Raw genomic sequence first — 72,089 nt, forward strand, 5'->3', positions numbered from 1 at the left:
TCTCACTGCACCATCAGGATTCAAGCAAGCCGGGCCGACGACGGCTGAAATGCCAGAAACCGGTCCCCGGTAGCTTGTCTCCTTTCTGGTGAAGAATTGGCTTGGTAGTTTAGTCTGCCCCGTTCCCATGATGCACTGGGCCAGGGACAGACTGATTTGCATATAGCCAGGTTCTGAACTGGGATGGTGCAGTGAGATAAATAACGGTGATGGATCAAGCCCTGATCTTTGGACTGGGTAAGAGTGGTCTGCTTAATTCAGACACTCTGTTCATCACCACCCCCTTTTCTGAATCGTTTTTGGCCACTATAGGTGTGGCAGGGTATACTCAGACATGAGTCCCTTTCTCACTGCACCATCAGGATTCAAGTAAGCCGGGCCGACGACGGCTGAAATGCCAGAAACCGGTCCCCGGTAGCTTGTCTCCTTTCTGGTGAAGAATTGGCTTGGTAGTTTAGTCTGCCCTGTTCCCATGATGCACTGGGCCAGGGACAGACTGATTTGCATATAGCCAGGTTCTGAACTGGGATGGTACAGTGATATAAATAACGGTGATGGATCAAGCCCTGATCTTTGGACTGGGTAAGAGTGGTCTGCTTAATTCAGACACTCTTTTCATCACCACCCCCTTTTCTGAATCGTTTTTGGCCACTATAGGTGTGGCAGGGTATACTCAGACATGAGTCCCTTTCTCACTGCACCATCAGGATTCAAGCAAGCCGGGCTGACGATGGCTGAAATGCCAGAAACCGGTCCCCGGTAGCTTGTCTCCTTTCTGGTGAAGAATTGGCTTGGTAGTTTAGTCTGCCCTGTTCCCATGATGCACTGGGCCAGGGACAGACTGATTTGCATATAGCCAGGTTCTGAACTGGGATGGTGCAGTGAGATAAATAACGGTGATGGATCAAGCCCTGATCTTTGGACTGGGTAAGAGGGGTCTGCTTAATTCAGACACTCTGTTCATCACCACCCCCTTTTCTGAATCCTTCATTAAACGTATGCCATCCAGGACTCCTCTACTCCTCCTTTCTTCTGGCAGCATTAGCGGGCCATGGAAGAAACAATGTGACTCTAGGCTATGATTCTCCTGAAGAAGTCAGTTCCTTCTCTAGAGACCTTCATCTAAGTGGAACACATAGTACTGGCCCTCAACAATTGGAACACCAGTGGTGTCAACACCTTGGTGCCACCTACGCTCCAAAACCACACTCATGACTCCATATTCAACTCTCCCAAACCAGTTCTTATGAAGATGATCTCTTGCCCTCAATCCTTCGTCTACGTTTTCTCTGGGGACACTCTCTTACCGTACTCATTATTGTTAATGCCCCCTTCCTCAAGTGGAAAAAAAAAAGAAGGAATAAGGAAAGAGACCAAGGATGTAGAACAACATCCCCATATCCACCAGGACAGTCCCAACTCTGCTTCAATTTCATAAAGAGATGAAGAGACCTTTTTAATGAACACTACATCACAATGCATTAACTGTCCACAACCCAGCTATGTGTTATATCTCTTGTTTACTTTTACTTGTCTTTGACCCTGTACCGCGCTCTCCTACTTTTTGGCTAGGCTCATGTCATAGAAATACAACATGAATGCACACATATGCTGCAAAGGACACTCTGAGGCAGTTGCTGAAATCAGGATCCCGGATGGCCCCTGTCCTCCATGTGTGTTTAATCACCTGGCCTCTGACATTGAGCAGCCTTAGTATCACCTCTTTAATTCACCCTTAGAGAAAGGCGTTGTTTGCCAGTTCTTGAAACAGGCAATATTAGTTCAATTGCTAAAAAAATCTGGGCTTGACTTGACTGTAGTAAAGACTACTGCCCAATAAATAACCTTACTATTGTTCAGTTCAAAAGTAGTGTAAAGGCTTGTAGCCCATGTAATTAGTATGTTGTAAGAGACTCAGAGGTACTGGGTGGGATGCAGGCATGCTTTCGCCCATGTCATAGTATAGAATCTGTTATGGTCTCTGTTCTTGATAACTCGGGGTTGGAACTGGACCTAGGACACATTCCTGCCTTAATAATGTTCAACTTGTCTGCCGCCTTCAATACAGTGGATTATACCATCTTATCTGACCATTTTACGGCAACTGAAATTTTGTGGGGGTTGTCCTGTAGTGGTTTAGCTCATTTTAACAGGTCATTCTCAAGTGATCCATCTTGATGCGGTCATCTCTTGCATAAGTACTAGTCCCTGCAGGGGTCCGCAGGCATCCTCAATTTCTCGCCATCTCTTTAACATCTATGTGAAACCCCTTGCTGATCAGTCAGCGAATCATGGAGTACAAGTACACCAACATCACACAGTCAATGCTGAAACTTGAGACCCAGGAAGAGTCCAACCTATTTCTTCAACAAAATCTACTAGTTATCCTATCGTCGATGAGGAACAACATGCTCCAGTTGAACGCAGGTAAGACGGAAGTACTGGTGGTGAACAACAACTGTGATTTGTGGACAGATAATTACTGGCCTGTCGAACTAAGATAACCTCCCACTCTACTTTGGAGGTAAATATCCAGGGCTCAAAATTGATGCTGGACTCACTATTGCTGAGTAGGTGCTGACCGCAGGCGATTAGTCTCTCAAGCCTTGATAGGGTCCAGACTAGGCAATGCCAAATCAGTCTGCTTAGCTTCGCATTTCTTTTGAATTCAAATACTACAGAATATTCTAAATTCAACAGCTTGTTTTGTGACTGGTGCCCCCAGACATAGTCACCTTCATCCCATTTTGGAACAACAGCATTGGTTGCTGATCAATCAGACAATACAGTTTCAGGTTCTTTGTATTATTCATATATCTTGGTATGGCATGGCTACTGTTTCTTAAATCTTGACTGACAGTACATTTCTTCAAGAAGGCTGAGATCAATGGATGATCACCTACTTCATGACCTCAAGGATCACAAAGCCTGCATCGGCGGGCGCACATTCTCAGTTGTTTTTACTAAATTGTGGAATTCAATTGTATTCTGTATGTGAGCCGAAACAAATCTTCTCCAATTCAGATGTGACATAAAAACTTAGGGCCTGATTACATGCTTTGTGGAAGGGATACGCCATCACAAACGTGACGGATATCCTGTCCACCAAATTCCAACATCCATGGGATATAATAGAATTGTAATTTGACGGGTGCGATATTTATCACGTTTGTGACGGAGTCTCCCTTTCCGCCAAACTGGTAATCATGTCTTTAGTTCTTTATGAAGGCCTATGGTAGTAAACTTGTACATGACTATCCTTTTATGCTTAGAAAGCACCTAGAGACTGTTGGTATATGTGAGCTATATCAATAGAAATAGAAAAAGACATTAAAATAAGCATAAACGAAAGAACATATGGTATCCCGCTAACAAGCAACTATGCATAGCAGATGTTATGGGAATCTTGACCTAGAATACAAAGAATAGGTACTCAGCCACCTTCCTTACTAATGCCGGTTGTCCAACTACATAATCTGGAATCAAACGCTACTTAATGAAACCCCTCACAATTTTTCTGCAATTCTTTGGCAGACAACTTTGTGAATACAATTCTGTAGCTTGAGTCTCGCATTATTGAACAAGTGATGGGTCTGGACAAGAGCTGTTGACCTCCTTGTCGCTTCTATCGCTGAATCCCTTTGCAATGATCCACCCTTATTTTCAGTTGTCTGGTTGTATTTTTTCTAGGCTGGATTCAATTGTCAGAAATTGGAATCTGTTGATGATCATTGAACTTCAGTGAATTTAAAGGAGCTCCTCACCTTCTCTTCAACATCACTAGCAACAGGCATCATCCTTACTGCTAACATTCAAGATGGAATCTATCTAAAGAACCTCCAATCATATACATCAAGGCAACTCTCTGTTGATGCCAAAAGCTCAGACAACTTCATTCCAGATGTGAACAGGCCCTTACTAGGTAAGCTATCTATGCAGCTCATTAAATACATTCAACTGCCAGAACTCAAGGCTGCATTCCACACCTGCCATTGGGTAGAGTCTTCTTTTATCGCTGCATGAGATAATCTCCAGAACCAAGTGGATGGGAGTGGATCATTTGTCTACATTTCATTTTATGTTGTAAAATACTTCATATAGCTAACACAAGGATGGTCCCTTGGCACCATAGCTGATGCAGCGAAGAGAAGTGGTGGAACATTATACCGATGACTTTGAGAACAGTCACATTCAAGAGCTCTCCTAAACTAAAGGAGACAGTGGTCCAATTACAGTTTGGCAGATAACATTCCCCATAGAGGAGTGCCAGTGAATCCTGCAAAAAGTGCATTCACCCAAGTGACATCTACAAAATCTTAAAACTGTTGAAGTTTGGAGTTTGGCTGACTGGAAGGGCCTAGCTGGATAGTAGTAACAAGATGGTTTTGACAGAACCTGAGGGAGTTTATTGTAAATAGATCTGTGTAAAAGGTGCATCACCTTAAATTAAACACAGGTTTGAATAGAGAGTCACCGTAGCGATTTAAGAATGTGGGACCTAGGATCTAAGTCTGGGTTGGTTTTTCATAGATTGCAAATGGCCAAACATGGTCTTTTGGTACCCAGATAAAGACTGTGGTAGTATCCCAAACAGTAAGGTCATCCACAGCCAGCTGTCTTTTTTCCAGAGAATGGAAAGGAAGTGTGGCCAACCGAAACAACTCCATGTGCTGCGTGCTATGTATGTTTACTTCAAGGCTCTCAAGTGTCTTAACTGGAGTAGAATAAGAGCCTAAATCGGCTGGCCATGAGCTAGATTTGAAGAGGAGATGGAGACAGCCAGCAATCTAGGCCTCTGTCTTTCCAATGTTAAGGTTGAGTCTAGGCAAACCAACACATGTACCCACTGCTGGTAAACACTTCCAAGCCAAGGCGTCCTTCGGGTCCTCCGTCAGTCTAAAGCTGAATCGTGTCATCAAATCTTGACAAGATGAGTTCTGTGCTGCTTTACTATCACAGCTCTTTTGACTTGGCTCATCTTCAGTATATGACCTTGAAATATATGTTTTCTTTCTAACATAGACCATGTTGATACACCCCCCCCACCCCCCCATTACGCATCTCACTGGAGGGTTTTGCCATTGCTCCAAATCTATTTACCTTCTACCTCTAAACCCAGCTCTGTCTCATTGAATCCTTCTGTCTCTCTACTACAGCTACCCGACAGCATGCAGATTATCCTCAAACTGGAACTGAATTTGGACTTTGACTGCTCTGCTATTGTACCCGTCTCCTTGCTAAGTGGACATGGCCTCAGTGCAGAGCCCTTCCAAATGGGACATGGCGCCCACATCAGTTTCAGGGGTGGAGCGACAAGGCTGTCCACCAGAAAATCGAGTTTGAAATGTCATGCGACCAAAATATCGAGCACCAGAAAATCATGAAGATAAGTATGTACACGTAAATAATGTTTACCATACATAAATCCATGTATGTACCGTAACAATATTTATATCTGTAGGGTTAAGAATAGTGAACCTAAACTTAGCTGTATCTTCGTACCTTCTCATTATTCCAGGCCTTGATATTTTTGCCCCACAATATTTTTGCCCTCGATTTTCTGATTTACAACGAGGGCAACAGGAATTATGCGACTATGCAGCCGTGGTGTTTATCACATATTTAAATATTGGCTACATTTGTCACATAATTCATCATCTGCTGCCTTATCTGCAGATTTTAGGAAAAGAATGTTTCTAGCTCAGACGGTTTAACAGTTGCTAAAAATGCAGCGACATGTGTTGCCGCACATTGGAAAGCTCTTTGCAAAGGTTGACTGGTCTCATTTCTTTTTCTTGTTGCTATATTTTTTGGTGTTAAACTGGTACTAATGAGATGCAACCAATCCCCAGACATTGTGAACAAGCATAAAAATGACAAAAGAATGTAATAATACTATCAGAAAATGTGCTGCATTGTGCTGCATAATTTACATTTTCTTGCCACATAATTTACTCAGCCTTGCCGAATAATGTGGTTCTTCCCTGCCACATAATTCCAGTGGGCCTGCTTACAATGAAACAACACGGTTGACAAGACATCATTTGAACTCCTAGTATTGTTCTGAAAAATCTTTCCTTTCTAGTTTTTTTCTCTTGAGCCACTGTTGCAGTATTGCCAGGAGTGTGCCAGCATTATCTACATCAGTGAAATAATTCTGTCATATAAATAAATAATTTGTTCCTCGCATATTGGTTTTCTATTTTCAGACAATGCATTGATTTGTACTAGCTCAAAAGTTTCCCATTTAAAAATCAAATTGAAAGGATGTTGAGATGTTGGCAAGCTTTTTATTAAGAGAATATGCAATGCAAGGAGGAGGAAAAAGCAAAGTGCGCTGACAGGTGTGATCTTTGCCTCCAACTGAGGAGCGCTTTCTTAAGTGTGTGGTAAATCTAGAATTTAAGATTGCCTCTTGAGTGCAATTAGTGCTCAGACCTCCACGCATGAGATGGAGACATCTGCGTGGGGAAATCAAAACTGAAAGTGGGATAACACATTGTTTTACAGATTAGTAAAACCAAAATTGCCTGTTATTCCCCATTTGGACTGGAAACGTTCAGAATTGTATTAGAAAGTACCACTGGAAGTGGCGCGACTGTGCAGTATCTGTATTTCTTCTGGGAGTTTTTACTGGCCCTGTGGTGGGAGTGCATTCAGGAAAGTGGTTGATAGTTGCAGCATCAGCGTGAGGGCTTTCAGCGTCCACGGAGCGGGTGATTAGCAGAGCAGCTTCTCTTCCCCTCTGGCCTGCTCCTGTTTTGATAGGTGGTACTCGCACATGAAGGCAAGACTCGAAGCACAACTCAGGTCGTTCCACGTGCCGGTTGCTGGAAGAGAAAGCCATAGTGTCATGTGAGGGAGGGAAGAGGGATTTAAGGCTGGAGAAGGTAGTAATGGATGGAGAAAAGAACAGAACTCTGGAATTTGCTATGGTAAGGACTAAATGGAACAGCTTCACTGAAGACAAAGTGATGGATGCACAAAGAGTCAGTGAAGCCGGCCCATCTGTGGCTACCTGCCATCCTTGTTGCAAAGACCCCCGCCATCCGTATTAAGAAATTAAGCCATATTAAGATGTGGATGGGAAAATTCTTTTCCGTGGCGAAAAGGCATGCGGGAATCTCTTGCGGGGGACCGTTGCGGGCCCCCAGGGACTCTGGGGGGTTGGGAGGTGCACATGGGGGGGGGGTACCTATGGTACCCACCTGCATTTCAATCTACAACGTGGCAGGCACCATGCGGTGCCTGTTACTTGTTGAAAAGCACATCATGCATTTTTGGCATTGCGGCGGGCGGTGCTTTCAGCACCGCCCACTGCAATGCCAGAAATACAGGATGCACCCGCCAGTGTGGCGGGCACATCCTAATGGGATGTGCGGTACCGCTGCACCCTTAGCGGGCGGTCCCATTTCCCACTGGTATGGCAGGCACACCATACTACTTAGCCCCTAAAACACTCAACAAAAAATAGAAACTAATAACAAAAACAAAATAAAAATTAAAAAAAGAAATCATATAACTAAACAAGCATTTACAATGCAACGGTTTCGCCTTTGCAAAAGTTAGAGCTATTGGCATTGTAAATGACAAACGTTTTATTTGTGTGTTGTTTTTGAAAATCGATAAATAAATGGCATTGTCATTTACAATGCCAATAGCTTAATCTCTCGCAAATGCGTGACCTATTGCATTTGCACCCACACACACACAGAACCACACAGAGCCACACACACCCACACACACAGAGTGAAAGCACATTGAAGCCCGCGTGCCTATTAAGAGATGGGGTTCTCTCTGTAAGCCGGTAATAGTTAAATGGATTCTGAGGCACTAAAGGTGTTTCTCACATCAATGCTGCTATACCATGGTAAAAAAACCAAAAACTGAACATTATCCTTTTAACTTTAGTAATACATTTATGAGGTGTTTATTATAACAACTGTGCGCGCACACAAAAGTCTCCGCTCCTCCCCACCCCTCCCCCGTGCTTCATTAAGATTCCTCACCCGGAGCGCTCCTTCTCTAATTAACAGAAATTGTAGTGCAAGGATTAGGTGTAGGCGTGGGTGTCCACTGAACAGCCCTCTTTATTGTGGAAACGGACACTCAGGGGGCGCGAGGAAAGCGGGACCCCAAACTGTGCTTTCACTTTCGGTTTAACCGCCTTTCCAGTTACACGCCCCGATGCGAGGGGGCTGCCCACGCCACTTTTAGCTCAAATTAACGGTTCAGGTCTGGGTCTTAACGTCCGCTCTACCGCCTTATAATTTATTGTTCTTTCATCTCACCTTAAAGATAATTACTATTTATATATCACGCATAACGAGCCAAGACGTGGACCCGATGCACGAGCATATTTTTTAAAACTAATTCTTTAATGTCATCGCTACAACATTTTATTTGGTTAATTAAATAATCCTACATGTATGTCGGTATACTCGCAGCACCATTTATGATAAAGGGAGTTATGTTATGTCGGTGGCTTTTCACCACGCTGATGTTTACTGCACGTGGAGGGTTCGCATTCTGCACGATCGTGCATAAAACCCCGGCGTCTGCCTCAGCGAAGTGCTGGGGGCAGGCTCGGGGCGCACAGCACTCTCCGGGGCTCTTGCACGTTTCACGAATCACGGCTCCGACCGGAATCAAGCCTTCTACATCCTTGTGCCACTCGTGTCCCGATAATACACACACGTTTAAAGGGTAATATAGGAACATGTACTGGAACAAACATTCAGCGGTAAAATTAGCTGGATGGGAGGGTTAATTCATGGCCAACATGTAATTGTGGAGAGCGTGCACGTGTGATTAATTCACGGGCTTCCCTGTTAACACACGCACGCATCCTGGAGATGGCCTCCTCCATGGCAGCCTGCAGCCGGGCGGCGGTCTCTGGGCTCAGCCGGGCGCTCTCCGCCGGGACGTACCAGGAGCGGATGTGTATAGGAAGCAGTGAGTCCGGGCTGCTTGCCCGCCGTCCCCTGGGCGGGGGCAGCAAGGGAGGGGGTTCAAGGGTTGGGGCTCGGAGCACGGGGACTGCAGACTGAACGTCGTCAAGTATGCAGCGAGCCCTACAGGGATGCCCAGCGAGAACAAAATATCCTGCTCACGTGCCAGTGCTAAATGGAGACTGACCCATGCTGAACTTTTGTTTCAAATTAGCGCAGAAAATTACCGAAACCCATTTTACAAGGAATCCACCTTGCCAACCATGTTCCCTTCATCTTTACAGACAGGGAAACCTCCAGTAAGGCGCTGTAACAATCTTCGTGAATGCAGTGGTTAAGCAAGTGAACGCACTGTGGAGACTTCAAACTGTATATAAATGCCGTTTATACCGGAAGGCTAGAGGCTCATATTGCTTTCACTTGCTATAAGTTCATTGAAGCAGTGTCAATACACATCTGCGTTGGTGTAGAATCGCATCCCAAAGTGTGCTTGAAAGCAACGTGTGGCCCAGAATGAAAGTTATTATGTATACACGAGTACGCTCTACGGAAATACCACCTGCTATTTACAAAGTGCAGAGGAGTTAAATGGGTAAAATATGGCTGTGAAACAAACCCCACCTTTCAAATAAATGTAGCGCACATTAGACAGTAACCAGAGGCAACGGGGTATGAGAAAACATGTTTTTCAAAAGAGTTTCACCCGATGGCGCCCATGTGATCACACGGAATCCACAACAAACTACCTCTGAAGTTACAGAGCAGAATAACAGCGAAAATATGATAGCAAGCGCTTCATTGAAAAGACCTCATTCTTCAAACTTCTGCCATTCTGGGTGAATCCTTACCCCAAGTATAGTAATGCCTACACCCCAGTGAGAATTAGGAGAAACATGATTTTATGTCCCTAGTCTTAGGTGAAGAGGCACCCCGCAAAAACATTTACCGCCCCTCCCACCAGCCAGGGCTCGGCTCCTCATTTTTGCAGCAACCTCAGATGAGCGAGGTGCCTCCCCCTCATGTGGCAGCTGGAGGCCTCACACCGCGAGCGGCATCTCTCCTGTAACGGCACAGCCCCCACTCCGGTGCGGCCCCTTAAACCACCGCGCGCTTTGAGACACGTTTAGATGGAATATTTTAAAGGCATTCTGTACATAATAGTTCGCTATGCGCCACATTCAGACGGAATATTTTAAAGTGTTCTGCACATATGAACCAGCTTTAGCCATAAAGATAACAGTTAGCAATGCAGTGCTCATCAACTTTGTTTAATGCCTCGCACCGCTGTGGGAAAGAGGCGCGTCCCCCACCTATGGTAGCTGGATGCCTCGCCCACCCGCCACATTTCTTCCAGAAAGGCGTGGCCCCTTAAACTTAAAAAGACATGATTCATATATATGTAAACCGACACGCACTCCATGGGGGAGCGTGCTCTGTGAACTATGCGTGGCCTCCACTCCGGCGCGTAAACCTTCATCCTACCAAGACATTATTTAATCATCTATGTCGACCAGAACTCCATAATTGAGCGCCGTGAGAATGAGGCGCGGCCCCCGCCTATGGCAGCTGGATGACTCGCCTGCCGCACTGCAACTCTTCCAGCACGGCGCAGCCTCTTAAACTTCCAAAGTCATTTTTCATTTACATCTACCGACACGAACTCCACAGGAGAGCGCCGCTCTGTGAACCAGGCGTGTCCCCCGCATATGACTGCGAGACGCCTCGCACTGCGAGGTGCTCAATACAATTATTGTAAAGTAACCTAATACTAAACGCCCTTATGAGGCGACACACTACGCCTAGGCCCCCTCAAACCTCCGATCTGAAAGAACGACTCGCACACAAACTCGGTCTAAAAAAAAAACAAGGTCATTTTGGGATTTGGGGGCGTGTTTGCATGTTTTTCGTGCTCTCCCCTTCCCATTGGCTGGAAGGTAAAATTCCAGCCAATGGGAAGAGGAGATGGCGGGAATTAAAAAAAGACACGGAAACGCCCCCGAATCGCGTTTTCACGGGGAAAGAGTGATTGACAGCCAATCTCTTCCAATGGCTAGCCTCCATTTATGGAGCTAGCCAATGGAAGACAGAGGCGGGACGAAGCCCCATACTGTAGGATCATAAGATTTCGCCCTGTGCGGAGCACCTGCTTTGCAGGTGCTACGGCCAGGGCGAAACCTAAAAATGAATATGTGCCTACATTAGTATCCTCAACATATCCGACAAAAGGGAGACAATGTTTACATTGCGGGTTTTGCGCCGCATGCAAATACAACGCAGCCGTTACAACGCAGTGCCATTCCTAAGCAAGTCGTTACAACAACTTGCGCTAGATGGCGCTCTAGGATAAGGAATAGTATGATTTACTATCCCAACACTTTCCCTAGTGTTGCACACACTGGAGTTGGAATAGTAAATCATATTAATCTTACTAGTATTCCTACTATTCCTAACAAATTGCTTTGTTATGGCAATGCGTTGTGACAATGCAGTCGCTGTAACGACTGCGTTGTGAATGCATCACGGAGTAAAATCCGCGATGTAAAGAGCCATATTCTTCTACTTACAGTTCAACAGCTGCATACTTTGTGGGGGCCAGATATAGTATTCCAACTCTAGTTTAACAAACACTGTGGAAAGTGCCTAAATGAAGTGGAGCCCGTCCAACAAATATTAAGGAAAGTGCACACATTGGGGGGGAGGGGGTTTTGCTATTCTAACACAAGTCTAAGAAAGATTATGGAAAATGCATAATGCGGGTAGATTTACTATTCTAACTCTGGATCACCAATTGTTGATGACAGTGCATACATTGCATGGGCTCAACTTTACTGTTCTTACTCCATTATAACAAACATTGGGGAAAGTGCATGCATTGGTGTTGGGCAGACTTTAAAGTATTCTAACCCCAATCCAAAACATCTTCACGACAGCTGACCCTGTGTGGAGCAATGTCATTAGGCTTTTCAATACTTAGGGTGTCCATGACAGTGCGTTCACAATCCGCACACCCAGATATACAAAATCCTTGACTTGCTCCAAATCAGTGGTTCACTACTTTACCTTCCCTCTTAAAGATTTATGCGGAATAAAAGCCATACATTTGGTTTTAGTGGCATTATTTCCAAGCCAAACAGTTCAAATGTGATAGAGAACCTATCTATTAAATTCTGTAATCCCATTGGAGTTTTTGAGATTAATAACATATTTTATGCAAACCGCAGAGCAGGAATTCGCTGGCTGTGGGGGGGTGCTGGCAGTGCAGTTATGTAGTATATCAATTGACTGTTAATATATAGTGTAAAAGAAGACAGGGGCTAGTACACACGCCTGACGGATTCCCCTTCTTGATACTAATGCAGTCCATCAATTGCCCCTTCCTGCCCCACAGCACTTGAGCATAATTGTTGCCGTAAAATAAAAACATAATAAAATACAATTAAACAACATATTAAAAAATATGAAAGTAAACCATTTTAAACTTCAATATAATCATAAAACAGTAAAAAACACACAAAAACTGTCTTTGATATTTTAATCCATGCAGTTTTTGTAGTCACAGTATTTTGACCAAAATATTATTGTCAAATGGTATTTTCGAGCTGATCTCAAGGTGGAATGCCGTCTGATACTTAGGTGTGCTGATGGATTTCCTCCTAGTGGATAGAGTCTTTAAATTCTCTCACTCATTCACTCATATGATATTATAAAACATGTTAAATGATGGGTAATGGCGGTGTGTATTTTTTCTTACCATGCATTTGAACACAATGTTCATATTTGCCGTAGAAATCTGGCTGTCCTGAAGCCCAGTTCTGGTAGTTGAATTCAGTCCCATCTGACCAAATAAAAATTTTGTCCTGGAGAGAGAGAAATGTAGTTCAAAGCAGAGTTAGAGAGAGATCAGGTGAGGGGGAAAGATGTAAAGAAAGAGAACATAACTCAAGTTCAAGTTTATTTATTTATGTTTTGGAACTAATAACAGAGGCCCACATAAAATCACCAAACAATGAAATTTATACCATTTTCAGCAAATATGGCAAACAGAAGAAGTGATTCAGAAAAGGAAACTAATATATATTTAAAAAACTTTTTAAAAAGTTACAAATTATACAACAAAACCTCTCATTTGGCGGATTACAAATAGCATCAAGGAAAGCAGGGGCAGACAAGATACTTAGTCTTAAACAAGTAGGTCTCAACCATTTAAGACGGTGTTGTTTTAAGGCCGGACATACAAATAATACATGTTTAACATCCTGTTTTGAGTTATTACAAAAATTGCACATTACTGATGAGCCATACCATCTTGACAATAAATTATTTAAAGGAAGTAGATCCTGCCTCAGAAGGAACAAAAAACGACGTACCCCATGGGGAAGATACCAGGAAACATAAGGTTGAATAATCCTAATTTGATAGGAATTAATAACTGGTAGTGGACCTCTCTTTACAATGAGAGCCTCCCTATCCATTACAAAGCTTAGTTTCCTTGAAGCCAGTTTTAAGGTCGATTTTAACTGGTATGCAGTTAGAGAAAAAAGAGTCGATTCATCTAATTTCAAGAGATCAACTGCTAATCTAAAATTCTTTATAATTAAGGATTACTCTTTTAGGGTTCCAAGAAGTTCTTTTTAGATCAAATATCTTAAGGTGCCTGGTTCACCCTTTGTCAAACTGAAAACCCACTGTACTATCCCAGCAAGGCCCTGGACCCAAGCACTACGTACGCCAAATTCCAGCCTAAGAGCCGCTATATTACAAGCGGTATTAACCATGCACAAGTTCCGTAGAATTTTTCCTTCCGTGGTATTCAGGAAACCCCATTTCCCCACTTCAAGTAATTCTATACCATACAGTAGGGAGGCCGGGACTTTAGCTCTAAAGACCTCCAACAAATAAGCAAAATGTCTCTGGCCAGTAGATCTATAAAGGGTGTTTAGACCCTTCCCATGAGCCATTGCCTTCCGAATGTTATTAGCTATATGGGCCTTGTCACTTAACGTACTAGAAATTATTTTCCCCAGAAAAACATAGGATTGAACCACTTCTAATCCATGACCCCCTATATTCCAGGAGAAACTTCCATATTTTGGCTTTTTTCTTCCTACAATGCACATAACTTTACTCTTGGATACATTTATCCTTAGATGGTGTGTCTCTGCAAATCCGTGGAGTGCTTGCAAACGATTATTCAATCCACTAGGGGTCAAGTCCAAAATTAGTATATCATCTGCATATAACAGACATACTATCGGTTTGCCCCCCAGTACTGGGGCAATACCATCACTTAACGATAAAATCTGGGGAAGATCTGATAGGTATAAGGAAAACAGTAATGGGGCCAACAGGCAGCCTTGTTTCAACCCATTGGCAGACGGGATAGCTTGAGAGAGGCCTCTTTCCCCTCCCAAAAGCACTCTAACATCACTCTTGAGATGTATTTTATGTTTTTCTTGTATTTGTATTTATTGGGCATGGAATTGTTTCTAGTGAGAATTGTGGAAGATCAACGAGGAGGCTGTTACAAAAGTAACGTTTGTCGTTACACGTAACCTGATTAATGCTTTTGGGTTTTGTACGAGATGTGGGGACAGCTTTGACATTAGTTTAGAGCATGAAACCTGGTGTGAGCGGCAAGTGAATACTGTTTTTCATAAAGGTCTTAATTCCACACTTCGGTCAGTTATATCTAAATGCTGTAAGTCACAGACATCACTATTAACCAATTCAACAGTACTCAGTTTACTGTTCTTATGCTGAATGGTAAATTTACCGACCGTAGCTGGATCTAACGGTGTGCTGTGTCGAAATTCAAAATTTTTACTTGTTAGCAGCAACCATTTAATCCAGCACAACATCTTGACACCAAGCCCTTGCTTTGGTAGAAGACATTTGGAGACATCGCCGAGATAATGAAGATGGTAAGTTAGGCAACTACAAAGGGAGCATAGGAATTGTGTACCAGCCACAGCCCGTGGAGGGAGTTGCGGTCGCAAAATGCGATGCAGTCTGTGGCGCGAAATTCTTTTTATTAATTAAATTGTTTACTTACCTCCAATTATCCATATTCCGGTTTTTAGCACCCCCCACTCTTCCCCTCCCCCGCCCTGCCTTTCTGCTCCACTGCAACTCCCTCCACGGGCCGCGGCTGTTGTGTACGTTCCCTATTTTGATGAAACTTTTGGAAGGGTGCCTGCTGGGCATGTGAGTGGGGATCCAGTTTTATCAGGGCTCCTGCTTCATCAGCAGAGGGAGGAGATCTTTGAGGGCTTCTTTTAATAAAGGGAAGAAGGAGGTGGGCCTCAGGTAAATGGGGAGAGATTTCCAGTGGAGATATCCTAAGAGGCTTAAAGACTGGAATTCACACAAAGCACAGGCTGGTTTTCAGGATGGAGAGGAGGGGCAGATTAGCAGACTGGAGATACTGATCTGGAGTATAATGGGTGAGCGCCCATCTGGGCAAGTTTGGACTCATTGCAAGGAATTGTCAGAGCATGAGGTTAAAAGGTCAAAGGGAAGAATGCGTACTGTGGGAGACCAACCATGAGGTTTGCTGCAATTGTCGATATTGTCTTTGCAAGCAACATGATTAATGCTTTTGGGGTGTTGAGGGAGTTGCAGGGAGATATTTTACATCAAGCTAGATTTAATGTAAATTAAGTAAGTTCATGTTAGTGATTACAGACAGGTAACATGTTCCTTTGTGTGCTAGAAGCAAATGGGTCAAGTTACCCGAGAGCCGGTTAAGTACCAGGGGTGGAGACCAAAGGCACAGTTAGGGCGCTGGAGCTGAAGACCACACTAAGGTCCCTTTCCTAAGGCGTTGTAGTCTGGGTGTCAGCAGAGTAGATGGGGTATGAGTCTTAGAACTTTTGACATGTATACTAAGGAGTGATTACGCTGCCTACTTAGAGTAGAAGGCCTTTGTGTAATCGCCTGGGGAAAATTTTCTGATTCCAGATTTATTTTCGAGTTGGGAGACAAAAATAGTTATTGACCGGAATTGTTTGGTTAGAAAGCTCACAGGTGTGGAGCAAGGTGTAATAGGTATCTTTGTTGGGCACGTACCCTCTAGGTGCTCCAAATGTAATCGGAGGTGTGGGGTATTTAACCCTACCCCCCGCTTTGTTGGTCAATACTTGCGGAATGGTTAGGTACGGTCCTGGCTTGGGGTACATGAGATGGATTAAAGTAGGGCTGTGCCCCATTCTTATCAGACCTGTGAAATGGGGGTTTGTCCACGGCCATGGCAGCGATATAGCAATATGTGGCGTTTGAGTTCTTTCAGGGGATCTGCCTTTGTCTTGGAGAGCTCTAGTACATTTTAATGGATCAGTGACTAAATATCGAGGGACAGAATAGCGAGTCCCTAGCGAGTCCCTATCTACAAACAGGTAAGTACTAAAATATCGAGGACAAAATATTGACGTTTAAAATATAGTTAACTAAAAAATCGATTTTTTTATATATTAAAAATAATATAAATGCAAATAAATAATAAACCCAATTAAATAAAACATAGTTAAAATAATGTAAAAAAGCCTAAAATGTAAAAATAATACATGTAATATTAATAAAACATTAAATATTTTGTAACAGATATATATTTACTTAATAATATTATAAAATAATTATTAATCTTAATTATAAAATATTGAAAACATTAAAAATATATTAGCATTTAAATATATAAATAAAGCTATTATATACATATAAAAATAAATAATATATAATAATTTAAATAATTAAAGTACTTTTTTATGTTACTTAATAATTTACACTACATTAAATATAACAAAATTAAAAACGTTGCTTAGCTAAGGGAATAAAATTAGTATTCACACTCCAACAACTGTTAAAGTAAGGAATTTGTTAGATAGTGGGTGGGTACAAATTACTATTCCGACTGCAGCGAGTGGAACAGTAGGGAAAGTGTTGGATAGCGGGTGGGTAGAAATTAATACTCCGATTCCAGCGAGTGGAACAGTAGGGAAAGTGTTGGATAGTGGGTGAGTAAAAATGACTATTCCTACTCCAGCGAGTGGAACAGTAGAGAAAGTGTTGACTAGCGGAAGTGTAAAATTACTATTCCCACTCCAGTGAGTGGAACAGTAGGGAAAGTGTTAGATAACGGGTGGGTAAAAATGACTATTCCCATTCCAGCGAGTGGAACAATACGGAAAGTATTGGATAGCGGGTGGATAAAAATGACTATTTCCACTCCAGTGAGTGGAACAGTAGGGAAAGTGTTGGATAGCGGGTGGATACAAATTACTATTCCTACTCCCGCGAGTGGAACAGTAGGGAAAGTATTGGATAGCGGGAGTGTAAACATTACTATTCCCACTCCAGTGAGTGGAACAGTAGGGAAAGTGTTGGATAGCGGGTGGGTAAAATTACTATTCCCACTCCTGTGAGTGAAACAGTAGGGAAAGTGTTGGACAGCGGATGGGTAAAAATGACTATTCCCACTCCAGTGAGTGGAACAGTAAGGAAAGCGTTGGATAGCATAGGGGTATAACTTAGCATACCCACTCCTGCAATATAATTAAAGTTAATTAACAATTAATTAATTTATAAAAATGTATTTACCTCCCACCATTTTCCTCTATAAACGTCACCTCCAATATTGTAACATATTAATCAATTAACATAGTTAATTAACAATTAATTAATTAGCTAACTCCAGAGAGTGCAACAGTAGGGAAAGCGTTGGATAGCGTAGGGCTAAAAATTACTATTCCGACTCCAGCGAGTGGAACAGTAGGGAAAGTATTGGATATCGGGAGTGTAAAAATTACTATTCTCACTCCAGTGAGTGGAACAGTAGGGAAAGTATTGGATATCGGGAGTGTCAAAATTACTATTCCCACTCCAGTGAGTGAAACAGTAGGGAAAGTGTTGGATAGCGGGTGGGTAAAAATTACTATTCCCACTCCAGTGAGTGAAACAGTAGGGAAAGTGTTGGACAGCGGATGGGTAAAAATGACCATTCCCACTCCAGTGAGTGGAACAGTAAGGAAAGCGTTGGATAGCATAGGGGTATAACTTAGCATACCCACTCCTGCAATATAATTAAAGTTAATTAACAATTAATTAATTTATAAAAATGTATTTACCTCCCACCATTTTCCTCTATAAACGTCACCTCCAATATTGTAAAATATTAATCAATTAATATAGTTAATTAACAATTAATTAATAAGCTAATGGCAATTAACAAAACAAATAATAACCATCATATCTAAAGTAATTCACACAATTAACATTATAAAATAGCTTTTAATAAATATTATATAAAAAATGTGATTTAAAATTAAATTACTCTGCAGCCTACTCCCCTATCAGTGCTCAACCTGCTCCTAAAAAAATGTACACTTAACATATTAACACATTAAATATTAATAATTAATATCTAATTAATTACTAATTAATATTTGTAACACAAATAACACAATTAAAATTAATTATTACGTGTTATTATTCAATTAACAATTAATTAAAAATTAATTAACTTAAATAACAATATACATTATTACATATTAAAGTATTAAATACAATTTTTTAAAATTAATTTCAATAAAATTATTTCCCACCCTATTCCCCTATAAACCCACAACCTACAGAATTAAATTACACAAACATTAATTTACGTATAATTAATTAATTCTAAATAAATATAAAAAATATATTATAGTTAAATTACTTTGCACCCTATTCCCCTATAAACCCACAACCCGCTACTGAAGTAAAATACGCAAAAATATATCTAACATAAAATTAGTGACTTTAAAAAAATGTAATCATACATTACAAAAATAATATATAATTTTAACACATATACTAGCATATATAACTATATATTTTTTTCGATATTCTGGAAAACGATATTTCTAAATTCGATATTATGGAAAAGAATCTTTCTTACCTCAAATTCGATATTCTACGCAACTATATTTTGGGAATTCGATATTCTGGCCTCTCGATATTTTTGATTGGATATTCTGGACAGTCGATATTTAAAATTCGATATTTTGGGTGTTTACCCATTTTAATTTGTCAACTTCATGGTGGGCATCATATCGGCTATGTCATTCTTTAATGTACCGATAAGCGGTTTCATAACTCCCAGATTGTTGGCTGGCATGCTTTTAGATGCAGATGGTGTAGGTAGGGTAGTTTGTGTAGTTTGTTCAGAGAACAAGTCGATCAATGGGGCATAACGGTTTGATCATAAGATGTTGTAAGTGAGGGCTGGTTGTTTCTCTCAAGGCTGTGACACAGGTAATTTTCCATTGATAAAAGTTAACTGGGTTTCAGAGGGTAGTGTTAAGCGGATGCATTCAGGGGCATTTGAAGCTGCAAACCCCTGAGTCAGGTCAGTGGAGCTAACGCCAGTCTTACTTTCTTCACTTTTCAGAAAATAGTTTATTTTAGACTTGGCGCCCTTCCCCTCCACTCGCGCTTTACCCTGAGCTAACAGATCCTCGATCTCTCCAATAAGATTGCTAATGTCGGCCAAGGTACAGTTCTCTGCAGCGTGTGTTTTTGCTTGTTTGAATTTCTTTCCAGGTCCCCTAATAAGCTCAGTGGCATTCCTTTTCCTCATTTATTGTCACATTTTTAGGCTACTGACTGGATTTGCAGGACCTTCTCCTCGGGGTAGGTTCGTACTTGGTTTCAGTATTCAGAGAACTGGGGGGGTATGGATCTGCTCCGCCTCTTCCTGTCGCTGACAGGCACAGACGGGTATGCCCTAGGCTTGGACTTTGCCCGGGTGTGGCCCACATGCGTTCCACACAGCAGGATTGCTGAGAGCGCTAAGAGAGCTATGCAAGACCCTACCTACTTCAAGCACCAGTCAGTAGGTGCACCTCCTGGTGCAGGGCTCAATGGGGGATGAAGTCCCCTAAATTCAGGGTGATCACGGGGGACAGTGTACCCCTTTGTCAACCTTTGCTGTGTCTCAAATAATTTTTGGGATTATTATAATTTTCTTGACCTTTTACACTTTATTATATTCAAAATAGACCAAAGCATACAGTGACGTTACAGGTAGGTGTTGAAATGAGATATGACATAATGTTAAAAAAATGAAAAAACACTATCATTCACCAGTTATAGTTTAGTGAATTTCATGGGGCACCAAACCTTGAACACCTTCTAAAAAAGTGTTGGCTCTCTATATACATTAACTGGATCACCCTCTTAAAGACTTCATTAGGTCCTCAATTTTGAGTCAAATGGTTGACAGGCATGCATTAGCCTTTGATAAGGCACATCAGCAAGGCCCTATGGACACCCTTCCAGAGTTCAGCGAAACACACTGCACATATTTCTGGAATGAGCACAATGGTGTGCAACATACAACTATAGAGATATTCTTAGAACCCCAGTGGATCACGCCTACCTTCAACATTATTCAACAATCTACAGAGCCTCAATTCTTCAGGGAAGTTCTGGAAAAAAGTACCCACTTATAAACGTCCACTTTGTATAGAATTTTTTCTATGGTGCTGCATACCAGCCGTTTAACATTGGCACACCTCCACATATCCAAAGGTACATGGACATCTTATTACCAAACCTAACTACAACTGCACTTTATCCTTTGTTTTTTTCAGCAAATTTCAGTATTTTTTAAAAATCATACTCTAACCCAAATTTTTAGGGGAACTCTGCTCTTTTTATGTCTAATATTTGGCCATGCCCTGCCCAACACCTTTTGTAGATGCCCTAACCACTACGCCTGTGTACAGCAGTGGTGGGGCTCAGAACCTGCTGGGCCATCTGTCAGGATCTGTCCCCGCTTTGCACCGCCTTCAGCCGTGTGCAGTGAAGGAAAAGCACAAGGCCTGGCTTGTGGTCAGGCCTTGTGTCCCACCCTCCGCAGATGCCCTGCTACGCACACCATTGGGCCGTACCCAGCTGGGCAAAAGCCTCACCTGCAGGCAGGCCGTCACCCCACGCTTTGTACACACCCATTCCCAGAGGCAGTGCACAGAGGGAGTGGTGGAGAGCCCTGCACTCTGCAGACTTCGAACCTTGCTTCACACAGAAACCCATTTAAATGTGTTGTTAACCACAGTCTTGAGGATCCAGAGTTCCTTGCGAGCGAGTATCCTCACCACTACTGTGGCTTGAGGAACCACTGTTCCATGTTAGGGTTACTTGCTCCCAGAACCCATGTTAGTGCCATGGGTTTTACATTTTATCCTCACTCACATATTAAATCACTCATGACATATTCTTGATTACATCCTTAATGATATCCGAAATGACAACTTTGACAAGAACACTGATAACAACACAGTGCATGGCAGGGGCACAATTATAATTACTTTATGGCACAAGTTATAGTTACTTACGATAATTACAATTGGTGAATTACAAAAGTTTTGTTAGCTTAAAATGGGATGTTTTAGCTGACATTTTTACCTAAATATAACATACCTTAAATGTTTGTTTTTTCAGTCCCTTCCCTGTCCCTTTGAATGAATGTCTAAACTTTTTTGCAAGACTAGAACTGAGATACTGAATCCTAAATGGCTGTCGCCACATATTTGTTGATGTAGTGGCAGCCAATCAGATCTTAAGATATGTTGACTCTGCAGATCCTCCATATATTTTGCACCTCAGTATCTCTAAAGCTTGTGAGCAGAATTACACACAAAAAGCACATTTACTAGACAAAGATCTAGCTTCCTTCAAAATTTGGTGTAATTCAGTTCTACTGTTTTGGGTGTAGCTGTGTCTAATTATCCTATGGAAAATATATGAGGATATGAGACCCCACTTTTCTCAGCTCCCACTTGACGGATCACCACAAAATGTTCCAGGAAGGAACTGACGTGGATGAGACTGTTTTTGGAAAGTTTCATGAAGATTCATCAAATGGCACCAAAGGTATATGCTTTTCCTATGGAAATGTGGTCCTAACTATAACTACCCAGTGGCGACCCCTAGTGGGTACAATATATTGGTAAAAAAGTCATAGATGGATTATATATATATATATATATATATATATATATATATATATATATATATATATATATATATATATATATATATGTATATATATATATATATATATATATATAAAATCCACATATGACTTATTTACCAATTTTAAGAGAAACAAAACTGTACTGAAATGAAAAAAAATTACATAAACCTATTTGTTTCTAAAAAGGATTAGTGTCCTTTCAGAGCCTGTCGTCTTTTTGTAAATTTATATGAAAAATGTACTGTACCCTTGAGAAAGTGGGCATTGCTGTGCTCGCTACGTGGCTGCATCATCACTTTCAAAGATCACCAGCTTGCAGCCTGCATTTCTCTGGCAGTGCTCCTTTTTGCTCTGTTCTACAACGCCATCCTCCAGCCCCTCCCTGTCTCTGACAGAGCTTCCTTTAACACAGTGTTTCCACACAAAGAGCCTCATTTACAGCATTTTGAAGCAGGGCAGCACAGCAAGGCCCCTTGCAGCGCTGGCCTACTCCAAAATGAAAGGGCAGGAATGATCCTTATTCAAGCATGAATTCCTGTCCTTTCTGGCTTCACTGGTGCCGTTTTAGCAGGCTAGCGGCAACAAAGGCCCTCTTGGACCGATACCTCTATTGCAGGCAAGGTAGTTTTTGTGCAGGACAGAGCACCTTCCTGCACAAAAACAATCCTACAGGGCGCTTTCCTCTCAGAAAGAGGAAAAACGAGGAGAAATTAACATATTTCTCCTCGTTACGCCTCACCTCAGGGGGCACATGGATTTGAAGCTTCCCCAGGTTGACATCACTTTATAAATCTGGAGCAGCGTCAGAGTCCATTGTTGTTGCGTGGAAACACCCACCGCAGCGCCCATGGAACTCCTCCCGGGCGCAGAGTAAGTCGATGCAGCGATTTGTGCTGCGTCGACTTACTTTGAGACCACTCAAACCCACGCAAGGTGACTTTGTGCGGCTTCATAAAGCCTTTTGCCCTCCTGTCTTTCACTGCGTCCACTTGTCTTCAGTTCCTCAGTTCCGGTCAGATGTTACCTTGGTCCAAGGTCGTGTCTTGCTGCTCAGATTCCTGTGAAAATTGAAACTTGTTTTCTGAGTTAGAGCGGGTATGAACGGAGATGTTTTGAGTAGTTTGAGGAAAAGCTATAAGTGGACAGTCATAAGGAAGCTATGAAGGCGGTGCATAGCAAGTTTATTGTACGGGGTACTTGTCGGGTGTGATCACAGTGAAACAATGAGGCATGGAAATTGTACGAGTCACCTGCATGTTGTGCAATTGGGGTGCCACTACTAATCCACATGTACTTGAAGAGTTGTGAGGAGTAGCTATTCACCCATCCTTTGAGAGGGTTGTACTTGTGAGACGTGGGGGGAGAGGACAATGGAGGTCCGCTAGGGCTGGGGCAGAGCGTGGCCAGGGTCGCTAGCGTTGTGTAGGGTCGAAAGTGGTTTCCTACAAAAAATTTAAAAAATAAAAACACCTTTCGTACTCTTCAGTAAGATGACCTTAAACAGAAGGCCAAAGTGGTACCACACTTTTCAGCTCAGATTTCTGTTCCCAAGACTTAAAGTTCGTAATATTGATGAAAAACACTCTCTTCGTTTATGTTTGATCAATGGCAAAAACAGTTCCTAATATGGTTCTCGCATGAGTGGACAACTGTTCCCTCCCATTGGTGTGAAAATCACCTGTCCCTTCCATTCCCATCAATGCCAGCTCAATGCACTGTGTCGCTCTGAGAAACATACCTGCTGGAGATAGAGCCCCCCTAACCAGACAAGTTGGGGTTGAGCCCGGAACAAGCCATTTAGTTGAGTATTTCGACTTCTGGAGTGAACGGAGGCCAGGCGCCCACCACGGATCTTGTGCCTGCAGAACATCTACATCAACGTGGGTTCAAGTAAAGAGAGGAAGAGAGGGAGAAAGAAAGAAGATCATTAGAAGCAAACATAATATGATTTATGCATTTCCATCATCTCATGGATACATCTCAGAGTCCCTTACTTTGTTTCATGAAGACGAGAATCAAAAGGATGTCAATCAGGGGTAACCAGGAGCAGCGGCTGCTTGTCTGTTGGGACTCCGGGCACTGCCCTTGCTACCATGGCTCTCTGTGGTCATGAAGGTAGTGGCAGGACCAGAGAGATGCCCTTCCCTAGTCCATAGCAGTTAACAGGAGGCTGTTGAGGGGCTCCTGATGGGACAAGTGCATGTGCGAATTGGCTATTCTGGCGCTTCCTCACTGGGCTGCAGGCTTGGGCTCTATATTCATGAAACCAAATGCGACTACGAGTCAAACCTGCAAGCCTCTAAGGTCCCATCCTAACCATAGGTGACTGCCAGTGCCCGCCCCCTGCCGAGCAGCCCTCTTGGTCTTCTGACACAAAGAAACATCCTTACGAAGGAAGCTTCTTCTTCCATGCTGGAAAATACAGCAATCTATAAAATGGTGGCACCATGCATCTAAACGCACATGCGCATTGAAGGGTCCTTCTGCTGGTGAACTGAGTGGAAGGCTGGAGTGGTACTGGGAAGTGAGAAGGAAGCTCAGACTTCCATCTGTGTCAGCCTATTGAGAAGGTGGAGCGCTGGTCAGGGATCGGGGCCATTCATGCTGCACGAAATACGAGCCAGATAATCCCTGGTACCTGCTGCAGCCCTGGACCTCTACGCAAGAGGGTCAAAAGAAGGGGGCGAGAGGACGAGAGTGGGAAGGGATCTGGGGTGGGTAGGAGGTTGGGAAGAGCGAGAAGATATCTGGGGTGGGTAGGAGGTTGAGAAGAGCGGGAAGGGATCTGGGGTGGGTAGTAGGTTGGGAAGTGTGCGTCTATTGAAAAGATTTCCTCCTACTTAACAGGGAATTTAAATTATTCACATTACACTGTTGCCGTTCATTTCTGGGTAATGGGCATTTTGGCATTACTCTCAATGATGCTGTAGGAACCAAAGCAATGAGGAAGCATTCATTGCAAGGGTGGTTTTAACACTGGGGCAAATTGGTTTATGGTGGGACAGAGTTAATCTATATACCTGTGCAATATGTACTCTGGCATGACAGTTAGTATATATACCTGTGCAATATGTCCTCTGCCATGACAGCTACTCTATATACCTGTGCAATATGTCCTCTGCCATGACAGCTACTCTATATACCTGTGCAATATGTCCTCTGCCATGACAGCTACTCTATATACCTGTGCAATATGTACTCTGGCATGACAGTTACTATATATACCTGTGCAATATGTACTCTGGCATGACAGTTACTATATATACCTGTGCAATATGTACTCTGGCATGGCAGTTACTATATATACCTGTGCAATATGTACTCTGGCATGACAGCTACTCTATATACCTGTGCAATATGTCCTCTGCCATGACAGCTACTCTATATACCTGTGCAATATGTCCTCTGCCATGACAGCTACTCTATATACCTGTGCAATATGTACTCTGGCATGACAGTTACTATATATACCTGTGCAATATGTACTCTGGCATGACAGTTACTATATATACCTGTGCAATATGTACTCTGGCATGACAGTTACTATATATACCTGTGCAATACGTACTCTGGCATGACAGTGACTATATATACCTTTGCAATATGTACTCTGGCATGACAGTTACTATATATACCTTTGCAATATAAACTCTGGCATGACAGTTACTATATATACCTTTGCAATATAAACTCTGGCATGACAGTTACTATATATGCCTTTGCAATATAAACTCTGGCATGACAGTTACTATATATACCTTTGCAATATAAACTCTGGCATGACAGTTACTATATATACTTTTGCAATATAAACTCTAGCATGACAGTTACTATATATATACCTTTCCAATAGGTACTCTGGCATGACAGTTACTATGTATACCTTTGCAATATAAACTCTGGCATGACAGTTACTATGACAGTTACTATATATACCTTTGCAATATAAACTCTGGCATGACAGTTACTATATATACCTGTGCAATATGTACTCTGGCATGACAGTTACTATATATACCTGTGCAATATGTACTCTGGCATGACAGTTACTATATATACCTTTGCAATATGTACTCTGGCATGACAGTTACTATATATACCTTTGCAATATAAACTCAGGCATGACAGTTACTATATATACCTTTGCAATATAAACTCTGGCATGACAGTTACTATATATACCTTTGCAATATAAACTCTGGCATGACAGTTACTATATATACCTTTGCAATAGGTACTCTGGCATGACAGTTACTATATATACCTTTGCAATATAAACTCTGGCATGACAGTTACTATATATACCTTTGCAATATAAACTCTGGCATGACAGTTACTATATATACCTTTGCAATATAAACTCTGGCATGACAGTTACTATATATACCTTTGCAATATAAACTCTGGCATGACAGTTACTATATATACCTGTGCAATATGTCCTCTGGCATGACAGTTACTATATATACCTTTGCAATATAAACTCTGGCATGACAGTTACTATATATACCTTTGCAATATAAACTCTGGCATGACAGTTACTATATATACCTGTGCAATACACCTCCAGACACCTCCGTTCTTCCCATCACGCTCTCCTCCAGACTCCTAGGTTTAGGCGTAAAAAGCACGGAGGCCTTAGATTCTCTTTCCTGACCCCCTCACTCTGGAACTCTCTTCCATTGGACCTCAGACTCTCCTCTTCCCACCCTCACTTTAGGTCTCTCCTAAAAACTCACCTTTTCCGCGGTGCTTATACATAAGGTTCCTCTTTCTCCCCCCCTCTGCCTCCCCCTGGGTTAGTGATCAGCGCCAAGAAACCGTCCGGTGAACGCAGCGCTCTACAAATACTTTTTACATTACATTACATTACATTACAATATGTACTCTGGCATGACAGTTACTATATATACCTTTCCAATAGGCACTCTGGCTTGACAGCTTCCTCTACACACGGGTACAAGGTTGATTTTGCTACGACAGTAGAACATTGATTACACGCTCCTGACGAGATGGTTTCTTAATGGCAATTGGTGTTTTTTACTGGGTCAGCCCCCCCCCCCCCTAGTCAATAACTCCTATTCTTGAGCCTCAATTGTAATTTACATGCCCCTTGAACAATGGCCCTGGCACCTTAAGGACCCCCCTGAAATAGTGAACTGCTTCGTGACCTTCTTTGACCTTGCTGAGCATCAGTGATTACCCCTGACAAGCTGGCACTTTTTGAAGTACTCTGGAATACTTGAAAGCTAGCGCCTTGGCACCATATTCATGGCACCACAGAAAGGTTTGCTGAACTCTTAACTGGCATAGGAACCGTGATGGGCATCCTATAATGTTAGGATTCAAAACTGATATATTTGCTTGTATCATTAAGTTGCAGTACCAGAATATCATTTTCAGAATATTTTCTGACAAAAATAGTGTTCTAATTGTCGCCTCCAATAACGTCACTCCGTTGGAGTTAATAATGGAAACTCAACACCCAATGAGACAATATTTTGTCAACGATTTTTAGAACACAGTGGGGCATACATCGCCGTGTTAGTGGCGTATTAGCAACGCTTTGCTAAATGGCGATGTGAAAACCAGGGATAGACAGCGATAATCGGCAATAACGTGTGAAATCAAGCGATAATTTCACAGCGCTAAGGGAAGGCTTGATAATATGGGAGTGTGGATTTAACCTGTAAATCCACCTCCCATATTACACATAGCTTAGTCAGGATTTTATCAGGACTAGATTCCGGCAAAAACTGCGGTTAGCACAGCATTTTTCATTGCTTCACGGATCTGCTCCATGCTTGTAAATATCACAAAGCCTTGTTAGCGATTATTTACATGGAGTAATGGTCAGGAACACCTTCTTTGCATCTCATTAGCGATGTATATCGCTAAGATGCGTGGCATTGCAAAAACGGCAGCTAACATGCGCTAATGCATGTTAGCGCCACGTTGTTGATAGGGAGATAATATTATCGCCGCCTTTTTGGCTTTGAAAGCCAAAAAAGCGCGGCTGGATGGCCCTTGATAATAGGCCCCAGTATTTTTTTGTAAATATAATACTAAAATTGTGCTGACAAAATACATAGTTTGAGTCTTTTTTTTTATTTCTTTGAGCGCGGAGACCTCTTAAATTTTCCTAGAGTGGGCGAAGTTCATCCTCTGCGGTTGCTCAGGCAGTGCATTATGGAGCTCGATATGAAACCAGTGCCAGCGATGAAGGAGGCAATGCACTGTTACGACGCGGGCATTACAACAATGTGCTTTTTCTCCGTATTTTTTAGTGCGCGTTTACCATTACTACGCATGCTGCTACATAGCATGCTTTTACTTCGCAAATGCATTTAGTACGCATTTCTTTACTACGAGCTGTGTGAGTTACGCGGAGACGTGACGTGCCAAGAGGAGAGAGAGATAAGAGGGACTGTGCATCTTTTTTAAGGTTTAAAGAGTTTGATGAGAAGTTTTTTTAGTTTTAGGGTATTGCAGGGGGTAGTATTGTAGGTGTTTAGGGTAGTAGTGTAGTGTAGGGTAGTGTTTTAGGGTTTAGGGAAGTGACAGGCGGTCGTGTAGGGTAGTGTTAAAGTATAGGGGATGGAGTGGGATTAGGGGTAGGGAAGTGCTGGGGGTAGTGTTTTAGATTTTAGGGTATTGTTGTAGTTTTTGTGTAGTGTAGGGTAGTGTTTTAGGGTTTAGGGAAGTGACTGGCGGTCGTGTAGGGTAGTGTTAAAGTATAGGGGACGGAGTGGGATTAGGGGTAGGGAAGTGCTGGGGGTAGTGTTTTAGGTTTTAGGGTATTGTTGTAGTTTTTGTGTAGTGTAGGGTAGTGTTTTAGGGTTTAGGGTACTGTCAGTGGTTTGTGCAGGGTAGTGTTTCAGTGTAGGGGACCGACTCGTAGTAGTGGTAGGGACGTGCTGATGTAGTGATTTAGGGTTTAGGGTAGTGTTGTAGTGTTTAAGAGTGTAGGCTAGAGTTTAGGGCCTAATTTATGAAGGCCTTGCGCCACCGGTGCGTCACTTTTTCCCATTTTAAAAGTGACGCACCGGTGGCGCAAGGCCTTCATAAATAAGGCCCTTAGGGTTTAGGGTAGTTTTCGGAGGGCTGTGCAGCGTAGTGTTTCAGTGTAGGGGACGGACTCGTAGTAGTGGTAGGGACGTGTTGAGGTAGTGATTTAGGGTTTAGGGTAGTGTTGTAGTGTTTAAGAGTGTAGGCTAGAGCTTTAGGGTATAGGGTAGTTTTCGGAGGGTTGTGCAGCGTAGTGTTTCAGTGTAGGGGATGGACTGGTAGTAGGGGTAGGGTTGTGCTGGGGGCCTGCAATCCCATCCCAGGGTTTAGGTAACTTAAAAAAATAATAATAATAAAAATGGTCCTTTTTGCGTAGTAGTGGTATACGTAGAAATTAACAGTGAAGTAAAAGAAGATTCTTATATTATAAATGTTTTTGCGCAGTAATGGTTTGCGCATTAAAAATATGCGGAGTAATGGAAGTTGCGATGTGAAAACATTGCACTAAAAGCATGCGTAGTATTGGCATGCTAAGTAGCGTCATATATTCCTGAAGGATGTTCCTGGTTTGGCCGGATGCAAGCCGTCCGATCTGTGATGTCATCATCAAGGGGTTAAAGGGGACTCAGTATCAACTCACTACCCAGGCATTCTGGTGACCAACAACCTTGTGGTATCCCTTGGAAAGATCTATGCTAAGGGAAGGAACATTTACTCAGCCTGAAGGCTGCCATCTCCAGACCCAGATGTAATACTCTTTGTAGCCGCCCTCATGCACGCACGGCGGTGCCTCCCACATCAGGGAAGCGCACCATCAGAATCCATCACCTGGCGCTTACAAAAGTGGGGGCATATTATCAAGGACCCGTGTTAAAATTATCGCTGTTTTATCGCGTCGATAATGGGCTTGATAATATGCCCTTGTTAATTCCCATAGAAGCCCATGCTCACACCAGATCAAGGACTTCTATTGGAATTAACAAGGGCGTATTATCAAGCCCATTATCGCCGTTTTATAGGCAGTTTCTTGCCGATAAAACAACAATAATTTTAACACCGGTCCTTGATAATATGCCCCGTGGTTCTTTGTCCAGAAGTTCATTTGAAAATACTGTAACAATGCTTTTGTTGTGTAGTGGCAAACCCTTGATAACATATGCACAGCGGGCATAACGTGAGGGTAACATTGCACACACCCTTAGGATTCTGTGCAAAGATAGATCTGACAAGACAGCACAGCCTAGCTCTGTGTGAAATTCCAATAGCAAATGAAAGCAAATACAATGAGAAATGGGAAAATAATATGATTTTCCTATGCAGAGTCTGCGCAATTGTCTAACATTATACATATTGGGCAATTCTCCAGTGGCCAGCTCTCTATACATTGACATTTTCCCTGGACGGTGTCCCTTAGGTAGAAATCTCGTGCTCCACACCAGGTGCATGCCCCTACACCTTGTCTCAAAGCTGGAAGGTAACAAATGGCTTCTTAACATCTATAACATCTTTGGCTCCTGAACCTTTATAAAGAAGACGCGTCACAATTTTTACCTTTTGTGCTTCCAGTGCTGCTGATTTTCTTGCATCTCTGCATGAGTATTACTCAGTCTCTCTTGTAGCTGACGAGTAGTGGACCAGCGTTACCCAGGATACACGGCACCTCAGCCCATGCTGGGGCATGTACCCACACCGTCCATGCACCTTACTAGGTTATATGTGTGAAGAAACAGGCTGGCAGTGCTGATGATTATAGAGGTTTGAGGGATGTTGTTGGCAATGGAGACAACAAGGGAATAGTAGCAGCAGAATTACTATGAGAGTAACGTATATTTACTCCACCATCTGGGTGACCACTGTTGGTGGGAGTATGTGCAGGACTTTGTGAGCTACAGAAAGTTTTTGAGGTTTGAAATAAGCAAAGTCCAGCGAAAATGTATTTTTAGATGGAACATCAAAACTTCCCTTTGCACAAGGATTTTCGCACAACACAAGTCGTAGTAGAAAGTTTCTCATTTAAAACCTTTTTGATCAATAACTTTGCCATTGAATAACATGCACAACTTTCACAGTTTAAAGTGCAAAAGCTAGGCGCAACACTAAGTGGCAAATTTACAATGAAGTGATGGAGCGCTGCTGCGTTAGCCTCCTTGGCTCCGCCATTTCAGAAACAAAGGGCTGCACCGTATTTACAACAATATGGTGCAGCCCTGCGATTCCCCCTGCACTGGCGTTACATTTAGCAGCCTAGCTCCAATGCAGGCACCCTTGCACCATAGTGCACGGGTGCCTACGTTGAGGGGCAGATTGTTTATGTGCAGGAAGGTCTCCCTTCCTGCACATTAACAATCTTTAAATGGTATTTTGTCACTTTTATGTGTGCTGCTAAATGCAGCACACATAGAAGTTGCAAAACGTTATTTATTTTTTGGATGGTTTATGTGCAGGAAGGGAGACCTTACTGCACATAACAATCAATGGCGTTATGCTGTTTCTATGTGTGCTGCACAATGGAGTACACATAAAAACAGCAAAAACAAGGAGAAATAAACCATTTCTCCTCATTTCGCCTGTTTAAGACTAGGTTTTCCCTGGTCCTAATATTGGTGTTGCCTCCAATTTATGCCACCCTTGTAAATAGGGAACAGCGTCATAATCAATGGGTTTTGTGGTGGAACGCCCACCACAAAACCCATTGCCCTCCCCTTACAAACTGACTACAGCGTGAAAGGGTGCATTATTTACAAGGCTGCTTTAAGCCACTTAACGTGCCTTGTCACTAAGGCGAAGCCCCTATCCCCACCACACCGTCACTAAAAGTGACAGTGTGGTGGCGATAGGGGCTTATGTAAATATACCCCTCAGTGTCATCAGACCTTTCCCACTTCTGCTCAACCCAACCCAACATCATTTCCAAAAAATGATAAAACTACATTGAAAAACATAACAAGCTTTAGACATACATACTGTATTAAACCTCTTCAGGTACCTGCTCATCACTTCTGGATGAGGCAATGAGAGATCAATACCTGCACAAAGGTATGTGGAAGATTGATTGACTGATTGAGAGTCCAGGTTGCTGCCCTGCATATGTCCACAGCGATACAAAAGGGGATGATGGACGAAGCGTTTGAGCAAATCAAACACTCACCCCCAGTCAATTGATCTGGGTTTAATCCATCACCATTCTTTAGCTCACTCAGCCACCCCAGTTCAGACATGGCCATATGTAAATCAGTCTGACCCTGTGCCTCATGGGAACAGTCCAGCCCGAACTGCCAAGCCGTGTCTTCACTGGACCGGAAACAAGCATCCTGGGACCGGTTTCGGATTCATAATCCTCATCAGCCAGGCTATATTGAATCCAGTGGCCAAGTGAGCAAGGGACTCACGTCTGAGCATACCCTGCCAACTTAGGGCGAACAAAGCAATACAAAAGGAGATGATGGACAGAGCGTTTGTATCGCTTTTGGCCGCCATATGTGTGGCAGGGTATGCTCAGACGTGAGTCCCTTGCTCACTTTGCCACTGTATTCAAGCAAGCCGGGCTGAAGACGGCTGGAATGCCAGAAACCGGTCCTCTGAAGTTTGTTTCCGGTCCAGGGAAGGCATGGCTTGGCAGTTCGGGCTGGACTGTTCCCATGAGGCACAGGGTCAGACTGATTTGCATATAGCCATGTCTGAACTGGGGTGGCAGAGTGGGCTAAAGAACGGTGATGGATCAAACCCAGATCTTTTGACTGGGTGTGAGTGTGTGATTGGTTCAGATGCTCCGTCCATCACCACCCCCTTTTGTACTGCATATGTCCACAGCATAAAGATGTTGGCATGAAGCTACTGATTAACAAGACAGAATGGGGGAGAGGGAGGTTTATTAAGGGAACATTCCAGTTTTTTTCACCCAGAGTACATCAATTCTCAAGGCTATATATTATTGCATTGTAGACTGTACAACTATGCAATTTTCAGACCAGATATTATTTAAAAGGACGTGGAAGCTTCACCAACTCCAAGTGTCATGCTTCATCGTATATGTTGGTCCTTGCTAGCACACAAGTTGCTTGGCTGATTCATTTAGAGCTCTTAGATATATTTTCTTCCAGCATGGGAAGTGTGCATTCTAATTGGTCGCATAATTACTAAAATTGTATATAGCGATGCTACTGTTTACATTTTATTAATGTTGTAGATCACTTATAACATTCATGTGATGGGTATGCAGTAAATTGTGAAACCTCCTTCACCATTCCTAAACTGGTTGGCATGTTTCTGCCCCAACTTCGTTGACTGTCAGTCAAGGTGATAAGTGGGTCTACCAGGATACAGCAGGTACTATCTTAGGATCTGCTCCTAATCATTTCAATTGGTACTTTATTGAAATAGAAAGTTAGCCCCATACAGCGCCTTGAGACCCTCACAGGTGAGTAGCGCGCTTCACAATTCCCTGATTGATTGATTTTCAGAAGCATGATATGATAATTATCTGCCCCTGCCACGATAGAATGATATATTGAATTGATACGTTTTGGAAAGATCTGGAAAAAGGCTGCTTTCACGATAGAAAGTGTCAAGCTGAGAGATGGTCCAAAAAGGTGAATCCCCCTGTGTTTGGAAGTTAATTTATTTGATGAAGAGTCTGGGAACTGTGCCTCTAAGGTAAAACAGCACGGAATAAAGAAAGCACTGAAGCGGGGCCAATCAGGAAACTTTTGAAAGGTGGCAGAGCTTCAAGATGGTCTTCGGTATAACTGCATCCTTCTGATCAGCCAATTATGTTGAAATTCTGTAGGGAGTCCTGCCGCTTACCTATCAACGATGCAACTATATGACATTGGAAGGGGTGCTTATCACTGAACAGCTAATGCTTGGGGGGACCTTAGGGGCCGATTATGATGGTGGTGAATCCGCGACCGCCGTGCCAGCGGTAAGGCCCGCCGGCCCGGCGGTCGCGGATTCTCCGCCATCACCCTTAAAATTCCCACCGCCATATTAGGATGGTGGTGGGAAGGGAAAAGGTACCGCGGCGGACGGAAAGACCGTCCGCCGTGGTCCCGCAAGGCGGGCCTGTACCGCCCGCCTTACGGGACCAGGTACAGGGGGTCAATGGAGGCGGTGCCGTGCAGGCACCGCCGTGGGTATTTGGATGCCTGTCTTTTGCGGCAGAGTTTTCGCCACAAAAAGACAGTTGGAAAATGCCTTTGGGGTCCCGTTGTGGGCCCCCAGGGTGGTGGGGTGCTGCACGTGGGGGGTACCTATGGTACCCCCCTACATTTGCATGTACAAGGTGGCAGGCACCGCACGGTGCCTTCCACGTTGTACATGCAAATGTGAAACATGTATTTTTACACACCTACCAGTGTGGCGGGCGCATCCTAATTTGTTTTGCGGGACCGCCGCACCTATGGCGGGCGGTCCGTTTTGCACCACGATGGCGGGTGGACTTTGTCCGCCCGCTATCGTAATCGGCCTCTTATTTCCTGAAGAGCCAGAGCTGGATGTCACCCTCCCATTTATTTTAGCAACTGGGTTCATGTCACACCAGTTGGAAGGCAAGAAGAGAAATGTCACAGTTAATGACCCACTTCTAAATCAGGTCCAGCAGGAAAAAAGGGGGAAGAGACTCTACTCTGTGCTTTCCAAATTAAACACAGCAATGTACTCTGCTAGTTTAGAGAAGGAACTTCAGAGGCATAAAAAAGCCGCCAGCACACACAACCAAATATTAATAATTTGGTGGTGAAATCAAAATCTGAGCGCTATCATACCAATGGCCATTTTCAAGAAAGGCTTAGACCCTAGAACCAGGAGGCGTGGATTCATGCCAGATTTACTAGTAACCACGGTCTACGTAAGATCACTGAAACTCTTGAATGGATTGGATCCTTCTAAATATAAGTTGATTGCTCCTGCTCTGAAACAACTTCACAGAGGAGAGCTGCTCAAGAGAAAGGTCCACAGCCTTTAACCAAGAGGCCTTGGTGGATGACAAGAATACTGTCCTCTCTGAGTTAGAGCTGACTCTTGCGAAAGCAGAGCAGTGGAAGGTAGCGCTGCAGCCCGAAGAGTTGCTCAGTTCTTCTGTGAGAGACAGATGCGTCACATTGTAAACCCCTGCACTACATTATACCTGCAACAGGTATAATGTTTGCAGGGTGGGCATTCCCACGTAAAAAAAACTTGTAGAAGTGGCGCAGTGAAATGTATCAGATTTCACTGTGCCACTTCTTGCACGCCACTATGCCAAAACCTTATGCCTGCCTCACAGCTGCCATAAGGGTGACGCAGTGCAATAGGTATATGCCTCCCCTATGGATTGCTGGAGTTACGTCATGCTTACAACATAACCCCAGCAATGTATGGGTTTTACTCCGACAGATACCTCAAGAATTCTGAAATATCTGTCAATCCATGCCACATGGAGCACCGTACAGTAAATACGGCACATCCATGGTGTCGCAAGGAGGGTGCACTGAAAAGTGTTGCATTGCTGTTTTCATATAGCGATGCAACACTTTTCATAAATGAGGCCCTGAGTTCCTTCAAGAGACCTGGCATTTCTAAAGTCTACCTGCTGGCAGGTGGAGTATAAAGAATAGTCTTCCAGGGTTAGAACATTATGCATCCCCTTGACCAGTGGTTCCCTAAATGTGGGTTAAGTGGACTGTTACAACCTTCCATCAGCCCAATCTAAGATCACTAATCTTCAGGACAGGTCTCAAGATCCCAACTTCCTCCCAGCTTCCTTCACAGAATGTTTTAACCTGAGTAGCCTAGCTGATCAACCAGATTGTGTTTCTTTTCTACAAATGCGTGCTCATTAAACATAGATTAAAATAAGATATAGCCGTACATACCTCTGCGCTGGCGAATGTAAGCTTTTGAGGGAAGAATTTGTAACAGGTTGTTCCGAACTTGATCCAGTCATGAATTCCACACACTGGGCACCCCCATCCATCAGAAGTGTTCAGCTTCGGTGAGGGATCAGATCCAGAGTGGTCCATCAGGTCATCTTCGGTCATCATTTCTGCAATTACAAGAGCAAAAAACACCCTAATCGAATGACTCTGCCACCTCAGTGTGTGTGTGTGTATAAATATATATATATATATATATATATATATATATATATATTGCAGCGTGACCAAGGGCTTTCCGCCCGAAACGCGTCGCTGGTTCTGTTTTTTGTTTAATAAAATTCCATCTTGCTGACTTTGATGGTCCGGTCCTCGTTCTTTGCTGGCGTGGAGGCGGTGTCTGCGAGCGCAGAGCAAGCGGAGGAGGAACTGTTTTTCATATATATATATATATATATATATATATATATATATATATATATATATATATATATATATATATATATATATATATATATATATATATATATATATATGTATATGTATATATATACATATACATATACATATATGTGTGTATATATATATATATATATATATATATATATATATATATATATATATATATATATAGCTAGATAAATATATAGAAAGATGAAAGATATATAGATAGAGAGAGAGAGAGAGAGAGAGAGAGAGAAAGAGAGACAGAGAGAGGGAGAAATTAAGTTCCTTTACAAAACATAAACAACTCATCAGTTATGATATGCTATACTAATCAAGCTCCCACCATAAACTGACCATGATCTCACATATTTATTTATTTTATTTTATTTATTTAAGCTTATATCGCGCACAGCTACCCACAATGGGTTTCCCGGCGCCAGGGATAGACTATAGAAGAAAGGAGGGTGCATCACCTGACTTGAGGCCACAACCGACTATTGGCCACGCTTAGTAAAAAGCAGAGTCTTCAGAGCCTTACGGAAGCGGAGTAGGTTGGTCTCTGATTTTAGTGCCAGTGGGAGGGGTTCCAATATTTAGGGCCCAAGGTGGAAAAGGAGCGGCCTCCCATTTTTGTCAGCTTCCATCTTGGCACTGTGAAGTTGCCAGTGTCCGATGACCTTAGTGAGCGCAGGGGTCTGTAGGGTTTTACCAGCCCTTGAATATAGGCTGGGGCGCTGCCCTGCTTGGCCTTGAACATGTAACAGAGTGCCTTAAATTTAACACGTTCAGGGATGCTCAGCCAGTGAAGGTCACGCAAGGCGGCAGTGGCTGAAGTGCGTCTAGGGACGTTCTTTGGCAGGCGCGCAGCCGCATTTTGCACAACCTGAAGCACATGTATGGTGGCTTTATCTGCGCCCAAGTAGAGAATGTTGCCATAGTCCAGGCGTGATGTTACAAGTGCCTGGACTACGGTTCTGCGGGAGGAGAGGGGGAGCATCCACAGAATCTTATAAAGCCACCGCAGCGTTGAGAAGCAAATGGCTGCAACCTTAGTAGCCTGTTGCCTCATAGTTATCCTGTCGTCAATAATGACACCCAGATTACGAACTGCAGTGGAAGGAGTTGGCGCATTTCCCAGTTCGATGGGCCAGTGGCGGGGACCCCAGAGATGTTTGTTCCGACCTAGAATGACCACCTCGGTCTTCTCGCCATTCAGCTTGAGACAGTTTCTCCGCATCCAGTCGGCCACAAGAATGAGGCCCGACTTGAGTGTGGAGATGTTGTTCTCGTCTCTCCCTGATAGGGAGAAGACAATCTGGGTGTCATCTGCGTAGGAGAACAGGGTTAGCCCAGCCTGTTCAACTATGGTTGCCAAGGGTTTAACGTAAATATTAAATATTAAAGGGCTTAGGATTGATCCTTGGGGAACGCCGCGGGTAGATGGACAGATGGTGGAAGCTGCTTTAGAAGAAAACACTTGAAAGGTTCGGTCGTTAAGGAAAGACATCACCCAGGCCAGGGCCTGGCCTGCCATACCTAGAGATTTCAGAGAGTCAATGAGGATGGAATGCGACATGGTGTCGTAGGCTGCGCTCAAATCCAGCAGGATGAGCGCCATGGTGTTTCCCTGATCGACACCGTGCCTAAGACTCTCTGTTACCCCCAGGAGGGCTGTCTCAGTTGAGTGCCTAGGCCGAAAGCCCGACTGAGAAGGATGGAGAAAAGCAGTGCTTTCGACAAGTTTAGAAAGCTGGGAATTTATATGTCTCTCCAGTATCTTCGAAAAGATAGGCAACAAAGATATAGGGCGGAAATTGGCGGAGTTGGAAGAATCTGCACCCAATTTTTTCCGTAAAGGTACAACCATGGCGTGTTTCCAAGGTTGGAGGACGTGGGCCTCACTCAGAGAAGCGTTTAGTAATTTGATAATGATGGGGTGAGTAAGGGGGTCTAATTGTTTTAGTATTTTGGCCGTGAAATCATTCATACTTCAGCTTATGGATGAGCTGTAGTTTCTCAAAAGAGTTAATACTATTGTAATCGAAAAGATCGCCCAAGCATCCTACTCCCAATCTGGCCCAGTTTTTCCCCACCCCATGGTGAAATATGCTAGGTAAAGCAGAATTATAATACAGAAGAAATGTATCATGATATGGAGATATATTACCTTTATGCAAAATCGCCCGCCAAAAAATATGCTGTCCCTATCGGTCTTAAATGTAACCCCTTTTAAAATAATTAGGATCCATTATTCTATACAGGAACATTCTACTTTCTTCCCCCAACATAAATGTATGAAGAAATAAGATACTCGCAGGATTAATCAGACTTCGGAAGCGGCCAAAGAAGGCTGACCAGAAGTACATCGTAAAATCTGGTAGCTCTAAGCCTCCTTGACCAAATGGTAGCTGTGATCCTTCTATCGCTCGCCTAGTTTTCTTGTATCCCCAACTAAAGCTGCCAATTGCCCCTTCTAATCGTTTGAAGAAAGAATTGGGAACCCGTAGTGGGATAGAGCGAAAAAGATATAAGAACTTAGGCAGAATTTTAATTTTAATAATATTAATACGGCCTATAATGCCTTTTGGTAGCTTATGCCAGTTTTTAAAATATTTAACTGTACCTTTCAGCAACTCTTCATAATTGAAAGAGACAATTTTCTCTATTTCCGCTGATAACCACACCCCCAGATAAGTAACGACTGGGCAAAACCCCTGTATAAAATCTAGTGATTTATGATTACTTAACATTTGAGTCTTATTAATATTTAATTTATACCCTGATATCAGACCAAACCCGGCAGCCGCCTCTGTTATTTCCCCTAATGCTTGTCCTGGGTCTGTAGAAAATACTGCCAAGTCGTCCGCATCTGCAATGACATTTAAGGAGGTTGTTCCATTGCTAAAAGCACTAATTTGAGGATTATTTTGTAAAGCATAAATAAATGACTATAGGGCAAATAATAGGGGTGATAGAGAGCACCCCTGACGCGTACCACAAGACACCAGAAATGCATATGACAGTAAACCTGAATATGCCAATTTAGAACTAGGCTTATCATATAGGGCTTGTACCCATTTCTTAAATCGACTCCCAATCCCAAAAGCATCAATTACAGCCCATAAAAACTCCCACCCCACTCGGTCGAACGCTTCCTCAGCATCTAATAGAATAATACCAAGTGGGGTAGGTGTTATATTAGCCACATCCAAAGCTATCACCGCCGTATTTACATGGGTAGTTGTATCTCTATTTTGAATAAACCCATGTTGTTGGGGAGAAACCAGACTAGACATCGCCGGAGCAAGCCGATTTGACAGTATTTTTGCAAGGTTGACTATTGCCCGAGAATGGAAATTGTCAAAGCCCCCAAATGTGATGGATTGGCTGCTTCTTGTTCGACAGACTCACAATATGGAACAGGCTTTGGCCAAGTCAAGAGGCACCCGCTCAGTCGCAAAGTGCAATGCAATATGGGGGTCTTGGCTTTAGATAAATTTGTGGAAATACCAGGATTTCCATTGCAGTGTAAATAGGAGGGCAGGGTCCAATAATTATATGTCTAATATTAATTTATGGTTGATTTCCCCCTTTTTTATTTGCTATTTATTTTTATGCGCTCCTTGATTATTTACTTTATCTGTGATATTATGCTTTGATATTGGTTATATGTAGCATCGATATTGCTTTGATGTATTTGTTTGTATCTTGTATTACCCAATCGTTGACAAAAAAAAGAAGAAATCATTGATACTTCAAATACATTTATTGATGACATCACAAATTACATCATTAGTGATATCACTAATATGCTCATCTTTCATTATGGTAGCTGATTCTAAGTTGCGTAAATGAAGGAACATTGTTGGCCTAGTTTCATTATTATGAGTTCTTCAATGTATGTGCCCTATATAATAGGGAGGCCACCTTACAGCATGTCATTGCGGACACAATTTCACTGTTCCATGTGAGAAATGAAGGTTATTGTAGTTGTGATTTATTTCCATTGAACTAGTAAGAGTATGACACCTTAGAGGAGTGATTTGTAAATTGATACCCAGGGATTTGAAATCGTGTTCATGTTGACATAGAGCACATGGCATCTCTGTATCTGTAAAGAAGGGTTAAACAGCAGCGTTATGGCACACGTGGCACACGTGGTAATGCCTGCGTTGTAATGGTAGTGCGTTGTAAAAAATGCGTGCTAAACGTTGTATACCGGTACAGCCTGTTGCAGTATTAAATTTCAACATATAGGCTAAAGAATGGTCTGTTTATTGGTGTAGCAGGCTTGAAACACTTTTGTATTTGTGCTGCTGAAGTCCTCTCTTGCGTGTATAAAATAATGGCCCCGATCTAGATCTCAGTGGATGGGCTACTTCGTCGCTACGGTGACGGATATCCCGTCTGCCCAAAAATATAAATCCCATAGGATAATATGTGATTGATATTTCGGCGGAAGGGATATCTTTAATCGTTGTGACATAGTAACCCGCCCACCAAGATCTGAATCTGACCCAATGATTCCTTTAGTTTAAAAATGGTGTAAGCTTGGTATTTCATTGAATGTTGCCTGTTTGTATTTGCAGAATTAGATCAGGTGCAGAAAATCATTCACATTCCAAACCATTTTAAAAATCCACAAATGGCATTACAAATGTCTGTGTACCTCCCATGTGAGAATACAGACGTAGCAGAATGATGCTATCATGTCCTCCTCTCCTGTGCCTCCTTTTAGACCTTATATTAGCCAAGACCTTTTGATTTTACTACAATTATATGTATAATTAACTTGATAGGGTCTTTCACCCAGCACTTTTCATCCATTGGTTTGTTGTTGTGTCGGCAAGGGCAGCGGGTCGGCCCATTTGTCATTGGCTAACTTCACTGTGAGTGACTGCTTTCTGCCCATTCTTAAGGAGGGCCCATTTGTCATTGGCTAACTTCACTGTGAGTGACTGCTTTCTGCCCATTCTCAAGGAGGGCATCCCCATGTAAATTAGTTCCCTTCAGTGCCAAGAACTACAACAGCAATGTGTGATTTTTGAGACCCAAAAATATTTTTCGATTTTAGCAATATTTTAGAGGCATGCCGGCAGCTCCTTCAACAATGACGTTTTACAAAAACCATTACTAAAACAAAAACAAACATTGACAAGGCCAAAGGTCTGGCAGAAAATGCCAGAACTATTAGCTTTGCCAATGCTTATTCATCTATGCTTCCACTAGAATTCCTGCTTCCGAGTTCTATCTCGTCAAAAGTTCTTCCTTAATGCCAAGCCAAGTGCTGCTTGCATGAAAATATTTGACCTTTTTCTGTGATCGTATCAATGTCCTGCTTGACTCACACTTACTTCACGGATGTATGACATTACAATGCATACTTTTACATCTCATGCTTTTACATGGCAACCTTTACAACGCATGCCTTTACAACGCATAGTGTTGAGGGGTGCTGGATAGTGAATAGTTTAATTTACTATTCCAACTCCAGTCCCCGTGGATAGTAGGGAAGGTGTTGGATAGTAAATTAAATCTATTCCCTATCCTAGAGCGCCCCCCAGCGCAATGCGTTGTAATGGTTTGCGTTGTAAAAGTTGCGACGTAAAAGCACTGCGTGGTAAAAGTTGCGTTGTAAAGGATGTTTCCCTTACTTCACTGCATGGAATGCTTGACTTCAAAGATTTATCATGGGTGATCAGCGAGTAAAGCTTACAATTTCACTTTTTAAAATAATTCAGATATGTGATACTTTTTTCTCTATAGAAGTACTAATGCCCATGTAAATTGGTATCACTATGTGTATATATTCGATATAAATATGACTCAAAACATATCCTATCCACTTCCCAATACGACAGCGGGTCCTCTCTGTACCTTGCCCTTTGAATCACTTCTGTATATATTTGACCTGCTTTGCTAACTGAGGCTCTTCTTCCTCCCACCTTTCACCTCCCCTGTCTTTAGATGGGTCTGTGGCATGGCAAACATGTCCACACTGTCTTCCAGAATTGCTAAATTGCACAGGAATTGCATAATTCGAGTATTTTAAATGACATTCCTGTGGGACCAAAGGGACCCAGGGGCCTCACTCATACTGCAATGGAGGTGAACCATGATGTGTGCAATATCATATCATTTCATCTTGCTTAAAATCTCACATGAGGTTATCAAATAATTTGCCTCTATCTAGGTTATGTGATAGGGACCTCACCAGATAATGTAAGTATGAATCCCAAACTTGTAATCTCCCTTTTCCATCCACTCTTCCACACCAGCATTGCAGTAGGAAAGAGTTTGAGGTACAAAGGGTATGTGGTTCCTACCTAGACAGGAAAAACTGTTAATAGTTTTGGTTGAAAGTAAATTTCATGGTCTTACTTAAGCTGGGTCCTAGTTTAGGGAAAACAGTCTGAAGCTGGTCGTAACAGCTGCCCCATCCTAGTATTTATTTATTTATGTTACCTGTATTTTACTTGTGATGTTTCCTTGTGGTGTCAATTTCAAGGAACCTTCTCCATGCCAGTGGCCCACTCTGCCACTCTGCCACACCTTAGTCTGACATCTTAAGAGGACAAGCAATACCCCACAATAAGTACCCCTGCTGTTGTCATTCTCCGTTATGGTGGGCATTCAAGAAGGCTGGTGTAGTGAATATTGTTTTAGTGGGGATAGACGGTTTGTAAACCAGGGGCCGTATTGTACAGTGCAGCGCATTTTCCTTGTTTGGCCAGGGCGCATCTTTGTTATGTTATGTTAAAATTTTTCATAAAGCGCACATACGCCAATTGGTTTCTTGGCACTGAACTTAAGGTATTGCTGGGACCCCATATATTTAGTTGTCTGCAGAATCTAGTTATGAGCTTGGGTAAAGCGCCAAGTCTTAAGAAGCCTACATAATCTAGAGAATTCAGAGCAGGTTCTTATGTCTAAAGGAAGAGTGTTCCAGAAGCTGGGTGCCAATACTGCAAACCTGCAGCCACCTATAAGTTTCCTTTTGTAGGACGGAATGGTTAGAAGGTTCTTGTGGGCAGAGCGTAAGCTACGTGCAGGTAAATATTTCTGAACAAGTCTGGATATAAATTTTGGGCTAGCACCGGGTTTTGAAAATAAGGCAGCCAACTTTAAATGCACATCTTTGTGGGATGGGAAGCCAGTGTAGCTCTTTCATAGAAGGAGAGATGTGTTCCCATCTGGGTTGTTGGAGTATCAACCTGGCTGCCTGGTTCTGTACCATCTACAGTCTTTTCAAAAGGTACGCTCAGCGTAAACAAGTAGAATGCACTGTATTAGACTGAATGCGCTGCCAACAGGGAAGTTCGTACTCCCGCTATCCTGGGGGCAGCATATTCAAGTGAAATAGAGAGCGGCTTTGAAGCAGTTGCTCCGTGTTTCACTGTGCAGGCGGCAACGGTCTTAAAGGTGATTAGCGATTCCCTTGAAGTCAGGTGCAGTGAGTGACTTCTCCTGCCTGCAAGGGGATGTGTAGAGGATCCATAGAAACACCTTCACCTCGTCCTGACAGCTGCCATCAGGGGACGCTCTGAGAGTGCACCATCTTTTAGGTGGCGCACTGTCAACGCCCCTCCTGACATCTTTACCTTTGAGCCCGCATCTATAATATGACGCAGAGGGAAGAAGATTCCCTTATTTGCATGGGGCCATGCCCCCATGCAAATGAGGGAACATCCTCTGATTATAGAGATGGCGGTATCTGTATCACAGAAGTGCCCGCACCTGCGTCTGCCGCCCCTTCTGTAATACCAAATTGCCCTGGGAGTGCGGAAAGCGGGTGCAAACACCTGTTGCGTCTCCAGGTAACTTTGTATAATAAGACCCCTGGTGTTTTGAGATCTATGTCAAGAAGACGGATGTATATGTAAAGGTATTGGGCCTGTTTTGCAAAGGTAACAAAGGTAACTTACCCTTTTGAGTAAATTTACACTTGGAGTAAGATAGCTGATAGAATATAGATGGCAAAAATATTGTGCAGACAGAATATCATGTCAAAAATATCGAGGCCCAAAATATTGAGAGGGTAAGTACAAATAGGTAAGTAGAGATTAACTATTAACTATTCCTGGCTCCACAGCTATGTACAGCATTAAAGATATGGATATATATATATATATATATATATATATATATATATATATATATATATATATATATATATATATATATATATAGAGAGAGAGAGAGAGAGAGAGAGTTAAAGTACGTAATTGTGGAGTTAAGTATAGTAAAATGTATTTTCCCATAAAAACTTACCTACACAAGATTTTTGTCCTCGATATACTTGACACAAAATTTTGTCCACGCAATATGTTTTCCTTGATACTTTGTCCAAACACCTTGGAATAAGTGTACAACTTTTGGTATGCACCCCCAGAGTAATGCAATTGGCTTACTCTTGTGTGGGTGAGTGACCACCCTCCCCAAACCTCTCCCAGATCATCCCTAAACCCCTCTTATACCTCCCTAATCCCAGACCCTTTTGCAGTAAGTCTGTCCCTGGCTTTACAGTTCAGACTGGACTGTTAGTATTGTGTGGTAGACTAAGTCTGATTTGCATATCGCAAGTGTCTGAGGTGGTATGATGGGCAAAAAAAGGTGTAGTGAATGGTGATCCAGAGTTATTCCAACGCACTGAGATTAATACAAGCAATCCACCCATTACTTTTATGTTTCCTTGACTCTACATAACCCAGGCTGTCTGTAGGGCTCACTGGAGTTCTTTTTTCTGCCAGCCTGGCTCTCACCTTTAACCCCTGCCCCAGTATCTGCACCACATTCTCACATTAGACTCTCCTGTGCTTACATTGCAAGCCCTATGGAGCCCCATCTGGGGAGGCACAGCACTCCCCATTGACTCCCACTGTGCATAGCTTATGCCCTGAAGAGCCCTCTGTGCAGGCATGGCTAGCTCAGTATAGCCCTCCATGCAGGCATGGCTCGCTCAGTATAGCCCTCCGTGCAGGCATGGCTCGCTCAGTATAGCCCTCTATGCAGGCATGGCTTGCTCAGTATAGCCCTCCGTGCAGGCATGGCTCGCTCAGTATAGCCCTCCGTGCAGGCATGGCTCGCACAGTATAGCCCTCTGTGCAGGCATGGCTCGCTCAGGTAATGCCCTTCGTGCTGGAATGGCTCTCTCGCCACTGCTCTTGGTGTACGCCAACATTGTACTCAACATGCCCCCCCCCCCTCTGTGCATCTTCCTTATTGACTCCCTCTCTGCCTCTTGCCTGTTGTATCAGAGTGTCTATGTACCACCGAGGCTCATCAGATACAACCCAAGGCTTCTGGCATAAATCTTCATAGAGACTCCCTCAGTCCCTGCATTGAAGGCCTCCAAGTATCTCCTAGTCCCTCAGGGCACTACAGGATAATGTCTATGAGGGCCCCAGCTTCAGTCACTTACCCAGAGCCTTGCAGGTCACCAGTCCCAGCAGGGAGAAGACTATGAGCAGAGATTTCATCGTTGCAGCAGCTGGAGACTCCTGTCCCAAAGCCAATGTCAGCAGAAGCTCAGTCTGGACCAAGCACAGCACAGACTCCCTTCTTCTCTGCTCTGGCGCAGGCCCTTTAAAGGAGGACTTTGCAGAAGTGCTCACACGTGCTACCTATGACCCATCCCTTATCAGCACCTTCATCAAAATGGCCTCACCGCCAGGCTTGATTGAATGTGGGGCAATCCCTGAAAGCACCCACGAGTTGTCAACAGGAGGTATTTCTCAAGCCCTCGCTGGGGCAGGGCATGACAGACACATGCTCAAGGCTTCATGTGTGTTGGAGACAGTGATCGAAAACATATATCTTAGTTGTAAAGTTTAAATTATGCACTGCAAATCAGGGTACGTTTACTCTGAATATTTGTTTTGCAGCAATTTGTTTTCGTAATTTGAGTTACACTTTTAAACTGCTACAGACCCCATAATAGGCACCCACGTCACTGTTCACGTATTTAACATTTCAAAAGCTCCTAGAAAGAAACTCTGTATTCCAGCATTTGTCTTCTAGAATTTCGGTATCGCTGTATGTGTATTACATTTAGAGCGTTGTAGCAGTTTAGTGACTTTAGAAAGCTTATTCCACATAGTTATGTACAGCGGGGCAGATTTACAATCGCTGGCACATCCCTGCATATCAGCAGGGATGCACCAGTTATTTTGCGTCACAGCAGACACCTCTTGCGCCACCATGGATGCGCCGCACACCATGGGGCAAGAATAGACAGATGTGTGACGCATCTGCTGCCATAAAGGTGACGCAGTGCTGGAGTCGCGTCGCAAGTGGGATGCAGCTCCAGCAGCGTTCGGCTGCCCCTATGCCTAATATGCTGCGTCAATCCTTACGCCTGCTTCAAGCAGGCGCAGGGTTTTGTCGCAGCATGGCCGTAAAAGTGACTGAGTGAAATCTTGTAGATTTCACTTAGCCACTTTTAGGAGGCGTCTCTGCACTGGAACGCACCACCCTCCTGCGCCAGAACGCCCACATGTGGCGCAGGGCTTTACAACATGACGCATCACTTTAGATGCGTGACGTTGTAAATACCCCTCAGCATGGCGCTTTGCGCCACCGCTGGTTCTCAAAAGTAACGCAACACGGCACAAATGTGGCGTACGGTGCTTGTAAATCTGCCCCAGCGTCCCTTGTTCCAGCATAACAACTTGATGTTTCTCCTCGTCGCCAGTTGTAATATTTAAAAGTGTGACGATATACGCAGCTCTAAGATGGGCTTTCAAAGAGGCATAACGATGTGGAGAGGAGCGGGAAGAAGAGTTTCAGAGCTTAATGGCAAGAAGAAGAAAATATTTCAATCCAGAAGAGGCACAAAGCGAAGAGCATTGTCTGACCCCGCTTGGGAGGGTTCAAAGGTCAAGCAGGAACTAGTCATTTCCGTCAGATGTGCCAGAGTCTGACCTACCACGGCTATGCAAACTGGGGTCAAGTACAGTCTCTTTTGACTGTCAATGGTAGTGATGGCAAGCAGTCACAGGCTTCTCAGGGAGGTAGTATTGGGGTGCACAAACCCAGGACTCAACAATCACCCAGCAACATTATATCTGTTTGTCTGTCCAGGCACGGACAATGGTGAAGGTATCCAAATCACATATGATCCCAGTGTTTCGACAGCTCTACTGTGTCCATTAGTAGTCATGAAGTGTTGAATTATTTAAATATAATTTATTGTCAGCATCAACATCATGTATGTCTTTATTCCCTCACAGCCTCTCTGTACTGGCCCACCAGTCTTTTACATTCTAGACTAGAACCTCTCATTGTAAGTGAAGCATTCAGAATACGTTCCATCTTCTCCCCACTGAAAGTAATATGAGAAGAGATCCCACCTAAAGGCATAAGAGAAGAGAGACAAAAACAATCGCATCTGTGTTGATATGCGCCAACCATATTTACAATAGAACGAGAAAGACATGCTAGAAAAATGATTTACTGGCATGCTTAGATTCGTCCCACCTTTTAGCTCAAAGATTAATTTGGCTGAAGTTTGTAAATGATGGGGTGTGGATGTCAACCATGGTAGAGTATTTCGGCCAGGCGAAGACAAATGAGTGCAGCTCAACGGGTGGTTTAGAGCAACAGCAGGGTTTCTGAGCATTGATGGCTGAAGTACCTGCTCTTTACCTTTAGAGATCTGCCACTTGCACCTTTGACTCCCAAGACCTGCTGGCACTGTTGGGTGTAGGCCCCTTTCCTTATTGCTGGAGTGTACAGCATCTAAAAATAGAAGGGGTGGAGGGAGAAGGAGGATAAACTAAGCTAGGTCGGCCTCCAAGTGAACTTAGCAAAAACAGTAGGAACCCAATGTACTGGATTCAGAGACCTAGCTTGTATGATGGTCACTGATCAAATTTTGTCAGTACAGACCAAAAAGAAAGAAAAATGTATTACTAGTGTCCCCTCAGTCACCGGGGTTTCCCCACAGTGACATGCTTCTAAGCATGGGCGGAAAATCCGTTTCGCTCGCGGATTTTGTGGATTTTCGGTAAATTCGCAATCCGCGAGATTCGCGAATCTCCCGCAAAATCCGCAAATCCGCGAGCAGCGGATTTTATGGCTTGCTCGCACTGTTCGCGTGAGTTCGTGGCTTCCCAGTACAACTTCGCGCCCCGCGAATAAGCGCTAAATTGCAGAAATACGATCTTAGCAAAACTGAAACTACTTACCAGGTTCAAAAGTTCAGGCTCATCATTAGTAGCCATTCCCTGTAGTGCTTCCTGAGGGGCCCCTCCAGAGTTCAGTTGCCTACTTGCAACTATTATGTGACCCTGCTCTGAACCTCAGAATAGTTACACATATGCCACAAAGGTCCTGAATTACAGCTAAGGGAGACAAGCAGGAGCCAGGAGTTCAAATCCATTAATCAGCCCCTAATTCATTATTGTCAGTTGGGGCAGGGCAGGTGTTGTAACTAATTTTGCAACAATGAAAGCACTTAGCAAGTGCAAAAGATCACTAATCAGGAAGCACTAAGGAAGCAGGTGCCAGCTAAAAAAATATTCTGTGACACATTAATCAGCCCCAAATTAATTCAGGTCACTTGAGGCAGGGAAGGTGTGCTTTGCTTTGCCACAATAATGTACACTGACTGGACAACCAGAGGGTGCTGTGATGAAACAGAGGGTGGCATGGGTGGGCCAGAGGGTGGCATGAGTAGTCAGAGAGAGGCAGTGGTGACAGAGAGTGGCAGTGATGAAGAAGAGTGTCCCAAACAGGCTGGACACGTAGAAACAACAAGTTCGCAAAACTTGCGACCCGACAGGTAAGTTCGCGTTTGCGAAATTGTACAAAACCCTCGCGAACTGGCAGAAACCCGCGCGAACACAAAAAAAAAAATCCGCAAATTCGCGAGAATTCGCGGATTTTGCGAATTGCGAGTTCGCAAATCCGCAAAATTCGCGAACGCGAGATTCGCAAAATTCGCCCATGCTTACATGCTTCATCATTGGGGCCATCCCAGTTCTCTACGAAAAGGGGCGTGCTGCGACTAGCGAACTACGCAGGAGCACTTTAATTGTGAAAGACTATGTGTGGTGTAAGTGAGCTAGTGGTAGAGTGGATGTGAGTGATTTTAAAAATACTGTGCTAGTGGGCCTCAACAAATTTATTTAGCTCCTAGATTGGTATATTAAAAAAGGGGGTGACACTGCTATTTAACCTTTAGTCAGGGCTAAATCAGTGTGCGGTCAACATGTTTCAAGTTCCCCAGGCTTTTCATCAGGACCATACAGGGACCAGCCCTGCATTTGCCACTCCTATGAGTCCCTGATTGGGGTGTGTTAGGTTATTAAAAAACATTCAACGTTGTTAACTCTAAAACATGCGCTTACGGCCAAGTAGCATGGCTGACAGGACGTGAGCTTCTCCAGCTCCGTCCCGAGGACCCGATTATCCTGTCAAACAGATCCTTTCAGGACTCTCCGAGCAGGTGTGGATGCGCCGGATGCTTCCCTGACACGTTCGGGACCCCCACGTTGCTGAGGCGACCTCAAGAACCCCCACAATTGATGCCGGAGATCGGGGCGGCAGGCTGGGAGCTCCAGCCTGACCTACGCGAGGCCACGGTCTGGGCCTGCATGGGAGTGTAGCGGTGCGGGCGGCCCGTCCAGAAGAGGTGCTTCCCTGACCCGTGGCCAATTACATCCTCCGTGGACCAGGGACGGTGGCTGGCGGCCAGGGCAGAGTGACTGACGGCTGACCTGGGGCCCGGAGAGCAGGGGCGGTGCGGGCTGAGAGCTCCAGCCTAATCTACATGAGGCCGCGGTCTGGGCCTGCACGGGAGGGTGGCGGTGCGGGGGGCCCGTCCCGAAGTGGTGCTTCCCTGACCCGAGGCCCATTGCATCCTCCGCGGACCTGGGACGGCGGCTGACGACCGAGGCAGAGTGGCTGACGGCTGACCTAGGGCCCGGCGATTCCCGCCGGCCCGTGTGGGGAGTTGCGGAGCCCGCCCCTCCCCCTCCGATCCCTTGCTGCACTGGAGCTGCCAATTGGGAGGCATTGCCCCGGGTGAGTGCTTGCCTGATTCCTGGGGCCCTAGAGGACTGCCGGAGGGCCGAGGCGGTGAGGTGACCGAGCCTCGCTTCTGCCCTAGCTGGTGCTGGTGGCCCTCGGAGGCCGGCTCTGCGCTGAAGTGACCGTGCGGCCCAGGTGGGCTGATCCTCTTTGTTGGAGAGTGTGGAGCTTGCGGCCTCCGCCCTACCCTGGACAATAGACTGTGGCGGCCCCTACACGGGGGGCCCGCGGTACCGGTGAGACTTGCGGCGGCCTGAGGTGCTGTGCCCCGGGGGTCGCGAGCGGTTTGGCGCCCCTCCCCCTCCTGCACGCCATTTTGCCCGGGCATCACGGCGCCTTCATACATAGGCTGCAGCGGCATATGGCCTGCAGTACCCCTGGCCCACGGTGAGCTGAATCTCTACGCTCTCCTGTGGGGGCGCCTCTGGAGACTTGGAAATTGTTCTGCCGCCTTTTGACAGTGCAGGGACCCACTCCGGGTGCACTGGCTGCGAGGGCGCCTGTTTCTCTATTTCAACTGGATAGTCGGACGTCCCGCCGCCTGGCCCGGTGAGTGCATCGTGAATTGCTGCTTGCCCATTTGTACACTACCGTGGGCGGTGCCGGACTCCCTCTCCTATTGGGGAGACTGCACCGGGACTGGCTTGACTGGCTCCGCCTGCTCCCCTGCCTGGGTTGGACACCGCTCGGATAGCAGCTGCCTGGAGCCACCTGCTGTGCTGTCATTTTTTCTGGTCATCCCTTCTTTGTACTGCCACTGTGCTCTATACCTAGCCAGTGGGACCTGGCCGGAAATCTCTGGAACGCCTTAGGAGGGCACGCGATCTACCCCTCTAGATGGCGGCCCGCAAGGATAGGTCCGCGAAATCCTTCCAACCCAACACCATTGTGCAGTATACTACACCACGTCTGCCATCACAGAGGATTATGCGCCAGACCGGCCCGGAGGATGGAGGGGATGGACCGCCTGAGCCTTCCAGAGAAGAGATCCTGAAGGCTATCCAGGGATCCCATTCTGCCTTGGAGAGGCAGATCGAGACTGTATCCATAGATTTTAATCTACTCCTGACGGATCTCCGAAAAGTAGCGGACAAGGTTTCGGATGCGGAGGGCAATATTGCCCAGTTACAAACTGAAGTGGCTTCCTTGCAAAAGTCAGTCGTGCAGCTGACATCCACTACCCGTGCACTGGAGAGAAGAGCTGAGGACGCGGAAGGCAGGGCCCGTCGGAGTAACATCAGGGTCCTGGGCGTACCGGAACGGCTGGAGGCGGGAAACGCTGAGCGCTTCTTGGAGACCTGGATCCGCGCCCAGCTGTGCCCGACCGGACTGTCCAGTGTCTTTGTCATTGAACGTGCTCATAGGGCCCTTATTCCCCCTCCACGGCCGGGCGAGCCTCCTAGAGCCCTGATCGCAAAGATCCTGAACTACAAAGTTCGTGAATGTATCCTAAGGGCCGCTAGGGAGATGGAGTCCCTCACAATCGAAAATAGCAGAGTTTCCATCTATCCGGATTATACTCAACAGGTGCAGGAGCAGCGGAAGTCCTACTTCGGAGTTAAGCAGAAACTCCGGGAAATGAAACTCCAATACATGCTCCTCTACCCAGCCAAACTCAAGGTGCTCTCCCAGGGCCGCTCACTTCTTCGAGACCCCGGCGGAGGTGTGGGAGTGGCTCGAGATACGGAGAGATGACCTACCCCCTGGTGAGCGGGGCGGCCCCCGCGAGATCTGGGGGACCCGACCCCAGCGGCGTCGTCGAGGCAGAGGAAGACGCCGATCCCGGTCCCGGGGTTCTGCTGAGCGCCGGGTGACCGTGGGAGAGGATGGAGCACTTCGCATGAGAACATCATCAACGGGGGCCGCCCCGGAGTCCCCTGGGGCGCCTGCCCCTGGTGAGGTCCTGGTCCCAGATACTTTGCAGGAAACCTTGCCTGATACGGACTCCACTGCTCCGGGGATCCCGGAAACTGGCCTGTCTGATCTAAGGTACTGTTTTGTTAATGCGTTGTTGCCCTCCGAGGTGGGGGGACCCCTTCCTGGATCTTTGTTGGTTCAATGATGTCTCTCCTTGGTGTTGGGAGCCCTGGATGATAGATTGCGGCAGAGGACTGGTGCCCCGTTGGACGGGGAGACGTGGTGTGGGGCCCACGAGTCTATAGCGGATCGTCGCCCAGCATAGAACCTGTATTCAATAGACATCCCCGGAGATTGTCCTGGAACATTGGGTCCTCGGGGAGCTGGGGGGGAGGGTGGGTGGGTCTGGTTGGTTGTGTGTGAGTGTGGTGTGGGTTGAGTGGGTTGTATGGGGTGGCTGTGTAAGTCCTGGCACTGGCAGGGGAAGGGCAGGGTAGCGTTTTTGGTTGTTGCTGTCCTCTTGCTCGCGGGTGGGGGTGGGGAGACTGTTTTTGAGGGGGTTCTGAGTTTTGGCTGGCACTGGCAGGGGCAGGGCGGGGTGGCGTGTTTTGTTGTTGCCCTACTCCTGCTCATGGGTGGGGGAGGGGGGATTTCTTCAGAGTTTGTGTGGTTGGGGGAGCTGTGGGGGTGTTCTGGGGGGAAACTGTTTTTGGCATCGAGTGTACCATGGTTCGAGCCCCTGGGAGGCTGCTTGCAGATGCTAGACTTGGTTGCCCAGATGGGCATGACCAATGCTTATGGGATACAAATTTTTAACTTGGAACGTGTGGGGCTTGGGCACTTGCACCAAGAGACACAGGGTACTGTCCTTTCTCCGCCGCCATGGAGTCTCTGTGGCGTGCTTGCAGGGAACACATCTGAATGAGGATGGTGCCCTTAAGTTGGCAAAGAAGAGGAGGGGTCAGATGTTCCATTCCTCCTTCTCTACCTATGCTAGGGGGGTACTGATCTGGGTGGCACCCGGGGTTCCCCTGGCGGTCCAGTTCGTTGAGGCAGATATTGAGGGCAGATATGTACTTTTGCGGGTGAAGCTGGATGGGAGGGACTTCCTGCTATTGAATTCTTATGCACCCAATGTAGATGATCCGAGGTTCTTTTCCAGCTTACAGGAGCTTATAGTGTCTGACTTAGATGCCCCCCTCTTCTGGTTTGGAGACTTTAATTGTGTGCAGGATCCGCTGCTGGACAGGCATCCTCCCCGCGCAGGCACGAAACCACGGATGACGGCACGTCTCCGGGAGGTAATGACGAACCTGGGTGCTGTCGATGTGTGGCGCCTCGGTAATCCGGGACTGAAACTGTACACTTGTTATACCCCCACGCACAATACTCATAGTAGGCTCGATAGAATCTTTGCTGTCAATATCGATGCATCCCTTGTTTTGTCGGTGACTCATTAGGCTAGGTTTTTGTCCGATTATTCGCCCGTAACGTGCGTAATGCAATGGGTGGACCGGTCCTCCCGTCAGCGGACCTGGAGGATAACGGGAGATCTCCTACAGGATCTGGTAGGACGGGAACATGTGGAGACGACCCTGCATACTTATTTGGCTCTGAATTGGGGAGATGGCAACGTGCCTTATGCGACCAAATGGGACGCTCTTAAGGCGGTTGTGCGGGGCGCATGCATGGGTCTGACTTATGGGGTCCGGAGACAGCTGCTCCGTGAGCTCAAGTGTGCTGAGGAGCGCCTCTGCCACTGTCATTCCTTATCGTAACCGGACGGGTCAGACCTAGAATCTGAAAGAACGGACCGTGAGGGCGTTCACGATATCCTTACCCGGCTGGATAAGTTCACTCTCGGCCGATATCGCCAGCGACTCCACCGTGAAGGGGACAAATTGGGCCGCCTATTGGCCTGGATCATCCGTAGGGAATCGGCACCTGCACGGATCGTGGCATTGAGAAGCCCCACTGGGGACCTGGTGCACTCAGAGATGGACCTCCTCGCGGTGCTTCGCACGCATCTACAGACGGTCTTTACCGCGGACCCCCTAGTGACGGAGGCTTCGTATCAGCCATACCTTCGAGGCTTGACTCTCCAGACCCTCTCTAGGGAAGAAGCGGAGGAGCTGGATGCTGTGGTGACGCTACAGGAGGTCAAAATGGCGTTAGCTGCCCTACCGACAGCTAAGACGCCCGGTGGAGACGGTTTTCCACCTGAGTTTTATCAGGCGTTCGCGGATACCCTCGCTCCCTGTCTCCTCCAGGTTTACCATGACGCACTGGAGCGTGGCACACTCCCACCCACCATGCAACAGGGTGAGGTTTGCATGATTTTGAAGCCGGGTGGGGATGGCTGTGATCCCGCGGCCTACCGGCCTATCACTCTAATTAACACCGATGCAAAAATCCTCAATAAGATCTTGGCCACGCGGCTGGCACCGCATATGGCGCATCTAGTCCACCAAGATCAGTGCGGGTTCATTCCGGGCCGCAACACAGCCATGAACCTCCAACGCTTAAACCACGTCCTCCATGAAGTTCGTGATAGAGAGGATCCTCAGGTCCTGGTGTCTATAGACCTGGCTAAGGCTTTGATACTGTCAGCTGGGGGTACCTTTTGGAGGTGCTTCAAATGGCTGGGGTGGGACCCCTCTTCTGCGCCTGGATCTGGATCCTCTACAGTGCGCCTACGGTCAGGGTCAGACTCGGAGCGGCCCGATCCAAGGAGTGTCAGCTGGGCAGGGGCACCCACCAAGGGTGCCCCCTGTCGCCGCTCCTATTCGCACTGTCGATTAAGCCCCTGGCGGTGTCGCTTCGAGCGGAGATGGCCCCCTGGGGGATACAAGTGGGGGATGCAGTGCACTTGGTTTCGTTGTACGCCGATGACGTGCTGTTCTACCTGACCTCCCCCCGAGAATCGGTGCCACTCCTGTTGCAGCACTTGGACCGTTTTCGTGCGGCCTCTGGTCTGCGCCTTAATCCCCAGAAGTCCTTGATCTTCCCCCTTGCGGGCTGTGGTGAGGACCCAAGAGTGGGTTTCCCGTACCTGGGACTTAGATGGGAAATAGAGGCCTTCCGATACCTGGGAATCCAAGTGGCCGTGTCTGATGAGCAGTTGCTTGCCCGGAACGCCGGCCAAGTGCTCAGTTCCCTACAACAGTCCGTGTCCTTTTGGAATACGCTCCCACTCTCTCTCATGGGACGGTTGGCCGTCTTGAAGATGGTGATGTTGCCCAGAGTGTTGTATACCTTGCAGAACACCCTGTGCCCTCTCCCTCCTCGAATATTTAATAAACTTAATACGCTCCTCACCTCCTTGCTTTGGGCGGGCAGACGCAGCAGAGTTGCATTGCGCACGGTGGTCAGACGCTGGGAGGAAGGAGGCCTAGAGGCCCCGAGGTTTGACCTATACTATTATGCGGCCCAACTGCTACCGGCCGCGCGCTGGTTTGCGGGTACGGACAACTGGGAGTTGCGACTCCTGGTGGGTAGAGCGGATGAGAGGACCCTGCAGGTGGCCCTGATGCGGGGTAGGGGAGCGGATGACTCCCTGCCATATATTGTTCGACACGCTGCCGGACTTTGGCAGCGAGTAGTGGAGAGAGTGTTGAGACGGGCCCCATTTCATAGAGAGCTACCAGTGTGGATATTGGCACCGGTGACGCTGATGGAGGAACACATGTCGTTCCGGGAATGGCGTGACGGCGGCTGTGAAACTTTGGCGGATCTGTATCCCGACGATTCTTTCGTGACCCTGGAAAGGGCTACGGAGGCCTTTGGTCTCACTGGGGGACAGTATCTCCATTATAGAGCCCTACAGGACATGGTGAGGGCGACCTGGCAGCAATATCCGGGGGCGCCCCATACTCTGAATATCCTGTTGTCGTGCGGCAGGGGACGGCGACTGATAACGCTGTTCTACACGGCTATGAGATGTGATTCGGCCCCCCCGATATCCCCGTCCTGGGCAGCATGGGAAGCGGATCTAGGGGTCGCCTTAGACCCGGGACAACGCAAATGAATAGGGACACTTACCAGGAAGGTGTCGTGTAATGCACGCTTCAAATTGATCCATTTCAATTTTGTACATCGCACTTACATAACCCCAGTTGCCTTGCACCGCATTGCCGCGGATAAATTGGATGCCTGCCCTAGATGTGGTACAGTCAGAGCCGGATTTCTTCATTTGGCTTGGGAGTGTCCGCTGGTCGGAGACTTCTGGAAGGCAGTGGTAGTCCACATCAGGAAGATCACGAGCCTACTTATTGACCTAACCCCACTTCACTGCTTGTTGGCCCTAGTCCCCAAACCTCGGAAGAGGAACCTATCATATAAAATGTTGCAGCTGCTCTTGGTGGTGGCTAGGAGACGGGTAGCTATTACCTGGATGGGACAGAGGGCGCCAGACGTGTCATTGTGGCTCCGAGATGTCGGGGAATGGACATTGGCTGAGGAGACGCATATTCAGCATACGCGTAAGGATGAGCGGCTGCAAGAGGACTTGCTCGCATGGAGAATGATGTGCGCTGTGGGGTCAGTTGGCAGCGATTCCGATGCAACTAGTGCTGAATTGTTCTCCTCTGCGGAATCGGGACCTGAGGACGGGGAGGCGGGGGGTGGGGAGGGAGAGTTGGTGTTGGGGTAGTGCCCTGATAGCTACGCTATCCTGCCCCCTACCAGAGACCAAGAAGTGCTAATAGGCACCACTACATTAACGAAAGAATACAAACGTATGTATAACACGCATGTTTTAGAGCTAACGGCGTTGAATTTTTTTTAATAACCTTACACACCCTAATCAGGGACTCATAGGAGTGGCAAATACAGGGCTGGTCCCTGTATGGTCCTGATGAAAAGCCTGGGGAGCTTGAAACATGTTGACCGCACACTGACTTAGCCCTGACTAAAGGTTAAATAGCAATGTCACCCCCTTTTTTAATATACCAATCTAGGAGCTAAATAAATTTGTTGAGGCCCACTAGCACGGTATTTTTAAAATCACTCACATCCACTCTACCACTATCTCACTTACACCACACATAGTCTTTCACAATTAAAGTGCTCCTGCGTAGTTCGCTAGTTGCAGCACGGCCCTTTTCGTAGAGAACTGGGATGGCCCCAATGATGAAGCATGTCACCGTGGGGAAACCCTGGTGAGTGAGGGGACACTAGAAAGAAATTTTTCTTTCTTTTTGGGTCTGTACTGACAAAATTTGATCGGTGACCATCATACAAGTTAGCTGTTTTTGCTGTGTACAACATCTAGACATTCTATAGGATTGTCTTCATGCCAGGACCCATTCTCAAACCAGATAAAGTATAATGTGCGGCATCTGGAAGAAAGCGCTGTGTAGTTTGACTGCTGTGGTTATGTGGACGTGTTGCTGGTGAAACAAAATGGTGAATTGGTGCAGCACCATGGTGAACCCCACAGGATGCTATGTCTTATAGACTTATAAAACATTTCTGGCACCTTAGCAGTGGTCATGGCGGCATTATTAACTGTCCACAGCGTCCCTAAAGTTATTTCTCCAGCTGAGGACAATAGTGTGCATTCCAGTGTAAACTCCATAATGTTTGCCAAATTATGGAGCAATCCATGGGCCGAGTTCATGTTTTGTTGTGTGTGAGGTGTCTAAAGTGCTAACATATTACTCCGAGTTTCTCAGAGTTAATGCATGACCTTAACACAGAACAAATCGGAACTAGTGAGCAGGGATTGCCTCGCTCTGTTTCTCACTTCTTCTGTCTAAAGTTCATACATTGAAGTGTGGCTCAGGGGTTAGAAGTAGCAGACCCGGAAGCTGAGATCGGCCCTGGACCAGGGTTCAATTCCCCGCCTCGGCGGGTCTTGGGCTAAAAAATTCCACGGACTCGATAATTCTCGCTCCGGTGCCTTCTCGACTCACGGGTTCACACTCTGCGACTCTGGGCAATAGCTTGCTTAATCTCCACAACGGCCCCTCGCGGCGGGATGCCTGGCTTTCACCTTGTGGATACCCTGCCGGGGTTATCTCACAGGGGAATACCAGGACGGGTTCCCTAAGCAAGCGCCGGGAAACCCTTTGTGGGTAGCTGTGCGCTATATAAGCTCAAATACATTTACATTTACATACATTACCTTGGAGAAATTCTGAGTTATATGCTTGAACTTTAGACCCCTCATTAAAAGAAACAGGGACTCTGATTATCATGATACAGTCCTTGGAAAACAACCATATTGAATCTTCCATGCAAGAGGAACTGTAAGGAACAGAAGAACCCCCTGATCAGGATATCTGGCCAGTGATTCCACAATTCAGCCCTCAAGGCCGGGAGAATGCCCACAACGGTGAAGTCAGACTGACTGTCTGAAATCAGTGCTTTGAGTATTTTAATAAACCTCATTAGCAGCTGTTGGCAGATCTATTCTTGAAGAAGGCCTTGAAGAACTTGTTGGTGTTACTGGACAAGAGACACACAAGAGACACACCCTAGACTCTCAAGCCTAGATCCTGGCTAGAAATTCAGCCTCTGGCTTTATTGATTTTAAATGTATCTGACAGCTGCCTGGAAGTGCTGCCCTAAGGATATGGCCACCAGCCAACACAAGGAGATGTGAAGAGCTGCCATGATCCTACAGATCCATTCTAGAAAGCCTTCAGCAGAGATGGTGGGCAGGGAGACAGCAATGACAAAGTGAAGATGAGCTGACCCCCTAAGTGGTGAGCGTTGCTAATGAAGATGCTCGCCTGCATCTGAGGTTTTTCTTTCTGCCCCGAGACTGGTTTTGGCCTCTTCCTAAAAAAGGCTGGGCTTGGTGTTGGTTAACAGTATTCGTTATCGGGTGGTTATCCATTGGTTGTTGTTGATTCATATTTGGATGGTACAGGTTCATCACAAAAACAAGTCCCCCCCTCCGGGACGCCCGATAGTCTCGGGTATTGGATCTTTACTAGAGCCTTTATCCAAGTTTGCCGATGAGTATCTAAAACCATTAGTCCAAAGTACCCCAACCTACCTAAAAGACACTAGAGATCTCCTGATCCATATTGCAGGACCGTGAATTTAATCCTAATACGATGCTGCTGGTGGGACTTGACGTTGAGTCCCTATACACCAGCCTACCCCCAAGAAGACACCCTAAAGATGTTAGAAGACCATCTCTTCATGCAAGACTGGACACACAAGACCCCCCGACATTTTATCCTTGAATGCTGCCGACTAGCCCTCAAAGAGAACTACTTTGAATACAACGGCCAACTTTTCTTGCAATGCCATGGTACTTCCATGGGCAGTGCCTTTGCGCCTTCGGTAGCTGGACTCTATGTGAGCCAGTTCAAACAAGAATGTGTCCTCAATAACACCAACCCTTACGTTTCCAGTATAATATACTTGAAACGCTACATTCATGACATTTTACTGATCTGGGACATCCAACTAGATCTCAATACCTTCATGGAATGGCTAAATGGAAGAGACAGGTGGTTAAAATTCACCTTCACCTCAAGCAATCAACATATTGACTTCTTGGATCTAACTATTTTTTGTGAACATGGGAAATTGGAGACCAAAACCTTCACCATACCCACAGCTAAAAACAGTTTACTTTCTTACCAGAGTTTCCACCCACGACCCCTGCGGGATAATCTCCCTTACAGTCAGTTTTTAAGACACAAACGTAACTGCAGTAAAGAGAGTGACTACAGAAAACAAGCACAGAAGCTGAGTCAAAAGTTACAAATAAGAGATTACACTCCAGCAGTAATCTCTAAGTGTAGAAAACGGGCAAAACACCAGCCCCACGAATGTCTCCTACAAAACAACAATAGAGAACCTATTAAAGATCTAGTCACATGTGTCACTACCTACTGCCCTGCGACCTATGATGTTCAAAAACTGATAAGAAAGAATTGGCAGATAATTACATCAGGCAAATTCAACTGGCCTAAGCCCAGATTTGCCAATAGGAGAACAAAAAACATTAAAGATGTCCTCGTACATACCAGGCCAAAAAATAGACCAGTGAAGTCGACAATCAGAGATATCAACATGGCCCAGATCACAGGCCATTACCCATGTGGCACCTGTGGAGTTTGCAAATTCACCAACACCACTAAGACCCTGCAATTAACTGACAACCCGTTGTGGACCCAAAAACAACATACAAATTGCAACTCTACCCATGTAATTTCCTTGGTCACTTGCCCCTGCCAACGACAATACGTAGGCATGACCTGTCGTAAAATCAAACACAGGAGCAATGTCAGACTCAAGAAAAACACCACCAAATTGTGCACACATTTTGTGGAGGCAGGACATACATGTGACGACTTGAGATGGACGGTTCTTGAAATGCTACAAGACAAAAACCAGAATGCTGAGCAGGTCTTATTCGAAAAAGAACAAAGGTGGGTGGACCGCCTCAGAACAGACATACTGGGGATGAACGATAACATCCCATGGCATCAGTTCTACTGAGCCGACTGCATACTAACTATGAGTTCCAGTAACCGCAAAAAACAATGGCTCCGGTCATACCAATGCCACCTGCTAACACTCAAGCTTAAAGGTGGACCTGTATAACCACACACACATTATGATGAACTGTACCGTCCTCGGTACTTAAACTCCTAATGTTGTTGATACATTTACTCAGACATCTAGTTACATTGGCTGGTATTATCAAAAGCATAAACACAGTTGTTTACGTATTTGAGTCCCTTAATGCTTTGGGCTCTATGCATGACATTGACGAGTGCGGCATATATCCACTCCAACTATCTATTCATAGAATACCACTCGCCTTAAATCCTGAGGCAACCATCTTACTCAGACTGTTTGCTCGCAAATAGTCCGTCTTTGATGTCTAGGCCCCATTTAAAAGACTGGGAGGAAGAGTCACGCCCATAGCCAGGGGACCCAGCGCCGAACCTCGTGGGTAAGAATGGCAGCAGGACCTGATTTCTACTAACGGATAAGCTAAACAACTGTTTTACTAATACAGCGGGCTCGTTTGTACCAAAACAGCAAAGACCACACGCGACTCTCCGACCCCTGTTGAAGCTATTACTGAGCTAAATACAGGTAATTATAATGTAACTTCTGATGTGTTTTGTATACAGGTCACTATTCGATCCTTCTAAAACTAAGGGGTTTCTATTAAGACACAACAGAACTTCGTTCATTGTGTACTTTAATATTAATTATAACGTGAACCTCTCACTACAGCAGGTCATTAGATTTAAGCAACAGTTCTTACGTATTAACTTTGATTTCACTTTCCCTCTCAGACCCTGTTTTTAATCCTTTCATTCTCGACACTAATATGGCGCACGCTCCATACAAGGAGCCTATATCTGTGCCCCACATGTAATCTCACATGTCTGCTTGCTCACCTTACGTTTGTACCCACATATACAATGGATACTGTTGGTTTTGTTTCCACAGCACAGGAAATTTTAGTATGAGTTGTCCATACTCATCATTCAATACCACACAAGTTGTGTGAGTATTTCTTCTTTTTTGTTTGTGTTTTTGTCCTGACGAAAGCTCCGTAGACCCGGCTGGGCTGAGAGAGCTGAAACATGTTGACACATTTTTCAAGACATGCGGTAATCCAGTAACACGATTACCACCATATCGCAATCCTTTTTTAATGATAGTGCCTACCCATTTATAATAAATAACCTCTTAGGTTAGACACTATTTTTTATCTCATTTTTCCATCACATTCCACTATTTCTGGACACTTCTACCTGTACCGGAGGTAGCCTCGGGTGAGGCAGGCATCCAGCATGTTAATCGACTAACCTATGAATACGCCATGACTCCTGATGGGGCGGAAAAAAGATACACCGCAACGATAAAACCAGGATGTCTATGAGGGTCTTCGAACAAAAACCAATGGTTTTGTAGAAACAAGTGTCCATTCTATTTTTGATTATCGAGTGTTTGAAGGACTCAACCACACATGCTGGTGTCCCAGCTCATCTGAAAAACTACTGACCCTCAACCTGTGTATGGCCACTAACATTCACCCCATCTGTCATCTCCCTTTCCAAGCATCTGAACTCCATCAGAACCCATCAACTCTCAGTTCATTTAGATGCTCTTCTGCCACGTCTGCAATCTGGTTTCTGCCATGTCCCATTACAATGCGACTGCTCTGCTCGATGTCTCTGTTGACTAACATTCTGCTGCTGATGAGGGCGCTACTCTGCAGGTTACACTAGTACTGGATCACCAGAGTACATTTTAAGACATTGCTTAATCCTGGCTCTTGGCACAGATTCCATTTTAATACTGGTAGAGACATGAGACATCTTTTATTTTTTTAATTTATTTTTATTGCAGAATTAGAAACCACAGAATACAAAGGCTCAACCATTCCACTCGTAATGTCCCCCCGTTCAAGCATCAAAACGTATTACATACACAGCCATTCAGCCCGCATCCCGGAGGCCGGGCGGCGTAGTACCTTAAATAGCAGGAAGGCATCACGGTGGGTGTCCCTTAGGGACAATGGTCGAAAGGTCATTTTACGTATCCGCATTTTACCCCCCCGCCCACAACAAAGAACATCGTCAGCCATCCCATATACGCAGGTCAATGCTGCCAGCCGCTACCTGACCCGCCCCGTACACTGCAGGGCCCCCCATAACTGACCCGTGCTCCTGCACCACCTCCCTCTCATCACCCACGTTCCACAGGCCCTCGCAGCTCAGTGTCGCCATCACGATCAACCAATCTCCTGGCTTCCGCCCACCCCGAACTCCCACTAAACAACCCCCCAGTGTCCCCACCCGGCAACTGCCAATGGTGTGTGTCCCGTCCGTAAGTGTAGTATGGATCCCGCTACAGTGTCAATGACGACTCCAAGTTAGTACGCCTCGCGGTGTCCACAGGTCCCTGTCACTCAGTCCTCATCCTCCACTAAAGAGTCACGCAAGGCTTGCACCACCAATTCCCACGCACGCGCTGCATCCAAGGCTTTCTCATTACCAAGCTTGACAGCCTGTTTCATTCGGAGCACACTCTCACAATCAGACCACCGCAACAATTCATTCTTCCACCTCCTCACCGACGGCCCGCTCCTGGACTTCCAATGCCATGAGATCTCCCTTTGTGCCAGTATCAGACCCAAATCAATAAATTTGCTCGTCACCTTAGTGTGTTTGGTATGCGGGAACCAGAGTAGCAGACACGCCGCCATGTCGAAGTCCACCTCCCTGTCGGTTACTTCGTTTAGAAGGTCCCCCACCTCTGCCCAGTAGGCCTCCAAGTGCGGACAGCCCCAGAACAAATGATCCATGTCCGCTTCCGGAGACGAGCACCTCGGGCACCGTGCGTCCTGCACCTGAAAGTACCGCCGTATTTTTTCCGGAGTCAGATAGGCTCTATGTAGCACAAAGAAATGCACTTGTTGGAAACGCGCATTCCTCGTGCCTTTCCATGTGCGCCGCAGAATGTGGCTCCACACCGTATCTGGAATGGGTCTGCCCACACTCTCCTCCCATTTAGCTTTGAGCCCCTGGAGCGGTTCCAGTCCCTCGTTCAGCATCCTGTTATGGAGGCAGGTCACAGCCTTAAAGGTGCCCGCTGCCATCACCACATACTGGCAAGCCATAGTGGTATCCGGTTCTTTGAGCCCTCCCTTCCAGTGCTTCTGTATAGCCGCTACCACCGCCGCATGCAACAGAAACCCCCCGTCCGACAGTCCGAACTGCTCCTGAAGCACTCCGAAGGGCACCAAGGTACCGTCGACATACATGTCTCCCACCACCTGAAGTCCAGCCTCCTCCCATTCCAACAATGGGGACCAATCGCCCCCATGGGGCAGGGCCGTTAGCATGCCTATCGGAATTTCCGGCGCATAAGGTCGAGTTGCCCTCGCTCTCCTGAGACTCCTCTGCCAGCATAGCCTGAGCGTCCGTTCCTCCATAGTGGGGCCCCGCAGCTCCAGCTTTTGCTGCTTGACGATATAAGACAGTACATGGCGTTGTATCCCCAGCTCTCGGTCACCTTCCGGTCCCCTAAACACCCGCGCCACATGTTGCGTGAGGATCTGAAGCTGCACCGCCAAGTAATACAGTTCAAAATCAGGAACAGCCACCCCCCCCTCACTCTTGGGGCGCAGCAACGTGGTCAGAGCCACTCTTCGGCGGCCATGTCCCCACAGGAAACCAATAATCATCGTCCTCAGATCCCTAAAGATCCTCTGAGGAATCCAGATGGGTAACGTCCGGAAATAGTACAGGAGGCGAGGAAGTGCCACCATTTTCAAGAGAGCAATCCTACCCAGTACCGTCAGTGGGAGGGTCGACCAAAAGGACATACTGCCCCTCAGCGCCCGAATGCACCGACCAATGTTACCTTCCAATAGGTCCGCAGTCATGTGGTAGATGCGGACTCCCAGATAAGTAAAACAAGATGGCTCCCAGATTACCCCTAAGTCACGAGCAGGGCCGGGCGTCTCCGCCCTCAGCGGGAACACGCAGGTCTTTGCCCAGTTGACCTTGAGGCCCGACAACTGGCCGAATTCTGATAACAAGTCCATCGCTCCTTCCAGGGCCCGCTCCGTATCGTCTAGGTATAGCAACAGGTCGTCCGCATATAGCGAGATGTGATGCAGCCGCCCGCCGCTATTTATCCCCGCGTATCTGTCACCCGACCTAGCATGGACCGCCAAGGGTTCCATCGCCAGGGCGAACAGGAGGGGGGAAAGGGAGCACCCCTGTCTCGTGCCCCTACCCACCGGGTATGCCGCCGACACCAAACCACCCAAACGTACTCGCGCCGTCGCTGAGGAGTACAAGACCTTCGTCCAGCGGCGGAACCCGTCACCTATGCCAAACCTCTCCAGCACTCCATCCAGGAAAACCCATTCCAAACTATCAAACGCCTTCTCTATGTCCACGGACAAGACCGCCTGGGTCCCATCCTCGTCCAAAATGGCGTCCATAATCCCAACCAGACGACGGATATTCATCGCTGTGCTCCTCGTGGGGATAAACCCCGCCTGATCTCTATGTACCAGGCCCGTCATGTGTGGGGCCAGCCTGGCGGCCAGAATCCGGCTCAGGATTTTGTAGTCCGTCAGCATGGACAACGGGCGATAGGACCTCACATCTGTTGCATCCCTGCCGGGCTTTAAGAGCGGCACAATCAAAGCTTCCCTCATGGACCCAGGCAAACCCCCTGACTCATAAGCCTCCGTGTAAACCACCAGCAGTCTGGGCGCCAAGCTGTCTACAAACTGCTGGTAGAATTCTACTGGCAACCCGCCCACCCCCGGCGTTTTGTTCCGAGCCATATTTTTAATGGCCACCCGTATTTCCGTAAGCGTGATCGGGCCGCCCAACTCTTTCGCGTCCTCCTCATCAAGGACCGGAAGCTGCCTCGCCTCTAGATACTCCGCAATTTCCTGAGCCTCCACTCCCAACTGACTCTGGTACAGTTCTTCGTAATACACCCGAAAGCACTCCAACACCGCCGCCTGGGAATACACCGTCTCCCCCAGTGCGTTGTTAATGCTAAGGACCGGGCAGCCCCTAAGTTCGGGATTAGCAAGTCTGGCCAAGAGCGTGCCCACCTTATCCTGTTCAGCATGCGCTCTGATGGCGTATTGCCTGTAATCGTAGCACCTCAACCGTTCTGTTTCGGTGGCGACCACCTCCTTCGCTTCCAACAACCGGGCCTGTAAGTCTGGCCTGGCTGGCTTGCGCCGCTCCAAGTCTCTCAGATTCTCCTCCGCTTTCGCAAGAGCATTCAACACAGTCGTACGAACATTCGAAAACCGACCCAGACATACCCCTCTCACCACCACTTTCATCGCATCCCATTCAGTGGACCTACACGTGGCCGTACCCTCGTTCTCGCCAAAGTAATTATCGATGCCCTGTTGGATAGCGTCACACTGAGTCCTCCAGCGTGTCTGGCCGGAGCCGCCATGTTGGAATCGCTGAACGCTCCCGCTGCATATGTGCCAGCAGGGGATTGTGATCCGAGATGGTTCTAGCCAAGTATTCTGTGTGTGAAATCAATGGGGCCAGGGATCCGCCTCAGAGCATAGAATCTATCCTCACATGTAGTGCATGGAGAGCTGAGTAAAAGGAATAGTCCCTGGTGTCCCTGTGCTGTTCCCGCCACACATCCAGCAACCCCCACCTGTCCTGCCAGTCCTTCCTGTGCAAGGCCAACTTACGTACCGGGGAATCGACAAGGGGGGGGTGAGACCTATCCAATACCACATCCGTAATCGAGTTAAAATCCCCCCCCCCCCAGTACCACTGGGCCCGCTAGGAAAGAGGCCAAGGACCCAGAAAGGCCATCGAAGAATCGGGCCTGGTCAGTATTCGGCGCATACACACAACAGAGGACCACATCTCTACCATACAGCCTCCCCTCCACCGCCACAAACCTGCCATCAGGGTCCACCACTTGATTCAGCACCTGGAACGGTATCCCTGCTCTCACCCAAATCAATACCCCCCAATACCCCCCTGGCATATGCTGAGTAAGTGGTGCCGAACACCTGGCCCGCCATCTTTACTGCAACGCCGCACACTCCTTTTTTGTCAGATGGGTCTCTTGTAGCATAGCAATCTGCACCCCCCTTCTCACCAGATATGCGTGCACCTTGTGGCGCTTGACCATGGTACGTAGCCCCCGGACATTCCACGTTAGGCATTTTAAGCTAGGTAACGTCCCCATACCAGCTGCAATTAGTCCAGATCAAACCACGGCAGTTCACATCCCCCCAAAAGCAGTTGCCCACCCATCGCCAACAGGATACCGCCCTACCATCAGTTCTTGTCCAAGTCCCAGCACAGTCTCAACCATGAAATATCCCATCAGAAGTCTGGGGGGTCACCTCCGGCCCCTTCGAGCTTTCCGCTTCCGAAAGGTCCTCTCCTGTCCTGCTGCCTTCTCCGCCGGAGTCCGTCTCCACCAGTTCACTGTCCTGCTGCGACCCCGTGATGGCCGCCGTCGCTGCAAGCGCATCTCTCTTTTCCGCGGCCATTTGAGCCTCCCGTTTCTCCCGCTGGCGCCTATTACGGGACCGGATGCGTTGCGATTTTCTGACCTGAGGCTGTGTAGACCGATCTCGCCTACTTTTGTGGGACCGATCCGTCCCCGCTCTATACGACTCCAGCCACTGCCATGCCTCGTCCACGGTCTGAAAGAAGTGCGTAGCCTCATCCAGGATAACCCGCAGCTTGGCCGGGAAGAGCAGGGAGTATTGAATGCCCTCCTCTCGCAGCTCCTTCTTCACCGCCAGGAACGATGCTCTGCTTTTCTGGACCGCCTGGGTGTAGTCCGGGAAGATTGTAACCCTACTGTTCTCCACCTCAAACGGGCCCGACATCCGAGCCTTCTGAATGAGGAGGTCCCGGTCCTTATAATGGAGGAGCCGCACCACCATCGGTCGGGGGGGGGGGGCGGCCAAGCCCTGGCGGGCAAGCAGGCACCCTGTGGGCTCGTTCCAACGTAAAGAAAGGAGTAAGCCCCTCCGGTGCCACCACAGTTCGAAACCAGTCCTCCATGTAGGCCACCGCATCCTCCCCCTCAATTCGTTCCGGCAGGCCTACGACCCGCACGTTGTTCCTCCTATTGCGGCCTTCGGCATCCTCCGCACGCCGTTCCAGCGAGTCCAGCCGGGCCAGGATGTCCGTGATTTTATGCTCCGCGGTCACTACCGACGGTTTCAGGTCCAATAGCATCTGATCATGGTCCTTGACCTTATCCGCCAGCTTCGCATGGTCCGCTCGCAAGAGCTCCAGCCCCGTGGCTACTTGCGCAATGTCCTGATGCAACGCCTCCTTGGTCGAGGTAATTGCATCTAGTATGGCATCCAGGCGTCGATTCAGTCGCTGCTCCTGGTCCAACTCCTTCGGGGGGGGTCTCGCCCATCTGGGACGGCGCCGCCAGGTCCCCCTGTCCGCGCTCTCCGGCCACCGGTCCTCCCTTGGCCGCCATCTTAGGGTGCTGCGTCACAGGCCAGAAAACCCGTCCGGTCCCGGCACTCGTGAGCCGGTGCAACCCTCCCAATATTGAACAGGATCAAATACCACCGCCGGTGCCCGTAGTTCCAAGGGCCAAGCGGGTGAGCTCCGTCAGACCCGACCCCTCGTGAGTCCGTAGGGGAAGGGGAAAGGGAAGGGTAGCTGCCGGCAAGTGTCCTCGAAGCCCGAGCGGGGTCGGGTCCTTGTCCCCCGATCTTCAGGACTGTCGCCGCAGTCCCCACCGCCTCGATTTCTCAACTACAGATCCTTCCACCAGTGGGCACCAAGTCAGCTCAGTGTCGATGTCCGGAGTTGCCCGGCCGCTCCTCCGCCATCTTCTTCTTACTCTCGGCGACACCTCAGCCGTCGCCCAACTGGGTCTCTACGGGGCCAGCAGTCCCCCGACCACTTTCTATCATCGCCCAGTGGGCCTCCTACACTTCGTAGGGCAGGAGCGTCGACCACGGGTCACCCAGGGTGCTGAAATCAGGAGAATTAGCGGGATTCCGCGCGGAGCTGCGAGCTCACGCCGCCATCCCGATCGGCGTCCAAGCCACGCCCCCGTAGAGACATGAGACATATTGTATAGTAACTGCATTTATATAGTGCTTCCTTCCCCTGATGAGGCGCTGAAGAGATCCCAGGTAGTACGCTGCAGCGGACCCAACGTTACTGGTTAATCCATTGGTAATTGGGATTAGTCTCACACCCTTAAAGAGACAATTCCATTCGTTACTCCGGTGTCTTTGTAGTGGATTAAACAATAGTAGACAGATATGGTCATTAATGTATGATATTTATTAATAATGACTTCTGCAGCTCATACACTTGGGTAATAGCAGAGATGGAGCAGGGGCCCTGTATTTCTGCAGTACAGGTGACAGCACAGCCATAGGGGGGGTGCAAACTCCTTCGTTTAACAGCCATTGTGTTCCTCAGTACCTGTCCATCAGTGCTCCTCAGTACCTGCCCGTACCCCCTATCTCAGCAGTACTAGACACCCACACAAGTTCTCTTAGACAGGGTTGAGGAGGGTAGTGTTTCTCAGTACCTGCCAGTACCCTGAATCACTGCAGTACTATCTGCCCATCAGTGTTCCTCACTACCTGCCAGTACCTCCCTATATCTGCAGTAGTGGACACCCACTCAGGTTCTCTTAGACTGGTGGGGGCGATAGTGTTTCTCAGTACCTGCTAGTAACCCCTATCATTGCAGTATTGGATACCCACACAGGTACTCTTAGACTGAGGAGGGGGTAGTGTCACTCAGTACCTGCCAGTACACCCTATCCCTGCAGTACTGACAATCACATAGGTTCTCTTAGACTGAGGAGGGGGTAGTGTTCCTCAGTACCTGCCAGTGCCCCGTATCACTGCAGTACTAGACGGAGAGGGGATAGTGTTCCTCACTACCTGCCAGTACCTCCCTATATCTGCAGTACTGGACACCCACTCAGGTTCTCTTAGACTGAGGGGGTAGTTCTCCTCAGTACCTGACAGTACCCCCTATCCCTGCAGTACTGGACACCCACACAGGTTCTCTTAGACTGGGGTGGTAGTGTTCTTCAGTACCTGCTAGTATCCGCCATCACTAAAGTACTGAACACCCACTCAGGTCCTCTTAGACTGAGGGGGTAGTGCTCCTCAGTACCTGCCAGTAACCCCTATCACTGCAGTACTGGACACCCACACAGGTTCTCTTAGACTGGTGGGGGGTGGGGGGGTGGGGGGGATAGTGTTTCTCAGTACCTGCCAGTACCCCCTGCATCTCAGTACTGGACACCCACACGGGTGCTCCTAGATGAGGGGAAGGGGGTCTCCTCTCAGGATATGGCTGTCTTGTATTGTTTTAGGGAGAGTGTATTGACAGCAGCTTCTTTGTATTAAAACAAGTTATTTCAAAACTGTAAAAGTGTTGACAGTGTGTGGTCACTTATCTAGAGGAAAGTGTCTTCATATTGCATTGCCTTATCAGTGTTCAGCAGAACATGATGTAGAAACCAAGAGCTAACTCAACGCAAACTGGGCATGGATCGTACCGTGGTACATAAGTTACACAACATGGAACAGTTCCACACTACAATGCCTTGACAATCATGACTGTAGCATTGGCATAGGGCCTACCAGCACTGTATCATGACTATAGCATTTGTATAGCGCCCACCAGCATTGTAATGGTACTGAAGTGAAGCGCATTCTCAATGTGGGCCATTTCATGTTGACTTGGCACTCCCATCAGCCTATGGTGTTTGTTGTTTGCTGGTGTGGTTTGTTGGTTGTGTGTGGTCAGCAAAGAGTTTGTTCAATGCTTAGTTTCGAAGTGTGTATGTTTATGTGCAGGTGACCTGAGTTCGAGCTTTGAAGATCTTTACAGTGCATTGGGTGTATAGATCGGTGTCACAAAGGACTTTATTTGTTTTTATTAATATCAGTGATCAGCTGTGCATTGCTCGGCAGTAATTAAGTGATTTCTCTATATGCACCAAGTGCAGGAATATCTAATTAAGATGCAATGCTGTTCACAAGGGAGTGTGCTATGCATCTGCCAATTGTATATAAGTGGTAGTAAGGTTTGTGTGTATAGCAGTGTTTTTGGCTTGACAGTGCTCTGCACAGGGGCATAATACAAACTGTTCAGCCCTTGTGGAACAGGGTGTCAACTACCCTTTCGGTGCCCCCGATTCAGCCAAAGGCCTATGAATTTATGTTATGTTATCTTGTTATCTTATGTTCTGTTGTGTTAGGCAGATTTGTAGAGTACACTACCACCCAGACGTTTATCCTGGCACTGAGCAGGTGTGATTCTAGGCACACCTCGGGCCTAGTGGGACCACTTGAAAAGCCAGGTCTTCAGCTTCTTACAGAATTCAAAAGTGAGGCGGAGACTCTTATGCGTGGCAGCAGGCCATTCAATGCTTTACAAGCAATTTAGGAGAAAGCTCGACACCCACATCTGATTTTCCATATGTGTGGGATTAGAGCACGTAGGAGTTCAGATGAGCGAAGGTGTCTGGAAGCTTTGTGAAAGCAATCTAATTGTTGAGGTATGCTGGGCTAGTGTTGTGTAGTGCATTGAATGAGTGGGTAAGGAGTTTGAATTGTGCTTGTTTGTGTATGGGGAGGCAGTAAAGCTCCTTCAGGTGTGGTGTGATGTGAGTATGGCATGGGAGATTGACAGGGATTCTGCCACCAAATTCTGAGCGGTCTGCACACTCAGATACGTTTTTTGATGACCCCAGCACAGAAGGAATTCCCATAGTCCAGCTTGCTTGTGACCAGGGCATCTGTGACGGGTTTCTGGGTGCTGATTGGGAGAATTCTGAAAATCTTCCTCAGCATCTTCATAGTATGGAAGCATGAGGCGGTGACGGTATTGACTTTCAACGTATGATAACAACCTATGCTTCTTTTATGACATCCCTGGATCTTAGGGTAAATGAATCCAAATCCTATATACTAATAGCAGACCCTACAGGGCGTGGGAAAGCTCCTTCTTTTCATCTAGGGTCCCGCAGATTAGCGGTAGTTGACTCGTTCTCCTATCTGGTGGGCATGTTTGACAAATGTCAGCCCTTGACCAACATGGCTAAAAATAGGGCGTTAATGATAAAAAGTAGCATGACAGCAATCACTACATTTATCAAGAAATTGGTCACAAAACCCACAAAAGTTATAAAGAGTATGTACAAGGCTAAACCAATTCCAGCTACTATCTATGGAGCAGGGGTTTGGGGGATGTGTCCAATTAAGCAGTTACAAAACCTTGAGGATACATTTTAAAACATTTAGGGCCCGATGTAGGTAATTCCTATTTACCTACTCTTAAATACCGAATCATACCGATTCGGTACTTAAGAGTAGGTAAATAGGAAGGGGCAGATTTACCGAATCTGTAAGATTTGGTATTTACCGATTCGGTAAATACTGAATCTGTATTTCCT

The 72,089-nt window shown here is 46.2% G+C and overlaps 1 protein-coding gene across 1 annotated transcript; it reads right to left on the reverse strand.

Moving 5' to 3' along the window:
• Positions 1–6,270: 6,270 nt before the first annotated feature.
• Positions 6,271–45,827, reverse strand: LOC147718393 (C-type Lectin CRL-like). The gene is made up of 5 exons (XM_086918336.1): positions 45,688–45,827; positions 35,820–35,989; positions 23,699–23,830; positions 12,703–12,808; positions 6,271–6,830 (listed from the first exon to the last, which is right to left on the reverse strand). Exons 1-5 carry the CDS (start codon positions 45,743–45,745, stop codon positions 6,721–6,723), a joined length of 576 nt encoding a protein of 191 aa, XP_086774462.1. The 5' UTR covers positions 45,746–45,827; the 3' UTR covers positions 6,271–6,720.
• Positions 45,828–72,089: the final 26,262 nt, after the last annotated feature.

The sequence above is a fragment of the Lissotriton vulgaris genome, chromosome 4_1 (assembly GCF_964263255.1).
Source record: "Lissotriton vulgaris chromosome 4_1, aLisVul1.2, whole genome shotgun sequence".
NCBI classification, from domain to species: domain Eukaryota; kingdom Metazoa; phylum Chordata; class Amphibia; order Caudata; family Salamandridae; genus Lissotriton; species Lissotriton vulgaris.

Bases quoted from the DNA above. Each gene is read 5' to 3' on its own strand.
- LOC147718393 (XM_086918336.1), bottom strand. From the start codon at position 45,745: ATGAAATCTCTGCTCATAGTCTTCTCCCTGCTGGGACTGGTGACCTGC. The intron at 12,809-23,698 runs GTATGTTTCTCA...CTCTCTCTCCAG, and splicing joins GGGGGCTCTATCTCCAGCAG to GACAAAATTTTTATTTGGTC. The intron at 6,831-12,702 runs GTAAGAAAAAAT...TTTCTCTTCCAG, and splicing joins ACATTGTGTTCAAATGCATG to CAACCGGCACGTGGAACGAC.